Source organism: Crotalus tigris, unplaced genomic scaffold (assembly GCF_016545835.1).
Source record: "Crotalus tigris isolate CLP2741 ecotype Arizona unplaced genomic scaffold, ASM1654583v1 scf7180000019095.371713, whole genome shotgun sequence".
Classification (NCBI taxonomy): Eukaryota; Metazoa; Chordata; class Lepidosauria; order Squamata; family Viperidae; genus Crotalus; species Crotalus tigris.
Window position 1 is genome coordinate 36,514 of NW_024097372.1, and position 60,948 is coordinate 97,461.

Sequence of the window (60,948 nt, forward strand, 5' to 3'; positions counted from 1 at the left end):
TTTTGAATAATTTATATTTAAAGTTTAAGATATTTATTTAGAAGTGTAATTATTATTATTCTTTAATTTTTTAATTTTTTTTTATTTTCCTTTCTGTTTTTTATATATAATGGAGTTAAAGTATGTTATAATCTGTTTACCGAGTGTAATGATATTGTATTTGGGTTTAAAATTTTTTTTTTCTTTTAAGTTCTAGTTAAGCCTGTATTCAGCTCTGGGAAGAATGGGGGAGGGTTTTGGGGAGGGTTGGGAGGGATTGGGGAAGGGGTTTTTATTGTAAAATTTTAAAAAATTTTAATAAAAAAAAATATATCTGTAATGAAATGATACTTGTGTTCTTGTACCAGAACCTACTTGTTAAATATTTAGACAAGTCTATATATTTTGGCTAGCAATGTGTGGGATCTCTGTTCCCAAAAACTACCCATCTTTGGTATTGTCATTATAAAGTCTTCCTTCATAGTCAAGCTATTCTCCAAAGCACCTGAGGGCAGGACAAGAAGCAATGGATGGAAACTAATCAAGGAGAGAAGCAACCTAGAACTAAGAAGAAATTTCCTGACAGAACAATTAATCAGTGGAACAACCTGCCTCCAGAAGTGGTGAATGCTCCAACACTGGAAGTTTTTAAGAAGAGATTGGACAACCATTTGTCTGAAATGGTATAGGGTTTCCTACCTAAGCACAGGGTTGGACTAGAAGATCTCCAAGGTCCTTTCCAACTCTGATATTCTAAGTCATAAGCTATTTTTCACTGGTGAAGGAAAACTTGGAAAAAATTTTGCTCATTACTGTTCCCTCTAAATGCACAGTATAAAGCAGCACATTTTTACTATTATCAAAAGAATACATCTAACAATGAGGACATTGCCTAAAAATGAGCTACATAGCTCCCATTATGATTTCAAGATTTTGTCAAGGACATGGCATACCACTTTCATTCAAGATGGCTAAAAGTTGATGCTTCTGATAAGAAAATGGCATGCAGATCATTGGCAGATGATCTAAAAGTTTAAACAACTGTCTTTTGAGTTTAAGTGGGCTATAAAGCCAATGGTTTATAAAAGAATTTGGAAAAACAGGTAAGAGCTTGCTTAAAAAAAGCAGTTTGGGATAAGGTCACCATTTTGCATCACAGGTACACTCCACATACAATAATTTTCCAGAGCTTGAAGATTGTTTCTAAAATGAAAGCACCATTGCAAATATGACTGCAAACATTCATGGCATAAATATCTGGTGAACCTATAAACAACTCAATGAATGCTAAATTATATATAAGATGCACTGAATTTCATTTTTTCCCTTTTTTTCTTTTCAAATAATAGCCACGGTGAGGTCAGGGGTTTATAAAATGAGGATAGGACAAAAAGGGACTTTCACCTTTCCCTTGCCTTGATACTGATGAAAATGTTCCATATGCTCTTATTTCGCTTCCAATACATGTAATAACAGGATTGGGAGTGAATTAATTGTATCTCACAGTTTTGATCCTGTTTAGAGGCATTCTGTGTGCTACTTGTAATAATTCTTAAAATCCAATGTCTTTGCATTATAATACCAATTTATTTGCATCATTTTAAACATTAAGGTGAATATAAAGAACACCTAGTTAAAGCCATGCTTTGTACTGTCATAAATATTCACTTTACTATCCCTCTTATTTCATTGTTTTTAAAGCATAAGAAAATTTATTGCAGTCAGTACTTCTGAAGGTGTTTTCCTTCCATGCTAGATTAACTTTATTGGATTGGCCTCTGTTTTAGGAAAGAGGAGACAGCAACAGGTTCCAAATACAGTGAGAAAATTTGAACATGCAGGACAACATTTGGATGGGTATGAGAATTCCTATCCTTGGATAGAATTTCAAATTATTAATAGACATAAAACCACTTTTTTAATTTTGTAAAAACACATAAACTTTAAAGATTCTCCTCTCTCTTTCCTGTATGTCACAATAATATATATTAAACATTGTAATTTGTGTAATTTAGGATGCAGGTGGGAGCCATTAAGCATATAACACAACAGTTGTTAAGTGAATCATTGCAATTGATAATTTACTAACATAGTTATTAAGTGAATCCGTCTTCCCCGTTGATTTTGCTTGGCAAAAGGTGGCAAAAGGTGATCACATGACCTTGGCACACACAATGGTCATAAGTGTTGCCAAGCATCTGAATTCTGATCACATGATCGTAGCGATACTATAAAGATTGTAAGTGTGAAAAATGGTTATGTAGCTTTTTTCAGTACCATTGTAACTTTGAATGATAACTAAATGGACTGTTGTAAGTCAAGGACTACCTGTAGAGATATTAAAATTTGTGCAATATGTCAGGATAGATTTGGAACAGGTGCCTCAGAATGATACTATGACTCACTGAAGTAGCTATATAATTTCCATAAATATGTGGTAAAGCTTCCCCACAGCAACTATGCAATTCTAGGAAAGGACACAGTTATTTTAATGAATCATAGATTAATGCTTCATTCATGTTCCTGTATATTCTTGAGCATTTCTTCCAAATCAAATCGGAAGCCCGAGTGGGTATATACTGATGTTTTTTTGTAAAGCAGTATCCTGGGAATTTTGACAAATTTCCAATTTCCTCCACACTTTATATTTCCATTCAATTACAACACATTAGATTTATTCCTGGCTGCATACTGTATAGAATTGAACCTATTTGGCATGAACAAAGTTTTCAAATAATTTCATTAAAAATAAAAATGGCAATTAAAATATTATAATAAGAAAAGCAACAAATACCACTACATTATCTAACAAATACTACATTATCTAACAAGAAGTAACATACTGTATATGCACCAGTGGAAAAAAAAGAAATCAATTGCAGCAACAAGAAAATAGATTCTACATTAAAACTGAGCATAATATTGGGTGTTAGTAGTAACATGTAATTAAAACGCAGTCATCTTCCATTCGGGCAAGAAGTACACAAAAAGGAAGAGAGACAAACTTCAGTTGAGAAACCACTATAGATCCCAGCATATTTCCCAAGATAGCTATTTTTGGGAGCAGACTTAAGAATATTCCAGTTTAATGAATGGGCTTGATAAAGCAATCATCTATTCAAACTGGAATTAATTTTAAAACCTCATCTTAGCAGATGGAAACTTTTGGACAAAAAAGCCCTCCTCAGTTATATTACTTTCAATGAATACCATTGTCTAGCCTAAGGGAAATGGAAGACAAAATGCATGCCAAATTATCTGAAATCAAAGAAATTTGCTCTCTTTTTTTACATTTTACAAAAAAAAAGACCGATGGAATAAAATTTATTTCCTTGTTTAACTTAAGTTTCATCCTGAAGATAGAAATGTTCCTCATTTTTCAAACTTAAGGGAACACCTTATAGAATTTCCTCATATTTATTTATTAAATAAATATCATCACAGCACTCTAGCTAATATAACTACATGAAACAAACCACATTACTGATGATGAGTCCTATGTGAATTCAATTACACACCAAAGTTGTGAAATTATCAGAGAATAGTAGTCACACTTAGTATTTATAAAAGTCACTTCTGTTACAACTATATTTGCCCTTTTTGTTATCACTTTACATTTAATATTATACCTGTGAGAGCCAATTTGGCAGTGTTAAAGGCACCAAGTTAGAATCCAGAAGACTATGAGTTCTAGTTCTATCTTAGTCAAGAAGCCAGCCCTGTCATAGTTCTAAGAAGGTGGCAATGGCTAACCACATCTGCAGATCTTTGCCAAAAAAAAAAGAGGACGAATTTGTCTGTGTCACTGCCTAGAGTTAATTCTAACTTTGAAGAGCCAAAACAACAAAACACAACCTTCTACAGTTTATTTATTGTCCATCACTTCTGTAGTCATTATAGAGGTCATACTCTTCATCTCATGAGCTTATTTATATCTTTCAAATCTAACTGAGAATATATTATTTTCTCTGTTTATTATTATGTAAGAACTCGTTATCTGAATGACCCATGTATTGTTCTGAATATACATATGCTATTTTCCATAATTCTAAAGGTACTTTTAATACTCATAATTACAAAAAAAAAAAAACAGCCAAAAGAGACACCATGATTATGTCATCTATTGAAATGGACCTGAAACATTAGAAGCCAGGGAGGCAGCAAAAGGCTGAAGAAACCTAGGCATTCATCCAGCGCTTTGACTAAACCCTGTCTACGTGCAACATATTGTCTTTCCCTTTGAAAGACATTTTAAAACTAAATTATCTTTCTTCAGACTGAATGAGAACTGCTAGAAAAAATGAAGAGCTATTTCTCTGCACAGTATTAATATTGTACAACAGTTAAAATAATTTCATAGTGATAGTGGTTGGGAATTGAGTTTGTTACTGTATTGGTGACAAGCTGCATATTTGATGGCAAGCTGCATCTTCACATAAATCAACAGCTAGATTATTTTCAGCCAGCTAGGGCAGCATTTCAGAACACATGTCCTCCAGATATTGACCATAAAACCTTTACACTGAAGAAGATGGAAGTGATACCATATAAAATTCTCTTTCTAGCATGTCTAGGGGAAAAAAAAACAAATCAGGGAAGGTTGCAGTATATTAAGAGATCGACCAGTCAAAAATGTTTCATGAAAGCCTCAGAAAGATGATTTTAAAGGCCTCCAAGATTTTTTCCCTTCCTTTTCATTGTTAGTCTTGTCATTTTGGTTTAGACTTTTGAAAATGTAATCAGCTTAGTGAAGGAATTTCAGCCAAGCACTTATTTTAACATGTTCCAGTTCCACTGTCAACCTGGCCTGTGAAAAAAGAAAGAAAGAAAGAAAGAAAGAAAGAAAGAAAGAAAGAAAGAAAGAAAGAAAGAAAGAAAGAAAGAAAGAACTGTAAGGCTTTCCCCTAGCTCCCCAAATTACAATAAATTTCTCTGAACATTTTAAAAGAATACTATTAAATACTATTAAAAAGCAATTAATAATACTGTTAAACTGTTACTTCATGGTCAAGGCATCAAGTCAAGAAGATAAACATGCATATATTTAAACTTGTATACATAAACACTCACCTTTTAAATCACTGCAACATGTATGTAGGATAAATAGAAAATAGATGTTGCAAAAGATGAGTAATGAAAAAGATAATTGAAAAAATGCCCTAGGTTTTTTCCATTTTTTATTCTAAATTCTTTATGATAAAGGAAATTCAAAACATGGCAAATCACTTACTAGAAATCATTGCAAGTCAAATTACCTGAACTGTGGCAAAATGATTTTCATGCTTCATGCCAACTAGGGCCTATGGAGATGCTCACCCTGTTCTACTGTATACAGATAGAGGGTTGTAAATGCATCCTCTTGTGAGAAGACCCAACAATGTTTATGGAAGCCCATTACTTTCTTATTGGAATAGGCAGCAAAATATGGGCTCTGCAAAAAGGTATTGATGGCAGCTTCAGAACCTCTGGCACTGCTACTTTAACTCCACTCTGACTGCTCAGTGACTGGTGGTAGATTTTTGTCATTGCCCTATGTCTACACTAATTTTCTCTGGAATAATGTTTTCCAGATGAAGCAGGGAGTGATGAGAAAAAAGAAAAATTCAAACAACAATCAGGAGATGCAGGAATCATACCCACAGACAGGCATATAATGCTTATATACAAATGCTCAAAGCTTAGGGAACAAACAGGGTGAACAAGAAGTAATAGTACACGAGGGAGGGTATGGCATAGTTGGTATTACAGAAACCCGGTGGGATGAAACCCATAACTGGAATGGACTGATGGATGGACACAAATTATTCAAAAGAAACAGAACTACAAAAAGAGGAGGAGTTGCACTATATGCAAGAGAACCCTATATATCTACAGAAATGCATGTGATCAAAGATAAAAACCCTCTAGAATCTATATGGATCAATATAAAAGGGAAAAAAAGTGACATTGCCATAGGTGTATATTACAGACCACCCAACCATCAGAAGAAATAGATGAACTCTTTGCCAACCAGTTAACAAAAGTATGTAGGAAGCATATCACAGTAATAATGGGAGACTTCAACTATCCAGATATCAACTGGGAGACAAACTCTGCAGCTAGTGGAAGATCAAACAGATTCTTAACCAACCTACCTGACAATTGTATCATCCAACATGTGGAGGAGGGAACCAGAAGTAAAGCTATACTGGACCTAATTCTTACTAATAGAGAAGAAGTGATAGAGGGAGTTGAAGTTGCCAGGCCTTGGATGAAAATGACCATGTTATACTAAAATTAGTATAATGCAAACACAAGCAATAGAAATTAATCCAACCAGAGTCTTAAACTTCAAAAGAGCTGATTTTAACAAACTTAGAGAGAACTTAGGAAAGATTCCATGGACAAAACTCCTAAAGGGGAAAACAACCCAAGAAGCGTGGGAAACTCTCAAAAACACAATCATAAAAACCCATACCAGCACAATACCACTGAAAAAGAAAAAACAAGAAATTCAAGAAGAAACCAGCATGGCTGCACAAAGCTCTCTCTGACAAATGAAAGACAAAAAGGACAAATACAAAAAATGGAAAGAGGGGCACATAACTAAGACAGCCAGAATATGCAAAGATGAAATCAGGAAAGCAAAGGCTCAAAATGAACAAAGAGTTGCAACAGAAATCAAAGACAATAAAAAAACGTTTCTTTCAACATATTAATAACAAGAAAAAAGTCAAGGAAACTGTAGGTCGACTAAAGAGAGAAGCAGTAGGGAGAAAGCAGAGGTGCTTAACTCATTCTTTGCATCAGTCTTCACACAAAAAGAAATTATAGCCCAACAAACCCAAAAAACGACTGCAAACTAGAAACAAAAATTAAAATAAGCAAGAAAATGGTAAGAGAACATCTATCTGACTAGATAAGTATAAATCATTGGGACCTGACAGATTATATCCCAGAGTTCTGAAGGAGTTGGCAGTTGTAATCTCAGAACCATTGCACCACATCTTTCAAAAATCCTGGAGCACCGGGAAAGTACCTGAGGATTGGAAAAGGGTTGATGTGCTTCCCATCTTCAAGAAAGGGGGGAAAAATGGACCCAGGAAACTACAGACCAATCAGTCTAATATCAATACCTGAGAAAATCCTGTGAACAACTAGAAGTTATAATCAGTAGCCAGCATGGGTTTGTCAAAAACAGAGCATGTCAAACCAATTTCATTCTTTGATAAAGTGACTAAATTAGTAGACCAGCAAATAGGTGTGGACATAGTATACTTAAATTTCAGTAAGGCATTTGACAAAGTAGACTACAACCTGCTGCTTAGTAATCTAGAAAAAGGTGGGATAGACAATATCACCACCAGATATATCTGTAGCTGGCTGACAAACCGTACTCAGAGAGTAGTCCTCAATGGTACTACATCCACATGGAGAGAAGTAAGCAGTGGGGTACCACAAGGCTCCATCTTAAGACCAGTACTCTTTCTTCATATATCTTCATAAATGACTTAGATGAGGGAATAGAAGGGGAACTCATCAAATTTGCAGATGACACTAAACTGGCAGGTATAGCCAACACCCCAGGAGACAAGCTCAGGATCCAAAAAGATCTTGACAAACTTGAACAATGGGCCCTATCCAACAAAATGAAGTTTAATGTGAAGAAAACCAAAGTTTTACATTTAGGCAGGAAAAATCAAAGGTATAAGTACACATTAGACGAGACTTGGCTCAAAAACAGTATCTGTGAGAGGGACCTGGGAGTCCTAGTGGATGATGAGCCAGCAACATGCAGCAGCAGCCAAAAAAACTAATACAATCCTGGGTTGTATAAACAGAGGCATAGAATCAAGATCACGTGAAATATTAGTACTGCTTTATAAAAACCCTAGTAAGACCACACCTGGAATACTGCAACCAATTTTGATCACCATACTACAAAAATGATGTTAAGACTTTGGAAAAAGTTCAAAGAAGAGCAATTAAAATGATCAAAGCCTGGAGACTAAAACGTATGAAGAATGGCTGCAGGACTTGGGTTTGGCTAGTCTAAAGAAAAGAAGAAACAGGGGCGACATGATAGCAGTATTCTAGTATCCTATTCACGCTTAGTACACATTTGGAAGTCACAGGACTAGAATATGAACATATGGGAGTTTTGTAACTGTTGTCAACAGTAGACAAAAGTTTACTTTTACCTGTTTTTGATTTGCAACATTTAATCTTATAGTTGCTAACTTTAGTCCTTGGTGGATAATAATGTTTGTCAAGATCTGGATTTAGCCATAAAAATAAAAAACACTACGTGTATTAATCATTCTTAGGTTAAAAAAAAAACAACAAAAGTAAAATACTTTATTAAGAAATATCTTGTTTTATTAAAACAAGAGAGTTTATAGAAGACAATAAAATCCCAAAATGTAAAATATAAATACCTACAAAAATAATGGGCTGGGAATTTAATTATCCAAAACATGATTTTAATGATGCAAAAATCATGTAACAGTGACAGATGATACAGAACAATGCAACTATAATTTACTCTGCAATATAACAGCTGTCTAGACAACTAACACAGTTCACAATTTCATGTACAGGGCAAATAAGACCATGTATTCATTTTTATATATTGTACATTTATGTTTAAATTCAATGTGCATGTATGAATTTATTATTCATCACGGCCTTCACTTACAATGGGAGCCTAGATAATTTTAAAGGAAAAGCAAATGTGTAAAACTCATTTATGTCCTGCTTGGAAATGGTTTGGTTTATGAACAATTGCAACACAAGGCCATTTGGGAATAACCAAAATTCAATTGATTCTAATGATAGCCACATTAGTATGAATTTAATGTTAATGTCACAACTTTTTTTTTCTTTATGGAATTTCCTTGCCTTTCGCATATGAATATGTACAGACTTTGAACAGATGGAATGAGAAACATAAATAGGAAAATATTTAGAGTCAGAAATGCCCTTGCTATGTAATGCATTGATTTATTCAAAAGCTATAAATTATAAGAAAGTTCTCAGAGGGATTTTCAAGGAATAGGAAGACAAACATAAATTATGATATAACTTTAATATTTTTTAAAAGATTACATAATCAGGTTAAACTGAAGTAAGACAACATTACAAGTTATGAAATCTCAAGGGTAATCCTCAAAATTAGAATAAGTAATAAAATTTGTGTGAAGTAGCTAAAAGGATAATGTAGTTAAGGGTAATGTATGAATTTGTTTATTGTATAGATTTTTTTGTTTTAAAAGTTATAGATTGTGTTTGTTTTGTTTATAATAACCCTGTATTTTGCTCTGGGAAGTGGGGGGGTAGGGGAGGGGTGGGGTGGGATTAAGTATATATAGAAATATTAAAGTATGAAATAGATGGAGTAATTTAGAGGGAGGTGCCGCTCGGGTGTTTCCCCTGAACTGTATCCGAAAAGGGATAAGAGGGGAAGAGGAGGGAAGGAAGGAAGTTGGATGGGAGGAAGGGGTGAGGGGAGAGAGGAGAGAAGAGGAGAGAGGGAGTAGAGAAGTAAGGAAGGAAAGTTGAGAGGGCGGATGCAGTCGGGGGGAGATAGACGTGCAACACCTAAGGTCTTATTTTAAAATTATTTTTCTCTTTTTTTAGTTTTATATATAATGTATGGAAAGTATTATATGTATTGAAAATTTAAATAATTTTTTTTAAATAAAAAAATAATAATAATTTGATATTTTGTGATTAACCAAAAGGAAAGGGTAACTTTCTAAAAAAATTAAGAAACAGAAAGCATCGTTATTCCAATTTTCTTAACTGAGCTTTGTACTTAATTTAAAAGCCTGTGATGCATCAGTGGACAGAACTCAGTTCTTTTCTAGAAATTAATGTACAGGAATGCCAATTTCTAAAATGTAATTGCATAAAACTTTTCTCAGACAGGAAAGGAAAATGTTCAGATTATCCATCAGGGAAGATTTAATAACAAATAAACAGGGTTCTGTTGAAAGTGTGGAGGCTTTGTCACGCTGGATATCACTGCCCTCTTCAGGAAATTATAAACTTTGAGAGTTTTCTACCAATGATATTTTGTCTGAAGATTCATCTATTATATCACCATGCGTAGGCTTTCTTCACAGCTTTAGGACAAGTGATGAATCGTATCTAAATATGTGGGTGGTATTAGCAACTGTGATATGAAATTTGATCAGATTTAGCAAACAAAAAGACATTTTATCCATTGAATTAAATTGTTGTGGTCTAAAAACCAAATAAACATGCATTAAAAACATTGAATCAAGGCCAAATGAAGCAGTTAGGCATGTTTTGATCTCTGAATATGAGATTCTATGGATTCCAGCTCTTACTGAGGACATGATTTTTATTTTTATTTTTTAAAAAAGAGACTGCTAAAGTCAGGATTTTCTATATTTATATGTCTTTAAATTAATATAGGGATTCATGAGTTTAGGTTAGATGGATAACCATATTAACACATTCACAGACAAACTGACAGCAGAATCCCAGGAGTAACTTTATCAAAAATATCTTCAAATTAATCAGAGGCATCTCTTCTTTCCTACTCAATAGGCTACACCTCAGTGGCATTTCCCCCATTTTCTTAATATAAAAGGTAAAAGTTAATTCTAGAGGTATTAATTTAATAATAGGGATATGATTATGAACTTTTTATGTATATTATGGCCTTAGTTTACTTAATTTATTTACTAGTTTACTTAATTTACTTACTTGGAAATAAAGACGGTTTAAGAAATTTATTTCTGGATATCAGCCCCTTCCTATACTTTCATGCACTGATGCTTCCCTGGATCATATTTACCACAGGGTCTGTCCTGGGAATTCTAGGAGGGGGATGGAGTGAGGTCTCTTACTGGTCTATCAGAGAACTTGTTCATAAAACAGCCAGCTTCTCAGCTTGCCAATGATGAATTTGTAAAAGAAAATAGCCACCTAGGACAGCTGCCAGTGATCCAAGGAGGAAAAACATTCCTGCCAAGAAGCACACTAGCCAGAGGAGGTGTGTGTCATCAGATAGAGCACAAAACAAACAATAAATGAAATTATGATATGTGGATTTGATGATTAGAAATAATAGTAGATAGTAGAAAAAATTAAAGTTATGTTGTAAATTTAGACTAATTGTTTAACGTACATTTATCTATTATAAAAGAATGTTGGAAGTCATTCCTTTGCATTTCTTTTGCTTTCTGCACTTTTGACTTTGTTCTTTTTCATTCTTTACTTTTTTCTCTCATTTAAATTCTGTCTCATCTATATTCTGTCTTAATTATTAGTTCTTCTTAGTTTTTATTTCTTTCTTTTAAAATTAATGAAGTTAATTTTTTAAAAAATGAATAAAATTCTTGACATGTAGCAGAAAAACACAAGTGGAGATTGCCTTTCCAGTGGGCTAAGTATAGGGAAAACATATTCGGCACAACCACCCTTAAGAAATTATCAGTGGCTTTTGCTCACACTGAAGAAAGCTGGTCATATGGTTAGATTTGGTCACCTTTTTTAAGGGATATACATCTGTTTGCCTGTATGTATGAATGAATGAATGTATGCATGTATGCAAACACATGCACACACACACACACACACACACACACACACACACACATATCATGATAGAAGTGAGCATGTCAGAGCTATACAGCTTTAACATTTTTTCATTGCTGGAATCATAGAATTCCTACTTGGAAAGGGAACCATGACAGAATCCAAATCTAATTATATAGTATTGACTGGAACCTTTTTGCCATAGACAGTCAATGTCTGTAAGTCCATTGCTTGAATCTATAAGAAACAATTGTATATTTGCCATGAAAGAATAAAGACCAAAAGCTAAATATATTTGTTGCACTAAAAAGAACAGGTACAGGACACTGAAGCAAAGAGACGTGATAGCACCACAAAGAAATGTAGGCGTGTTAAGTCTCTGTTTATGAAAAATTATGCTTTGTATTCATATAGCTCTGCCATTTTTGGCCAAAACTTCAGCTTTGTTTCAGAAAAAAGAGCAGTACTAGAGTCTGCTAGGATTCCTAGCAACATGAACAATGCATCAGAGGACTGTGGACAAATCAAATGTAATTGTTTATGGGTTTCCTCCATTGAAAAATTAGAGTTATATAGTTCTTCACTGAGTCAGTTAAACAGTTGTTTTCAGGGCACTGCTGATACATGTAGTTATGCAACCAAATTACCAAAGTCACCATTCAACTTACAAGAATATCAGTAATTGGCTATTCCAGAGTTTTGGCAGGAAAAGCTGCTTCTAAATATTCTCATTTTCTAATAATTTCACTGAAATTCCTTCTGATAAGTTCTCATGATAATGCATGTTTTGTAAACAATCAGCTATTTGTTTTCTGTAATATGTTTTTTGTATGATTCCTAGTATATCTCAGTCAATTATCCTGAAGACTTCCAGAAAGAGCATGATTACTCTTTCAAATCAGAATGGTTAATTTCTTTCTGGAGCAAAGGTGTTACTTTTAAATAAAAATAGAGATACTTTGGCTGCCATGGCTCATACAGTTTTCTTGAAAATAATATGGACTGCTTTCTAGATCGCAGCCATCGCATCACAGAGTTTTTTCGTTTGGATGTGGATGGCTGAAGTTTAACCTTCCTCACAGGCTCAATGGTTTCAAAAATTCATCCTCCTTCCCACACATCTGTCCAGGTCAGACCACTGTGCAGTCTTCTAGAAAGGAAATTAAAACTAAAGATGGAGCGGCTGTATTTTTGGATTTAAACTTTTCAACTGGTTTTGTCTCCAAACACCAGCTGTCCTTCCTTTTAGTGTGAGCATCCAAGCCCTTTGTGGAACTGAGCTCAGCTTTAAAATTGATTTGTGGCACATTTCATTACTTATCAACGTTGCTTAGATCTTTATTCCACTCTGGAGCATTCAGGAATGCAGGCTTCCATTTCTTTTACTGAACCACCATTTCTAGAGATGTGTATTTGCCATATTCAGAGAAAAAGCCTGAATCTGAAGCCATGTTTCACTGTAATGTAGCATAACCGGAGCTTCCTCATTTTCTTCATTTGCAAGGGCTGCCCTTTAAGCATGCATTACTGTTGTAGGCAGGGCTTTTTTTCCTCATAGAATGCCCAGAACAGAGTTCCGGCACCTTTTTTGGATGGAACCTTGTAGGGTAGGCAAGGCAGGTTGTATGACATGTGTGAGTTCCGGCATCTTTTTTTTTTTTTTTTTTTTAGAAAAAAAGCATTGGTTGTAGGGAAAAGGGGGTAGATTAGAGTTGAACAGACAATAACAAGAAGGAAAAGAAATGCATTGTGCAATCAGTAACCATTCTAATGGATCTATTTTTCTGGATGAAATATACTGATGCAATAAATGAGCTCATGAAAAGTGATTTCTGCCTGACACTGGCAATATTTAGAATAAATTCAGAATTGCTAACTAAACACTGAATGGACAATTGAGGAGTAAATTCCTCTGCTGGTCCAGCAGTTATTTGATGCTATTGACCTAACATGAAATCTCAAGGTAAACTGATCCACTTGTTAGGCTGTTACTTTCCCATATAATGATTTGCTAAAAATACATGATTGAATATAGAGCTAATGTTTTAAAATGAAAAGCCTTCTTCCATAATGCCTTATGGATACATTAGAAAAGTCTTCTCTCTTTTTCTTGACAGTTTTTCCAAATATATAAAAGGAATCTGTAGTCCTTATGACCTCTAAAATAAGACAAGAGACAAGAGCAGTTTGAAACATTATGCTAGGAAAATATCTAGGGAAAAACTCCTCTCCTCCAATACATGACCTGCCAAAAATTTATACCAAAATCCTAGGAGACAAATTTTTGCAGTATCTAGCGAGATAACAGTTTACTTTTGGCAGAATGACATAGTGTCACAGTAAACAGTTTTATTCGACAATAAAACAAACTAAAAACTTGAGAGTCAAATTCTTTGTATGAGTTAATAAGCTACTGTCCAATAGATCAGAACATTTCTTGCAACATTTATTTTTTTAAAAAAACTGAATTTGTTCTCCGCACTCCAACCTCTGCCACCTCTAGGGGTCACAGCTACCTATAAAAGTTCAATCTCTTTTTGTGTACGCCAATGTAAGGTTTTAAAATACACAAATCTCCCCTGACTTTACAGTAAAATTTATTTCAGTAGCATACTAGATGCTAAGGATTTGTGAGACAAGCCCATGGCTACCACCACCCAGCTCCTAAACAAATTCTTCTCTTTTTTAGTTTTTCCTTTCCTTAAACTGAATCTAATGAAAATGGAGAGAGAGAAAGAGAAGACAATGAAGAACACTTTTAAACAATATCCCTGCTTACCTCCTCTTCATCACTTTATTATTCTAATGATAAATGTTAAAAATGAACTGAAAAAACTAAGATCCTCCAAATTTGTGTGTTACTTGGAGGTTAGTTTTATGAGAACCTGTACCTATTTTCTGAGCTTGCCTCTGGAGAATTCCTCTGCCATTCCTAATTCCTTATAAAGGAACAATAGCAACTGGTTTTTTGGGAGCTATCAGAATTGATCATCTTACAAACAATAGCTACAGTAAATCTAATCTTAATATTTTTGTTCTGTGGTCTTGTAATAAATAAACGGCTCCAGTCACAGCAGCTGGGAATTTGAGCATTTACAGTCCCAATATATTTGGAGGGAGAATGGAGAATATATTTTGAGGGGCAAAAGCAGATTGCTGCTCTATAGAAGCCACACACAGCCTTAATGAATTACAGCACAAGAGCTGTATCTCAGCTGGTGCTTCCTACAGGAATTTGCGTCCTTCATCAGTATAACAAAAGCAGTATTGTGTCATGACACTGCAAGCTTCACACAACTCTATTCAAAAGGAAAGAATCTTGTCATACAATAGCATAATGTTATTTTCATCATTCTGTTCCCCCACTCCCACCCCAATAGCATTGCTAATACATGCTCACTGGTCCCTAATTGATCCTACTGCTTCTGGACTGGTAAAAATCTGTAGCTCAGATGAGGAGTAGTTGCCTTCTATACAAAGACCATAACATTTTGATTTCATAGCCCTTGATGCAATGAAATCTGGACAAAAAATATGACATTCCCATTCATTTATTTTATTGTGTATCATTTGCACCTCAAGGTCTGTATACCAGTGTCATAAAGTCATGAAATATCATTTGTGTAATGACATTATCAAGAATTATAGACTCTTATTAAACAGAAGATTGGAAATTACAGACCCCATCTAATCTCAACTGATCTGTTAACTAAGGTTTCACTGAAATCCTATATTTAATTCAAGGAGACTGCAACAATAGCTTGGGACAATAATATAGCAATTTTACTACCGTATATTCCGGCATATAAGACGACTGGGCGTATAAGGTGACCCCCGACTTTTGAGAAGATTTTCAGGGTTTAGAAAGTCATCTTATACGTAGGAAAATACGGTACAATATTGAATTTCTGTTTATAGATGAGCACAATAGGAGCTCCATTCCTTTGCTGCTAAAAAGTGAGTGTTGCCCACCACTGCTTCCCTAATGCTTCCTGAACTCAGCTGGTATTTTTTTCCCATATATTTTATTGATTTTTTTAAAACATAAATCACTTAATAGTTGGAAAACAGTGTGTTTGCTGGGTTTACATTTGTAAAGAAAAATCATTAACAATTGGTTTCTATAATCTATAATCCACATAGTACATTTAGTTGATTTTCCCTTTTCCCCAAAATGTCTTCTTTCCAAACCTTAAAATAATATAGTTCTTATTATTTTTATAAAATATATTTAATCTTTAAATATTCCATTTAATGTGCCTAGTCATCTAATCCTTTAGGTCTTATTCAAAACATTTTTTTCTTTTTTATACATTATAATTTCCCTAAATTCAGACACATTTAATTATCTAAAACATTTCCTTCATCTAGGCCATTTCAGCAGTATTATATTACTTATATCAAGAAATAAAATAAAGGGGGGGAAGCATACAGTATTATTTAAGGAATTCATCTCTCTTAGAATGATATATGTATTCAGAATATTTTCTGTTTCTTTAACCATATTCAAACAAATGTTTCTTTTTTAAATATTCTCTCTGATAGATCCCATCATCTATTTTCTTAATTTTCACTTTGATCTTTTTCCTTTGACCAGTATCTTTCTTAATCAATGTGATTTGCTGAATCAAAAAGTTTTTCCATATATTCATGACTGCTGCTATAGGTATAAGAAGTAAATCGAATGTTTCTTTTTTTTTGTAGATGTAATGTCCTTAATTTATATAGCTTACTGTTTTCTACTATTTAATTGCTTTTCCTGAAAAAAAATAAAGTGATGGACGATGTAGAAAAATGGGATTTTTGTATGCTTTGTCCTGTTAGTGCTTATTTCTGTTAAAAAAAATAGGGCCAGCCATTAGGGGGCAGATTGGTTTTAAATTCAGAGAATAGCTACCCATATATTCTGGTGTATAAGACGACTGGGCGTATAAGACAAACCCCGACTTTTGAGAAGATTTTCATGGTTTAGAAAGTCGTCTTATACACCGGAAAATACGGTATATTCTATAGACTGTCAAGTAATATGAATATGACTGATTATATGGAGAAATAGTTTAATCTGTTTCTTATTTTAAATACAGTACTATGCATGGTTTCTTTTTGGTTCCTTTTTGGAAAGAAATCCAACTTCCATATCTATCCTTTCTCTATTACAATCCTACATTACATGTTTCAATATCATTATTCAGCTTCTCCACCAACTGAAGATGGGTAAAACCAAACTTTGAAACGAAATGTGACATGGGAATGAAGGAATATCTTAACTACCAAATATTCTGCACCACTGAGAAGCAGGTAGCAAAAAGCTTTCACGGAATTAAGAAAATCCAGTATCTTTTACCAGTTGATCAGGAATCTACCCATTGACATTTCTAGCAGAATTGCTGGACACTGGATCAACTGTTTCAACAGGACTTTCAACCTCACTTTGCTTATTATCCAATGCCTACATGGGGTAGGGCAGGCAGCCCACATGGGGGAGGGGTCAAAGCAGTCAAAATGGCAGCTACAAGCATACAACTGAATCTCTGCTTACTTTTTGTTTGTTTTTAAAGATACAGTTTTGTGACAATTTAAAAAATATAGAGAAAGCATGCAGAAATGTGTTTAAAAAAACAGCAACAGCCAACAAATTAATTGGCTATGTAATTGTATTACCAAAACTAAAGTAAAATAAAATTGCATTACCAAAACTAAAGTAAAATAAAACATAAAAAATACTACCGTATTTTTCTGTATATAAGATGCTATTTTTCCTGCACACACCCTCTTCAAAAATCATGTGTGTCTTATACACAGAAAAATAATGGTAACCTCTGCAGCCCAGGGCATGCCTCTGTGGGTTGTCATGCCACCTGGTGCAGGTGTCAAGCCCCTGTGGGCTTGCCACTAATGTGAGGGGGGAGGGGGCAAGATCTTCTGCCAGCCAAACTTGCGGATTTACAGACTCAGCTGTTCGGTGCTCCACCGAACAGCTGATCAGCACAGAGAGCTTCTTATACACGGGTGCGTCTTATAGATGGAAAAATATGGTAATATAAATGAAACTCTGCCCTTCTTTACAAGGGAAAGACTTTAATTACAGTTGGCTGTCAGTTTGAACCTTTTTGTCACTGCTTTCAGCGGTCCTTAGTACAGAGGACGCCAAGCAAAAAAGAGCAAATAGGGCTCTCTTATTCACCCTCTCTCTTTCCCACATTTCATCTGCTAATGGTCTTTCAGGTGTATTCAGGGGGAGAAAGGAGGTAAACTAATGGAAGGGTTCTCCATAGCCTCCCTCCTGTCATTTTTACACTCATAAGAACAACCTGTGTTTGTGCAATTTCATGTGGTGCTGCTCTTATTCACACAAGGAACATTTCATTATTTTCCTTTTCTGCTCTCCAATCTTCAAGAGCAGACTAAAGGGACAGGAAAATAAGAAAACAATCAAGAACTTGGCAAAGCCTGTCAAATTTCAGGTTTTTCATTCTTTTCCTGGAAACCACCAGCAATGTTCCCTGACAGGTCCAAAAAGATCTCCTACTAAGTCTATCAGCAAGAGGAAAAGAAATAAAAGAAAATAACAGACTATATAATTTAACAACTCTAAATGAAATTGCCTGCAGCTCATGTAAAATGTTATGCTGAAAGAAAATGTTTCAGAGCATGCTTACACGTTTGCGTGCATGCAAGTACACAGACACACACACGGTTCAAATATGTTTTAGAAAAAATATGCTATGGAAATTGCTACTGCAGAATTCTAGCAAACATTTATGGAGAAATAATATCAGAAAAATGTTTGTCTTCAGTAGTCTTTTGAATGAACAGTTTTTGAAATTAATCCACATAACTAAATGTGCAGTATTAGTCAAGTAATAATTCTATTTCTTCCAACAATAGTCATAATATAGAATGGATTTATTTTGAATTACACTAAATTGTTCCCTGACTTGAAGAAGAGCTCACAAAAAAATGAGCCATTTTTAATCACACCATCACAGTTGCCATCTTAACTTTTATGACCATACCAGAGAATCTTTCTGGTTCTGTACAATCCATTATCTATTATATCCTAAATATGGATTAGTTCCCTAAAGTTAACCTTTCAATATCTCTTGGAAAACAGTTGATTTTCTTGAATATGCCTAAATTTGAAATGTCTAAAATTAAAACCAACACTCTAAAAGAAACCATTAAAGAACTTTATATTATATTATATTATATTATATTATGTTATGTTATGTTATGTTATGTTATGTTATGTTATGTTATGTTATGTTATGTTATGTTATGTTACGTTACGTTACGTTACGTTATGTTACATTATATTATATAGAATCCAACCAAAGCTTTAAGGAATTAGAAAGCTCACAGCAAAAGCATTTTCAGGTACTTATGCAGGGAAATACTGTTAAGGAATATGTGGAATAGTAAGAAAGATTAAAGGCACATGGAGCTCTTTTCTCTAATGAAACACTTGTTTTTGGATTCCGTTTGTAATTAAGCATCAAACAGCAGTATAAACCTTGGAACATATTCTTATGACTACCCCAGAATATTTTTCAAAGGGAATTAAAATAAATAAATTCATGGATGATTAGTATATATCAGTGACTACTTGTTATCCTAGTCATCTGAATATTCCATTTTTACCTTAATCTCGGGAAATACTAGAAAAAATGCCATTGATAAGTTAATAAATCCTTGAATTATCATTTAAAACAAACAAAATAAGTGTCAGTTAACATTGTTTCATGTTGTGATATTACACCAGTTCAGGTAGGAAAGGAGAGATACTTGCAAACTGGATTAAAATAAAAGCTTCAGTTGACAGTGCTAGTTGGATAGGAATAAAATTTTATATGGGCAGCTTTTTGTTTAGATGAGAAAGATACCTAAAGTTCTTTGGGCCCTTTGCGTTTGGACTGTAAGATTTTCGCAGTCCAAATAGCAAGTATAGGGAGTAAAACCCAGATCAACAATATCTACTTTAACTGAATCAGGTCTCCAAATCTGATATTAATTGGTTAAAAGTCATTCATATAATTGCTAATTGGATTGTGTCATGCCATCTAATTTAATTCTTGGTGCTGATACTGGAAAGCAACAATAGAAGAATGTTCATAGGTTTGAGCCTTGTATCTCTCATGTATATTAACAATCAGAAAAGGAAGCTGTACTAAATGGAACTTTAGGCTAGTAGAAATGAGCTAACTCCAAAATATATTTCAACTACATCTAGTAAATGGAGAGTTTAGTATTCTGATTTTATTTTTATTAACTTGATTTAAAAGACTGAATATCATTTTTAAATGTTACCCAAGTTTTAACATTTTTCTTAAAGCTTAATATTCTGGGTTTTTTTCCATTTCTTTACTAAGAATCATTTTCTGTCCCATAAAGCAAACTTCAAGATATATCTTTAAGATCTAAACTTATCAATGATAACTAAAAAACATGAGTATATATACAGTTAACTTATATATATTAGGTTGAAAAAAAAATCCCCTTGATGATGATGATAATGATGATGATGATGATGATATAATAATGGACCAATGAAAACCACAGGGTATGATAGCAATATGACCAGACAGAGTGAGATCTGTTTAATTAAGTTGGATGGATGTATTATTTTTCTTAAGATAGCAGTATCACATCCATTTACCACTAAGTTATCACCCATCTTCATTCTTTCCACAATATTTACTGCTTTGTTTTCTGCAGTGTAACACTAGAATTATTTCTTTTACTTCTCCAGCTTCCTTTTTTTCTAATTAATATCAAAGCAGAGATCCTAACTGAGAGAATATCAGAATTTTATATTTAGCCTGGCAGAGTGAAAACTCATGTGCTGTCCTCCAGATGAAGAATGTAGAGGACAAGATAAACAGCATCAGTCTGGTATATTCATTCTTTCTCATACTGTTGACAACATTATGGATGTGCACTAAAATATTATTACAGTTATTTGAAAATGAAAACACTGATATAATTTTGGTTCTATATTCTGCTGAATCAATTCCAACAAATTATCGCCCCTACTCTTCCCAATATCTTCTTCTGATGTTATCCTAGTGAAAACCTTGCTGGAGCCAATTCTGTTTTCCTGTTAATATAATGTCATTTCTTCTTAAGAAGGAATTGCCACTGCCACTCAGAAATGGAGTTATTAAATTTTTTTCTCAAAATTTGGAAGAAAAAGATTTGTATCCATTTGGCCCTTATGTCATTTACTCCCAACTGCTAATTTGGTGTTGAAAATGACTGTGAATAGTTGGGCTCCTTAATTTATAAAGTGCATTTAATTGGATTTGGTACAAAGCTGAACAACCACACTTCCATCTTTCTTCAGGAAAAGAAGGAAAAGGCACCAAAGTCACCAGATAAACAAATAACTTCATAATTCTAAATTAAGTATAGATTTGTAAGGAGTGCATTGTTTGCCAGGTTAATCTTGTATTGTCAGGAATGTTATACGGAACATGTATCTCAATTTCTCCAGTATTCTGAGACTTATAATTAATTTTTGTTTTCAAAGAAAATTATGCATTCATACTTATAATGAGTCCTATTCAATTTGATTGTAGGAAATTAGTTTGAGAGAAGAAAAAGTACAATAAATGGAAATGAATAACTGATCCTTCAACTAAAGATATGCTTGTGATTAAATGAAGATCAAGATCACCTATGGGAAAATATAATCCTGGGAGTTACAGATACATCATTTATCCCAGCATCTTAGAATCAGTTGAGAAGAAACTATTACATAGAGCTGCTTTTGTTTTGTTTTGTTTTTGCAGAATTAATCTTAACAATGTTTACTTACAATGGATTCCTAAATTTAAGATAACTTCAAAGGAATTCAAAGGACAGAAGTGCCCCTCTACTGGTGCCACAAACCCAGAAAATGAGTGCGTATGCCAGCTCTAGATGCTCAGGTTATACCACAGAAATGCTCTGTAGCACATCCCAAGTGTGTCTTAGTATTCCATTTCTTGACAGTATCCAGAATTAGAATTTACAGCTTAGAATCATCAATTACTCCAGGTCATTGTTTTTCATTGTGAAGGTGTCTTTAAAAAATCTGATGGAGTTAAGAGACTGATAAAGCTAACTAATAAAAGGGGAGGGGGGAGGGAGGGAGGGAGGGAGGAAGGAAGGAAGGAAGGAAGGAAGGAAGGAAGGAAGGAAGGAAGGAAGGAAGGAAGGAAGGAAGGAAGCATTCTGATGCTCCATTCCAACTTCCACAAGGAAACTTAATGGGGAAGCTGATAGGAAAGCTTTCACTTCCACTGTTTTTTGCCCACCAATGGTCATTCTGTTTCTCTGCTTAGGTAAAGAAATACCTGTGAAATGATGACTAAATGGGGCATGAGTTGTCTAGTGCCTTATAGTTATAATTATTAATCCTCCTTCCCAAAGAAAAGCAAGCAAAACATTCAAATACATTTGGTTTTATTAAAGAGACAACAATAACATACCCAAAATGAAAGTGAGTCAGAGATGCTGTAATGGTTCCTTTACTAAGCAGCACATTGGGCTAGATGATTCAGAGTTGCATTTCAGTTCTAGGATTCTATCACAAAACAAGAAAAATCAAACAGGTCTGATTAAAAGAACCAAATTTTATTATTCATAAAAATGATGATTTTTAATCTAATAACATTAATCTCAAACATCAATTTTGTTCAGTTTGATCTGAAACATCATTTCAAATCAACCTGATAAAAATTGCTAGAAATTGAACAAGCTATGTGGAAAACTCACATGTATGTTTTCTACCCTAATTTGAAAACAGCTGTTGCATATATTTGTATTATTCTAATAATCATGAAATAAAAAATTAAAATAAAATAAAATAATGGCTAACCTTTTTATGAAATAGATTGATTTGCCAGAAATGAGATTCGGATATGTCAGGAAGGAGATGTTTCCCTCTTTTTTTTCTTTTTTCTTTCTTTCTTTTTTTTTTTTTTTTTTTTTTGACTACAGACATTTGTGGAATTTTTTTTTGTTTTTTGTTTTAATCAAAAATGTTTTTAAGAACAGAATTATTACTATTTCACTCCCTGTAAAAGGAGAACTAAAGCAAAATCACAAATCTATAATTTAAAAATTAAAATTAAAAAATTGTTTTTAAAATAAGAAAAAGAAAGCTTCCTTTTTATTTTAGGTAGACAAACTTACCAAGACAATTACTGGTTGATAAGTGTTGAGAACCAAGAACAATCATAGACAGCCTAGTAAACATTACTAGTCTCCCATAAAATGCCATGGAAGGCTGGGCAGAGGGCCATAGTGGGCAAGACTTTAGTCTCAAGCAATTTAAGATGTCACAAGAATTACAATACTTGAATTAACACAAAATATACAAACAAAGATTACTGCAAAAGCAATCAACAGATAACAGAAGCTATAAAGCAAATCAAGCCTGAAGAATAAAGCATAAAATCCTAGGGTTGCACTCTAGCTTGCAGATCTCTTGTTATTTTGTGATTCACAAGTTACATTGGTACCTTTCCTTTTGCAGATTACCAATTTTCAATAAAAGCTTACAGTAGAAGCAGTTTAATCAGAAAGCCTGTCAGACTTATTTTTCTCCTTTCCCCATGACAGGCAGTTGCTGGCAGCAAAACTCAGCACATTGGTGAATGTTTAAAACTTTTCATCAATTGCTCAGAGAGTTCGGGTAGCTGAGAGTGAAAGCAGAAGTCAAGAACTGCTGACACCCTGCCATGTCTGTTGCTAGACCACAACTATCCCTGTTAAACTGTCTGGTTTACTTCCTCCAGTCCCCTCCCATTCTGAACCATGGGACACAATCTCTATGAATCTATTACCAATCTCCCAGTGAGTCAGGAAACCACATAACTCTTTTTTGATCACCTTTTAGGTATAGGAGTTTAATCACTCATATGTTCTCATATCATAGCTTTTAATTACACACATTTAAAATGTATTCCACAAGTTATTTAACATTCAGATTCATTTGTCACCACCTCCTCATTCAGCCTATAGTGAATAATTGGAGAAAATGCAATCAGTTGTTAGCTGCTATGCTACTTACCAGCAGGACAATTCAACAGAACTGCTGCCTCTTGCAGAATTTGCCTGTAACAAGTTTCCTTATAGGCATACCTCCCTTTTAGGTAGTCTTTAGTTACCATTCCTTCATCCTTCCTACAAAATCTTGGTCTCCACTGTTCATTGTGCCTCTGACTTTCTCCAGTAAAGACGGGCTACTCAGATCCTCTTAAAAGAGCAGTGAGATTAGTCAAGGCAACATCTAAGCAGCTGGGGATCCCTTGGTTGCATATTTTCCAATCTAATAAAGAAAAGGACATGTGTTTATGTGTGTGTTTGGATGTGCACCTGCCTCTCTTTGTGTCCGTATCCAATCTTTGTTACATTCAGCAAATAATTGTAAGGTTCTATATCTCTTATTAAATCTCACTGCTTATACTTCTCACAAAATTGTGCATTGGTGGAGATGGAAGAGGTAGACGACAAAGGGGAATGTATTGGATTTGATTATCAATATATCTGCCTCAGCTCAATAGCTTTGATAATCAGATCACTGTCATTAGCTCCAATGGTAACCTTCTGGATTCTGTCAAGATCATGAAATGCAGTTTCTCAGGGATTGAGTGCCATACAAGTACATTGTGAGCACAAAAAATTACTGGGAATTTGGGAATGTTGCAGAAATAACCTCTATGAACCTTGCTATAGTCAGCAAAGAAAGCCCAAAAATATAATACAAGATACATATGATGGGAGGACCTTTGGCCGAGATGGAGGAGCGCTGAAACACCAGTATTTTTCTTTACCTCTAGAAACTGATGAAAACTATACTTATACTGCTCATTAAAATTGTTGGTAAGTAGAAATGCTAATTAAGTCTTCTACCAAGTTGTGGATTGGGGGAGGTAAGATGTCTCACAAGCATACAAAACAGATCTCTCCCACCCACTCCACATTAGTTGTTGCATCATCTCAGTTGGAGATAGAAAAATCCATACCAGATGTTGTTAATGATCCAATTATTTTGTTTCTGAGAGTTCAGTTCCCAGAAAAGAGGCAATTCCTTCACTTGATAGACTGACTGAATGCATGCACAGGGCACTCACATTTTGGGGGGAGGGGGACCGACCGGAGGGGATTCTTTTTTCTTTTTCCCAGGTCATTTTTTTTTTTAATTTGGTAAGAAACAGATTTTCTTCTAGTCAGTGCTTGGATTTTTAAATTATTTTCATCTTATCTTATATATTTGTATGTTTTGGGCTTTAAATTTCTTATTCATCACTCAGATTTGCAGTAGCAAGATGGAGAGACCATATTAAATATATATATATATATATATATATATATATATATATATATATATATATATATATATATAGGTTTTTTTTTGCTAACAAAGAATAAAGAGAGAATGGTATAGCTATTTCGGGTTCCTTTAACCCTCATCAGCCAAACTTACTCTTCTGAGATTCGAACCTGGGCTATCTGCATGTTAGGCAGATGTTATAACCTCTAAGCCACGGGTTCTCTCCCACTTTGTTAGCTACCAGGAGAATAGGTTTCTTTCATTTCTCTTTTTTAGGACCTTGAGTTGGGATTGTATTCCCAATGTGAAATTACAATATTTTATTTTTTGTATAAAGTCATCATTGTTCTTTGCATCATACAGCAATAAAGTTTGAGTTATATATTCAAGAAAAGAAAGGTGTTTTTTTTTTATACAAGTAAGTCTGAAGTATAGCCCCCTCTCTGGGTTTTTATAACTGCTATAATTATATAATTCTCATCTTTTTGAAGCAGTCAAAGAAACAGAAGCAGCAGGAATGTGTTTTTATTGTTGTGGTTTAACAGTATCTTGAAAGCCATTTTTCTTTGCTCCATCTTGTACCACACAAAAGCAAAGTGGGAATTATTTTGCATTTCTTTCTCACACTTTCCATTTTATCAAGGCTGAATGGTCATTTCTTGTCCCTTAATGTATTTTGTTTTTCTTCCTTTCCAAGACTACATCTACATTCTTTCCCAATGATACAGATTACTACTGATAGTAACAGTTGTTAAAAATATCTACAAGCCTAGGTGGGAGGAATAAATATTGTAAAAATGAATATAAATTCCACAACCAGCATATACATTGTATATTTAAGAAGAATGTCTATATTAACTTCAGTGAGATATTTAAGACACACTGACAATTAATGATCTTTTTTTAAAAGAAATTGTCAGGCTCCAAGGTTCCTTCTGTCAAAGTTGTGACTCCCATATGAACATGGGAGTTTTAATTTTCCAGACTTTCAGTTGTATCATTGGGCATGGTTATTAACCTTTTTTTATTGCAGTGAAAATGAAACTGAGTGTGTTCCACTATGGGCTCAATTAGAGAGCTATTATTTGGAACCTTTGAAATCCTGGCAAATACTTTCTTTCAATTATAGTCAGATTGTATTTCCAGCACTGAAAGTGGCTAGACTTCTTTGGATGCTATTGGGAAAGAAATTAAACTATGATTCTTTTTCCTATCAAAAAATGGATACCTAGGAATAATTCTTAATAGCAGATATCTCAAATTTCAAAGGGGGGGGAGAACTTTGAGCTAAACATAAGATTACTCTATACCAGCTTATTATTTATAATACTTTCAAAACGTCTGATGTTACAAAATTACTCTAATGTGCCCGGACAACCCATTTGGCATTGAGATTATGGTGCTTGCCAAAAAACTAGGAGACTTTGAGATCTAGTCTCACCTTATGCATGAAAGCTGACTGACTGACTTTAAGACAGTCACTCTTAACCCAACCCACCTCATGGGGAAAATAGAAGGAAGAAGGAATATTATGAATGTTCACCACCTTGAGATACTTAAAAAAATAAAAGTGGCATAAAATCTAATAAATAAATAAAACCCTTTGAAAGGCTGAAATGACCAAACATACTTGCTGGCTGCAAAGTGCCCAAATTTTGACCACGTAACTGTGGAGATGCGGCAATGGTCAAAAGTACAAGGATTGATTGTGACTATTTTCAGTGCTAGTGTAGCTTTGAACAGTTACTAAATGAACGTTTGTAAGTTGAAGATGAACCTGTAATACAGAGCTTGCTCATGCCCCCTGGTTCTTTCATCATGGCTGAATATTTTTAATGTGGTAAACCATACCTAGAAAGAGATTAAAATTTTATTAATGTGCTAAACTATACTCCAAAAATATCATGTTTATGAAAATTATAAATACTTAAAAGTTATAAAATTGGACCTATTGGGGTTAAGTACAGCAAACAAAAAAAGAACTATATGTTTTCCTAGAAAAACACTTGTGTACCAGATAGCAAAGGTTGACTTGATGAAATGTGTGCACTCATAGTCTTTGTACAGTTTCTTCACTGATACAAAAGAAATATTGGCTAATATGATTCCACTAAGTTATATTCCTCTGTTTACTGTCTTTTATTTGCTTTAATTTAATTTCTTGTCTTTTCTTCTATTTGCACATATATATGTTGTTTGCTTTTTTTATATTGTAGTTTTATTAAAGTAATTTTTTAAAAAAAAAAATCAAGGCTTGTGATGGATTCAACCTGGTTTTAGAAGACACTGGATTTGCTCAAGTCTGAAGAGAAAGAACCTAATAAACAATTATATGTAATGCCATGGACACAGCTTGTGACATTACACCACCATAAAATATCATGTTTGTTCAGGCAAGAAGAGAAACTGCATGACTATTCACATTTAGCAAGAGGTTTTTATTGCAGAAAAGTAGGAAGGTATCCAGGAATCACTGGAATTCCTCAGAAATAACGAATAATGTAAGAATAATGTAGCATCATTTCCAAGGAACTGATTCATCTTTCTTCCTTTGCAGCTCTAGACTACCATACTTCTTCATGTCAGGGAGAGATTTCAAGATATCTAGGACTGCAGAAAGTGAGATTTTTCCCCTGACCCTTACCTAGCCTTGTTGCTGTGATGTATCTGAGAGTTGATATTAAACATTAACATTAATAATTCATTTGTTGGGATCATATGCAATTTTTTTTCTTCCTGCCCATCTAGCAGTTCAAAAGCATGCAAATGTTGAGTAGGTAAATAGATAAATATCACTTCGGTGGGAAGGTAAAAGCATTCCATGTGCCACAGGATATAATCACGCTTGCCACATGACTGTGGAAAAGTCTTCAGACAATGCTGGCTCCCTCAGCTATGAAATATAGATAAGCCCTCTCCCCCAGAGTTAAATATGACTGGATAGGGGAAACCTTTATCTTTTCTCTTTTTATTATTATTTCATGAAAATAAAGTTCCTCTTCTGCTTTTAATCCAAAAGGAAAAGAAAACCTATGGTCAGCTTAAGTGCATTATCTCCTCCTGTGAGGCAAGAATAGCAGACTTCTAACAAAAATAACTTCTTATCCCTCAATAGAACTCCACAGCCCATCATTCTTTCAGCACTTTATCAACATACACATGGCATATCAATTTACCAGCAGAGGAAAGAAGCATAAAATAGCATCTAGTCAATATTGGTGGTCCTTCAAGCAGCCTCCAGCAAGCTATTTATGGCTTTAAAGCTCAAATTAAGCCTCATCTAAATCTCAGAGACATTCTTAGAAAAATGTATGTAGTCTTGTTTCATTTTAGATATGTCTGATTTTGTGATTGGCTAATCCCACTATGGCAACCATTTGACAGGCCCATAATATGCTGTGAAAACTCCAGATGTGATCACTGGCCCCCAAAATGTTATGTACCAGTGATGGTGAACCTTTTAGAGACTGAGCTCCCAAACTGCAACCCCAAACCCACCATGCCGGGTGGGCGTGGCCCACCGGGTGGGCGTGGCTATGGTGGTCATGGCAGAGTGGGTGGGCATGACCAGAGTGGGCATGGCCAGGTCAATGTTGCTCCTGGGGAGGGATGCCTGTGGGGGCAGTGGGCAGGAGGGTGTCTTGCTCAGCTGATGGCTTGGGGGGAAGGGGGCAGCTACACCCCCTCCCAAATGCTGCCAACTCACAAAAGCAGGATGAAAACTCCAAAAAGTGACAAGGAAAAAAAGTTAAACCAGAAGAGTGTCTCACAATGGTTTTCTTCCCTGGGGGGTGGGGGGGCAGGGGAGGAGGCTCCTGAGCCCTGCAGCTCTTCCGAGGGGGGAGGAGTAGAGTAGGGAGGGGCTGTGCTGGGATCAGGGCTCCTGATACCTTCCGCTTGTCCCGAGGTAGCTGCCACCGGCCTGCGCTCTCCAACCTATCACCAACCAGCCAGGCGTGCTGGGATGCCTCCCTTCAGGCTCCCTCAGCCTCTCCCCCTCCCTCCAGGCTGGGGCTGGTCAGATTCCCCCGGTGGGCAGTGCTGCACTCATCCCCAGCCAGCCCTCCTCCATCTTCCTGCTTATTCTATGGGCGGACCGTGGCTTACTGAGTTGGGCAACGCCTCTCTCTGCATGCGTCCAGGCAGTGTGCCAGCCACTGGGTGGAGGCTGCAAAAGGAGAGGGTCCCAGAGCAGGGAAGCCATCATTGCAGCGCCAGGGGTTGCGTGTCACTGCTGAGGAGGATGGAGGAGGAGGGCTGGCTAGGGACGGGCTAGCAGCAGGTGCAGCGCTACCCACAGGGGAAATCTGATCAGCCCCAGTCTGGAGAGGGAAGAGGCCAAGGGAGCCAAAGGGAGCCGCTCTCCCCCCCCCCTCCCCTGTGCTCCTGCAGAAGAGCTGGCTAGCTTCTGCAGCACCCGGGGCATGCCTGACCACATATTTGCCCAGCAGCGCTGGCAGGCCCGACGTTTCTTTCTTCCTTCCTTTCTTCCTTCCTTCCTTCCTCCCTCCCTCCCTCCTCCCTCCTCCCTCCCCTCCATCCTTCATCTCTCTCTCTCTCTCCCTTTCTCCAAAGTCCAAACCTACATGTCCTCCTTACCCCACTAGCCTTCTGCAAAGCGTGCAAATGGACAGCGCGTCCTACTTGTCTTCTCCAAAACCCATTCCCACCATTGCTTCCAAAGGCCATCTGCTCGCTCACTCTCTCACTGCACTCCCACCAAAACCTGCTTTTATACTGGTTCTTCTCTCCCCACCCAGTTCTCGCAGCTGTTCCCACGAGACCACTGCTGAATTCGGTTTTTCTGCCCTCTCCAGTTCCTACTAGGTGCATGTGGAGAGGTGGAGGGGAGCGTCCCTCTGGTGCGCATGCCGACAGAAAGGGCTCTGCGTGCCCAGCCGCCATAGTTATATATCATACATTAGGTGATCATTGTTTTCCAGTCTTTTAATCCAAGGAACTTTGTTCTGTCCCAGTATAAGTTCCCAGACTATTGTTAAAATAGCTCCACACAGAAGCCCTAACAAAATATCTGTCAGTTTGGACACATATATTTTTCTGGTACTATAAAAGCAGCCCATATACTCAAAGAAAACAGTCAAATTGGCATTTAATCTTTATCATGCACACTTGGTAAAGTTTAGGCTTCCAGAAATAGAGGCAAGTAATGTCCAGCAGTTTGTTTTTATGAATGTCAGGGATGATGAGGCACTTGAATTTTACATCTACTTCAAATTATATTTCAGTTGTATATTTCATCCTAGTATACCTGTTAAATCTTTTCTCATATCTTTGTTCTGCGTTCATAAACTAATATATTGGTTTGGGGATTTTCCAAGAAGGACCATAATTTTAAAACTTGTAAATTAGCAGGGGAAATGTCAACAAAGCACTCTTTTAATATTAATCTACATTTTTACTGGAATATTTATTAACTAATAAAATATTTAAGAGAAAGCTACAACTTATTCCTTTGAACTTTTATCTTGAACACTTAAAATCAGAAAGACATTTTATTTTATATTTTCTACTTATTATTATCTACTTTCTGCTTTTTGATAAATATCAGCTTTGTCAGACAAATCATACTTTATTTAACTACTTGAGCATTGTTGGAATTTTTTTGCCTAAAATTGTAATATTTTAATTTTTGCAAACCTTTCTAAAAAAAAGTGGAATATGTATTTCTAAATGAATGAATATCTCAAATCTCTTTCTCTGTATAAAATTCATTTAAGGGAATATTTCAAATGGAACAGTAGATAACTGATATCTATTATCCTGCCCTTTCTAATATAAATTGGCAGAATCCCGTGAAAATACATTAATCTGTATTACTTTCTTCCATGTAGTGAACACAATTGGCTCACAATTTGTAAACACAATTGGCTCCAAAGATAAGATAAGATAACCTTTATTGTCATTTTTTTTTTTACTGTGGGCACAACTGCACATATCAAAAATGAAATTTAGTGACTTCCGATTCCGGTTCGTGGTGTCACTAGTCGCACGGGGAGACTTCTCTCCCCGTTGGCTAGGTTTCCCTCCGTCGGTGGACCCTTATATGGGTCCAAAGTCGCCCTGGACGTGCGACTTCCATCGAGGAGGCTACTGTCCAGCTGTGGAGGAACGGCAGCTCCTCCAGCTGTCCGGATGAATCTCTGAGGGCCAATCACCCTGCTGCTTCAGACTGTAAATCAGAGAACATCTAAGCTTTGAGTGCCCCCGTGGTGAATCCGGGTGAGAACTTTTTTTTTCTTGTTTTTCTCTATTTTCTTGTATACCTGTAAGAGCCTTTGGAATTATTTTCCTGGCTTGGAAAGGCGGCTTCTGCTTTTTGTTTGGGAAGAAAGGCGTTTTATACACTGAAAGACTACTTATTTCTATTTGGATACTAAAAAGGAAAAAAGATGGAAAAGATTTTCTCTCTACTGTCTTTTTAAGAATTGTACTATTTCTTTATATATATATATATATATATGTGTGTGTGTTTTCTGAGGTTTTCGCGGGTATTTGTATATAGGTCTTTGGTTGTTCGGGTTTTCTCCCGCGTAAAATTGGAAGTGTCTTGGCAACGTTTCGACGAAGTCACATTCGTCATCTTCAGGCTGGTGTTTTTAGCTTCTTGCTTTGAGCAGCAATGTGTGGTTTTAGCTGTTTCTTCCTTTTAACTGCCAGTGAGGGTATGAACTGATTGGATGGGAGCTTGGCTGTGTTCTGATTGGGTGGAGGTGTGTTCTGAATGGTTAGGGGCTTGGCTGTGCTCTGATTGGCTGGGGGAGTGTTCTGTTTGGTTGTGCTCAGGTTAGTCTGAGTTGCAGAGGGGTTTAAGATTTTGGGGTTAGGGAGTCGTTTGTCAATAAGGGCAGGTTTCCAAATGGCTGGTAGGCGGGAGGTATCATCTCGCGATTGGAGAAAGAAGGGGCGATGGGAATGAATGATGTAATACAGGTATGGACGGTTCGTCATGTGGGGGGGGAGAAGTGTTAAGGGAGCAAAGAAGGACAGGAATGGATCGGGCAGGACAGGAACAGCAGGGAGATCGGCGGTGTGTGTGTGTGTGTGTGTGTGTGTGTTCGAATTGAAAAAAAAGTGTTCAGTCATGAGAATGTAACTTTGAAGTGCTTATATTGATTAGGTGATTTTGTTTATAATAATATGATTTGATAAGATATGATAACTGGATGGAATTTTGAAGTTTCTGTAATGAATTGAAAGGAATTAAGATTTAACATTGTTGCTTTTTTTTCTTTTTTTTAATTAAGTTGGTTATCACTGGAAGAAGAAATGAATGAGTTTGATGATAAAAAGAGGGCTGAGAGAGATTAAGAACTTTAATATACGTGGTAGAGATATTTGAAGTGATAATTTGTTGATGTAAAACAATATTTGATTACGGTAATTTTAAACTGATAAAGCTTTAAAACAGATTGACTAGTAATAGAAAATTAAGCTAGAAATGGAATATATTAAATCTATTATGTTATTTGTGAAAAATAGAGAGATGAGAGTGAATGTATTAAGTTGAGCTGTTTTTGTATGCTTTTTTTTATCTTGGAATGTTTGTTTACCCAAACATCATGGTGTGTCTTAAATACTTTTTGTTAAAATTAAAAAACCAATAAAATATATATTTTTTTAAAAAAAATGAAATTTAGTTGCCTTCTCTCAAAGTAAAATACACACATGACACACACCTAAACATACTATATACAACATATGTATAGACCCACACCCCTACATATACATAACAAATAAATATTAAATTCTGTCCATCTTGAATATATAATGGAAGGAGGACACTTGAGAATTTACAAGGATAATGCTATATAGAATGAAACTATGGCTGAATCTGGATGTTACTTACTAATGATATATTAACCATATAGCCAGTGTGATGTAGCTTGATGAAAGTGCAAGTGCCCGCTCATTCATAAAGCTTGCTTGGTGATTTGGGGTAGTCACTTTCTCTTAGAACAACTTTAGAGGATTCGATAGAATCAAATAACGGATAACTATAGATGCCACTTTGAACATAAGTCAGATGTAAATATAACTAATAAACACCATGCATAAAAAATAAATACCTGTAATTGCAAATATTTGGATTAGTTTGCAATGGAATCTAATAGTTATTGATCTTTGCATAGAGTTTTTCACAAATTAATAATTGAATTGTAGGCTATACAGGATGAGGACAACAGAACACACAATGATATGCTCTGCTAGACCTGTCATATGCAGAAGGAAGAGATAAGATCTGCCAGGCTATGAAAGATATTGACCAACATCCCAATTGTTTGTAAGCCATGGGTAATTTTGGAATGCCTAATGAAAGCTGACCTATTACAAATGTCAACAGGACCCTACTTGCTTAAATTAAAAGATGCAGCAATTTCAAACAACAGAAACTTAGCATCATACAGTTCTTGATGATTTCAAACAAACAAACTCTGGCTGCAGGTCACTAGAAGTACCTAAATTAAATTGCTATATACAGACTGTTTGGGTAAGTACAGACAAGCTCAGGATAGTAATAGAAGGAAAATCTTTAGTACAACCTTTGCAGCCCTTTCATATGTCACAACAATAGCAAAAAGCTAATGCTATATGTTGCTTATGGCATTATTACTCATAATTATTTATCATTATTTGTCAGGATATGATACAGTATAAATTCACCAATGTAGCTTAACAAGAATAATAAAAATAGAATAAATAATATTTTTTTAAAAAAATAATAATTTCTAAATTTCCAAAAGGCAGCTGAGAATGATGAACGTGTTAATGGAAAGAAATATCAAGCTGGAACACACATCAGAAATGACTCTACCTGACCATCCTCTTTATATCTTCTCAATCCATCATAAGATAGGCTATAACTTCATCAAATATTTATCATATGGGGTGCCATTACCATTACACTGCCATAACTATGTGCACAAAGAGAGACAGAGAGATAGACAGAGAGACAGAGAAAGAAAGGGGGAGAGAGAGAGAGAGAGAGACCAAGAGGGACAGTACTGTGGCTATCAATGAAAATTAATAAATCAAGAAATATCCCACCTTCTCTTCTTTCACTTGTGTTGGGAGGTTTTTTATTTAAACCATCATAATAATAATTGGTATCAGATTTATATTCCAAAATTACAATCGACTCCTCTGCATTGTCAGCTACTTGTGAAATTGCCTCAGTGGTTTGGTAACTTTCTACCCATATTTGTATCTCTGAAGTAGTTTGAATAGTTTTTTTTTAACATCCTTGGAGCATAGCTGATCTATGATCTGATGGATTTTATTTAAATATTTTTCAGATACATCTCTAATAATTTGTTCCTCCATCTTTTTAATTCCCTCTTTAGTCAAAGAGTATCTTTTTTGTAATTGCTGACCAATTGGGAATCATAAAAATCAGAAAGTTTTAGCTACCCACAGCAAAGCAGACCAGGCTACAAATTAGTAAAAATAATAAACTAGAAGCAGAACTTTTTGCCCTTATATTTCTCCATCAATTTTTTTTTAAAAAAAAGATAGTCCACACTTCCTTATTTTAGCTTGCCTTAGCAGCCTTCTTCCTTGTTGTTTAACAAGAAGAAATCCCCAAAAATAGTGCAGATGTTCAAAAAAGGATAACAAGCTGTGGCTAAAGAGACCCTATTTTAGCTTAATAAAGATTAATAGTCCTAAAAATGATTAAGAAATAAAAGACACAACATACTGCCTGTTTGAAAAATAAATTCCAAAATGGCTGCTTCTTCAACAATGAACTGATTGCAGCCCCACCCCTCAGCTGCTGGCATGCAGGCTACTTCGACGCACAGCTCCTTAAGATACTTGCAGACCTATTGCTGTATCAGAGGATCTTATGGGATGATCCTAGGATTTTCCTTAACCCAGGAGAGTCATATAAACTAAAGGAATGCCAGTTCCTTATTTTGATAAGTTGAAAAAGCTACATTCCATGGAAAAACTCTTCAGGGATCCTTTCCTGGGCAGGTTTTCAGTTGGCCATCTTTTCACAGGAAGCCCAGGGCTTCTTTCCTTGATTAGTTTCCATCCATTGCTTCGTGTCATGCCTTCAGGTGCTTTGGAGAACAGGCTAACCCCCTCTTCTTTGTGGCAGCCCCTTAGATATTGGAAGACTGCTATCATATCACCCCTAGTCCTTTATGAAAGAAAAGAAAAATTAAATCTAATACCTGGGGTGCAGGACGAGAAGTAGAAGAGTAAAATGTAAGCAGCTTCTTAACATAACATCCATCTAGATTCAATGGAATAGAAGTCAAGATAGGTGTTATCTTATAGGGCATTGTGTTCTTGTTCATGCCAAACCAGTTGCAATAAAAAGCAAGCTTGCATCCACACAACATATCCTCAATAGTTCTGCAATTCCAATGGTCTTGTTAATAATTCCTACCCTATGATCCCTTTTCTGGACTGACAGTCAAAATCTGGAGGAGCGACCAGTTGTTTTTTTTAATATGAACGTTGGAGTTATTGCAGATAAAATTGTAGAATATAACCACACATAATATATTAAATGAACAGTTGAGTGGCTTTTTTTATAAGAATTTAGGGTCTGCCCTTTATAGAACTAGAAAATCTCTCTAAAATACTTGGTTACAACACCAATCCTAACATATAGATAATTAGAGGTTAAGAATATTTTTACAATACTACTATTATCAATTCCCCAAATCAAAATTACTGCCAAGCAAGTACAAATTAAAGATTTTTATTTTAACCTGTGTAACATATAGTCTAGGACAAGGCCAGCCTGCTTCCCTATTTATTTTATTATTTCATTACATTATTACAAGTATTTTGTATTACTCTCCTATTATGTTGTCAGAGCAGCAAAACATTAAAGTGTAAGAATAGAAGTTAAAATAAGCTACAAAAAAATAATACCATAAAAGCTCCAAAAAACAACCAGCAAGATTAACAATATATCCAAAGAACAACCTTTGGGAAAATAAAAAAGATATTTACCTTTGAATGAAAGAACCATAACATAAACATGAATTATTACTAATAAAACCAACAGTTACCTATGCATGATAAAGCATTCTATCAAATTTTCTATGTTATAAACAGGCTGAATAAAACCTATTAGCAATAACACTGTTGTAAAATAACTATTCAGAAAAAGAATTAAACTAAGAACTATTCACAAAAATGAGTCAGTTCTCCTAGGTAATTAAAACATAGGATATACTAGATTTTTTTCAAGAGCCTTTTCTAAGATACAAATTCTCTAAATCTACCCAGATTGTTAATTACATCTTACATATAAATCAATTCATTTTTCACACGAAAAGACCCTTATTAACCAGTGGTGGAATTCAAATGCGTGAACAACCAGTTCTCTTATTTGATGCAGGCTGGGGCCTCCGAGGCCTAGAACAGATTTCCAGAAATGGCATCCATGCACTTCCAGTGGGCCGTTCTAGGCCTGGGAGGCCTCCTCCAGGCCTCCCAGGCCTAGAACAGACTTCTGGAAGTGGCATCCATGTACTTCAGCAGGCCATTCAAGGCCTGGGAGGCCTCCTCCAGGCCTCCAAGGCTTAGACTGGACTTCTGGAAGTCAGCCGGTTCTCTGAATGCAGCAAAATTTAGCTACCAGTTCTACCGAACCAGTGCAAAGCAGCTGAATCCCACCGCTGTTATTAACCCATTTTTACAATAGTTGCACAAAGTTGGGATGATCCCCTGCCATTCTGTTTATGCAGAATATTGTAATGTTACAATTAGTTCAAAACTTAAGCAAAATTTACTTGCAATTGTTTTCATTTAACTGAGTAAAAAAATAACCTCCATTTTCTAAAAAAAAATTATGGCAGGATGTACACTATTTATTCCAAATAAACCAGCCTTTTGCATTTGATTTATGGTGATTTTGTCAATGTGATGTTCAAATGGTACTACAGATATTTTGAATTCCACCTAAGGCACCTATCACTATTGGTACTATCTTTGCTTTCCTTTGCCACAGTCATTCTACTTTTATTTGCAGATGTTATTTTCTCCAGTTCTTTCTCTTCTATAGTGCTGCCCTCAATTGCACTATCCAGACTTTTTGTCTTTCTTATCAATATCTTTTAAGTCTGTTCAGTCCCACAGGAGGAATGCCTTTTCCTTTTTAATCTCATTGAAGAACTATTGTAGAATCAATTAAAAATGAAAGAGATGTTACAAAGACATACTTTGGGTCACTTTATAATAACTGCAAAAATCTGATGTATCACCTATGAGTATATCACCAATATTTTTTATGTTCTGAAAAAAATTAAAAGCAGTTACCGTATTTTCCAGCATATAAGATGACTTTCTAAAGCATGCAAATTGGCTCCGAAGTCGGGAGTCATCTTATACTCCGAGTTGTCTTATACACCGGAAATTACGGTAGTTTCCGGTGTATAAGACGACTTTCTAGGCATGCAAATCGGCTCCAAAGTTGGGGGTCGTCTTATATGCCGAGTCGTCCTATATGCCGGAAAATACAGTACTTTTTATCAAACAAAAATGATAGGGAAAAAGGCAGAAAATTTATTCAGTGCCTCTTTATATTCATCACTGATTTTTGCCTTTTTCAGTTATCTTGGAAATTAACTCTTTTCATCTATATCTCACATTCCACTGACCAGTATTAAATCTAATACATAAAAATACATGTATTAGTTCATAAATAAAACTGCCCAAGGCCTTCTTTCAGCTTAATGCCAATTTATAGCAATTGATTCTCTACAAAAGGAAAAAGAAAAAAAAAATCAAGCATATGTATATTTCTGTTGTTTCTGTCTGATGCTCTGTTCTCTTTTGTATCCTGTTCTTTTAAACAAACTCTAAGAACTTTGCACTGGCTTGCTGATTTAATCTGATCTTCAATAGTCACCAGCGAAAGTGCATCACATGGAATAAGGTATTTGTTACAGAACTCTCATGTTAGAAAAAGCTTCCATGGTAGCTTCCCTTTCACCAAGTGCATTCAAGGAGAGGTTGAAGAACTACCTGCTAGGGCTGTTTTAATATACAGATTCATGAACTGAACGGGAGGTTGGAATGAGTGGTCTTAATTGGCTCTTTGGAGTCTGTAATTCCACAAAGTGAGAGAAAAATGTGACCTCTAAATTTTCCACTACTTTCTCCTTCCAGAGTATTTTGGGTAGATATCTGGCCATGTAGATTGGATACATGGATACACAAATACATAAGTAAATACTTATATACATATATACAGTCCTTGAATCCATTTATCAGTTTGTCTGTACTGTGCATTTCAATACCCTCCTTACAAAAGGAAAGAACCTATTGTAGCTAGTCCTATAATGCATAGAGGCCATGTCTTCCCACTCCAGTTCTTCAGTCTTAGAACATTTGAGATCCTAGAACACCTAAGTATAATGCCTATAATCTTCAGTACATTTGTTTTTTTTAATATTTAAATTTTGTTTTTATTTATTGTCAGTCATGAAGAATCAAATGGATAAAGGTAATATATCTGGAATTCTTTCATAAAAGCCTATTGTTGGTACATGTGGCTATACATTGTTCTTGCATCTCTAGGGCCAGTGGAATCATTGAATGGTATCCATACAGAAAAGGTTAAGTGATATGAACTACAAAATGTAAAATAAAAGTTATCAGGCTCCAGAAATAAAATAGCTACACAGTTTTGGATAATTTTTGGTCTGATATTCCAATATATTTGTTTTGCCTGTGTTTGTGGGAAGGAAGAAAGAAACCAGAAATTACATTATAATATAACTGTAACAGCACACACAAAATTGATGATTATAAATTAATGGGTTGAAACAAGGATAACAAAATTGCAGACACTGTTGCCTTATCTGTTGGTAGGCAGAGCTAGACAGTATGCAATAACTTTTGTAATATTGCTATCATTATTTCAACCCATTAAATTACAAACTGAAGTACAGAATAATTTACCAAAAACACAAGCAAGCCTGCTATTTTCAGTAATTTGAATCATCAAAATAAACTTCTTTGAATCAAAATATGGGCAAATTATATGTGATGTTCACAGTGTTACCACCAACTGAATGAACATTCAGCTTTTTATGAGAAAAATGTTTTAATGAGCATAAAACTGTATTTTGGTAAATACATCATTACTGTAATCATATATATTGGTGGTGCAGCTGTCATCTAATTTATCAGCAAGGACACAATGTTAGTCAAATAGTCCAATAAAAAAGTTTGGCATATGCAGCAAAATATTTGTGTTTTCCCAAATCTGTTTAGGTTTAGTAGAAAGCAGAAGAATAAATGCACATGGCTCAGGAATTAAATATGAAGTGAAAAGCCTATTATCTTGTCAGTTCTATTTCAGTGATGCATCAACACCGATGGCCCTGCTAAAGTTCTGTTTTATTTCTCTGAGCTCTCCAGAGAATGTTAAATGCATGTCTTCCTTTTTAATAATCTGAAGAAGCATTATCAAGGGATTTTTCTTCTCAAAATCATCTTGATGCTATTCCTCATCAGGACTTTAAGCCTAGATCTAATATCAAACTGTAATTTAAAGTTAAATAAGTGACTTAAACTCATATGTTCATTCCATTTTTCTTCTCTCCATTTCAATTATTTGATCTAAGACTCTTCCAGTAAATACTGTTCACACTGGGTGGCCGTAGAAAATCTCTTAAATACATTAATAATATTTCTAAATGTGAAAAAAAGACAAGAATGTGTTCTAGACATAGTATTGTGTACCTAACTTCCTAATATTTACAAGGAAGCTCCAATATCCATATTCAGTGGATTGCACAAAATTCTCAAACCATTTAATTATTAAAAGTATACCACAACCATTCTTCAAATATTTCCCAATTATATTGATCATTGTGCAGACAGCCTGACTAAAAAATACTGAACAGATCAAAAGGAATTTCTTATTACTATCAACCAGTTTGCCTAATGATGTTTGAACTCAGGATTAGAAACCATGGCTGAAATGAAAGTTTGTATTTATAAAATGTCTGTGTTTTAATTCATTTCCCTGCTCTTCAATTTTATTATCATTATAGCTATTTAAAAAAATTCCCATTAACTCTCCCCAACACAAACAAAAGGATTAAGAAAACCTGTGAAACTAATTATCTTACATTGGTAATATTGTAAATGGATGTTTATGTATAAACCCCAAAAAATGAAAAATGCCTCATGGAATAAATGTCAAATAGATTTTGTTCAGTGTTCTGCTCCTAGAGTAATGAACTGGATGCATGGGTGAAATTCACCAGCAAAACATAAGTTTACCCTGGCATTCAAATTCCTTGGAAACCAACATTAGAGGCATATTAATAATAAAGTTGGAGGTCTAGTCCAACCCCCTGCTCAGCAGGAAACCCTATACCATTTCAGATAAATGGCTGTCCAGTCTCTTCTTAAAAACTTCCAGTGTTGGCACATTCACAGCTTCTGGAGGCAGGTTGTTCCACTGATTAATTGTTCTACCAGGAAATTTCTCCTTAGTACTAGGTTGCTTCTCTCTTTGGTTAGTTTCCATCCATTGCTTCTTGTCCTGGCTTCAGGTGCTTTGGAGAATAGCTTGACTCCCTCTTCTTTGTGGCAACCCCTGAGATATTGCAACAGTGCTATCATGTCACCCCTCGTGCTTCTCTTTATTAAACTAGACATACCCAATTCCAGTAAAGTAATACATAGTTGTGTGAAAAACAGACTTTTTAAAAAAAATCTCAACACAAATTCAGAACACCTTAATTATCATTTCCTGAAACTTAGATTGATAGCTATCTTTCTGGCCTTTAAGAAGGACCTGAAAAAATGGTTGGAGCACCATGTTTGGGGGAAAGTGATAGTGGTGAGCCTTTTCAAGGGCTATTCTGAATGGGATGTATTGCTTGCATTCATTTGTTAACCATGATTATTGAACAAATAGATAAATAAATATTTTGTGTTACATTAGAATAAAATTTCAAATATAATAAAGGTTCTTGCCAAAAGAAATAAGGAAAACTTAAGGAATAACTGTGTTTTTTCTTATTTTTTTTTTAACCTCAAGGCTACAGAAACAGATGCAATAGTAAATTCAGGTTGAATGCTATTTACTTCCCAAATTGCAAAAAATTTAGCTAAGATGGTTTTTGAGAACATCAAAATAAATCAGCCTCAGAATCAAATGATGACACTGACCTTTATATGCAATAGCCAAAGCTTATCATCTCCTTACATCAAACCAGTTATAATGTTTACAGTAGTCTGATTTAAGTAATCACAAGACTTAAAACCGGCACCATGACCTTTTTTCAATTAAGGTTCTTAACTAGAAACTTAATTTTGCTGAATTTCTGTGCAATGTCCTTCTCACTTTCCAGTTATCATAATTTATTTGCTTTTCATATTTTTGCTCCACTTACATAAAGAAAACAAATGGTTGAGCTTATGCTCCCCAGTAACTTACTACACAGAGTTCTTAATTATCTTAATATATTATATATTTTAAGCTTACTAAATTGTATCCCTTAGATCCCAAAACTGGCAAGGCAGTGAGCATTCTCAAGTCAATGCATAGTTCATGGTTCTTGGCATAAACCAGGTTAAGAAGCTTAAGTGCACTACTTTGCTTTTATTTTTATATACTAGTGACTGGCCCTTGTTGGTGGGAGATTAACACTAAATTTAACCCTAGACCAACAATCAAGAAGTAAACAATACCCGGATTAAGGAACTACCAATGCAGACAAAAAAAAGCTAACAGTAAATAACAGCTGAATCAAGGAATCACCAAGACCTTTCCTGCCAAAACTGACAGGGTACGCCACTTGAGAGCAAACTCCACTCCCTTCTAGCACTGATGATGTTATCTAGTTTGATAGTGAAACATCTACAGGAAAACCACAGAGAGCACCACAGACCCATAGTTCAACCCTGAGCTCTAAATATTCTCTTCTATCAAAAGTTTACACATTCAGAGGTACCTTTCTATTTTATTTCTTCCTTTCTTTCTTCCTTTGTCAATCTTATTTATTTATTTGATTTTTGTCCAACTCTTATTACTTTATAAGTAACTCAAGGCATTGAATATATTTAATACTCCTTCAAGCAACTAAATTTCATGTGCCCACAGTAAAAAAAAATTACAATAAATATAATCTATCTATCTATCTATCTATCTATCTATCTATCTATCTATCTATCTATCTATTTTCCCCACAACAACAACTGTGAGAGGTGGATTGGGCTGAGTGAGGAATTAGCCCAAAGCCACCCAGTTGGCTTTCACATTCCATAGTTCAATTCTACCAGATATTTAGTTTTTCCTTTTATATTCCATTTTGATGTCATCACTAAAGATTCACACTTCATTTAAAAGCCATTTCTATTTATACTGCATATAAAGCCTTTATAATTTTATTAATTCAAAAAATGTCTAAATATTTTTACTCCAACTATTTGATAGTGAATCCAATACATTTTTGTAATCAGTCCAGGTAACATATAGGTGTGTTATGTCTTTCTGAGGGTTGGGATTTTGTTTTTGAAATATTGTTTATCAAAGTTGGTCTTTTGTACCTCTAGAACTTTTGAATTTCCCACTGATTCAAGATTAGAGTGTTTGTTACACATTACTGGCAATGATTCCTATAAGCAACTTAAATGCTGCAGGCATCCAATAGTTGGCTGTTGTTTCTTTTCTTTTTCTGATTACTAAGCAACAACTTATGGGAACCATCCATTGATCATTGCTGCAACATCTAATTGAAATTAAATGTAAGACAAGAATGCAAAATCTATAGACATTGGAGCCCCAAATCCAGAGTGTTTGACTTTTCCTGGTTTACTGTAATACTTTACCTTTTTAGCTTGACATTTTACAATTACTGCCATTGCTACATTTTTTTCCATTTACTCAGGTTTTGCTTGCTTTTCAATATCAGATATCCTGGGAGAATTTCATTGTGTGTATTTGGTTATCTTAGTATTTTTTAATTATTTTGGGAGATTCATCTGGTCTTTCATTTTTCACTTTAGTTTTAAAAAATATTTCTGATATGTTCTAGCCTATTTTCCTAAAAATGCTTGATCCTATATCCATATTGTTCACTTTTCTTATAAATCGCCACAAGTCTTAAGTTAAATTGTTACATGATTTCAGCAATCATTTTCTATCAAAATAGTATCTTCTCCAAACTTGTTTTTCTTATTTTTCAGTTTGTGTTATTTTAAAGTATGTAGGTTGCTAACTTCTTTTTAAAGTTGATTTATATTTTCCAATCTTCAGTATTTTTCACATTGGTACTGAGTTTTACTTTGGCTGCTTGCTTTCAATTTATACCCTGTTCTGTTATTACTTTTGTAAGGCTATACATGAGCTAATTAGTCTGATCATTTATGTCATAATAGATTAGGCAATCATATTTGCATCAGGCACAATTTCATTTAAATGCTTTCTTTCAGTAGATTTCAAAGGCAGTACTCTTTGTTTTGCTATATCTTTTTCACATTTACAAACATTTTATATAAGCTATTATTTATATTCAGACAAGTCCAGTTCTATTTCATTATTTTGAATTACTGGTTTAAAATGTTCACCGGCTGCATCCAAATGAATGTCTATGTTGACTTTTGTAGCCTGTTTTTGTTTTGCCCTTTCAAAACATTAGTTTGTTCTCGCGTCAATGCTGTAACATTTCCTTCACAACATATGTTTTTTTCAATTTTGTAACAACAATAAAAAGTCTTTGATTCACTCTTTACACAGTGTCTTCATCCTACACAATTCTCAAGGATGCCAATAATGGGTGTGTTTATAATTTCTTCCATAAGATACAAAGTCAGATTGTTGAATAGCAATTAGTATAAAACCATTCATACTTTTCAAAGGCTGAGTACCCTGTATCCTAGGCATCCTATATGAACTTCTTATCAGCTGTAAAACAACTCTTTATAATCAAATGTATATGCATTCTCATATTTATTCTTTATGATTCTGTATAAGTACTCTGTGAACATATGACTAAGACTCTTCACTCTGGCTAACCAAAAAACCAGTTACTCACTGTAACCTACCAGCTTTAATAAAACAATTGCTTGCTTGCTTGTTTGTTTGTATAGTTGCAAATATACAATTCTGGGCTTACAGCAATTAAAAATGAACTATAGAGAAAATGCAATATAAAACATAAAACTGGAACTTGCAAACAGTTCATTACCCAACTAGGAAACATCATCAGTGAGCATTGGAGTTGCTTCCAATTTATATATAGTAGCTAGCCCTGCAAGTTTTGGTGGGCAACCCGTTTATCTTTGTGTTGGCTGCTAAAAACGATGTGTTCTGATTTTTTGTTTCCTTCTTGGCTTTTTTATTGTATAAAAACATATAAAAACTTTATAGCATAATTCACAGCAGAGCAATAAAAAATAACAAAAATCAACATAACTATTGTATATTTTATCATATATATCTAAATTCCCAAACCTAGTGGCAGAACCATACCTTTAAAACCTTGCAAAAAGCTAGTAGAGTTAAGGCCAATCTGATCTTTGGAGAGATCATGTTCTAAAGGATGGATGTCCCAATAGAAAAGGCTCTCTACTTTGGCATGTCATTATGAAGTCACCTTCATCTCATCCCCAGAAATTGCAAAGTTTTGCAACAAATACATACTGAATGACTTTGAAGAATGACATTTGCATATGTAGACATCCATAGAAACAATATTTGCTGTTTATTAATGAGAAGCAGATTTGGAAATCAGTTTAATTTTCTGTCCTCTTGCATATCACATCAGTCTCGTGTTCACAATGTTATGTAGCATTCTCACCACAGGTTCCTCTGTGATATTGTCACAAAGGCTTAGTCATTTTCTACATTGTCTTTTTGTTCTTACCATTGAATTGATATCATAATTAAGGAAAATAGGGAGTTTTTTAATGAAGTAATCTGAGATATGTATGAAATATTTTGTTATTGGATTATTGACTACCGTATCACTGTGCTGCTTCCTAAATATTTGGCTGTAAAATTGAAAAACTAATAAACTTCTTACAAAAAACAAGAGAACACCTTCTTGGTGGAACTGAGGACATTGATGGAAGAATAGCTTCAATTCAGCTAAGCTATTAAGTACCGTATATTCCAGTGTATAAGATGACTGGGCGTATAAGACGACCCCCAACTTTTCCAGTTAAATTATAGAGTTTGGGCTATACTCACCGTATAAGACTACCCCTCTTTCAATGCACACCAAATAAAAATTAAAAAACATCAGATTTGATTTCAATATGGTAATTTTAATTCAAATGCTTATGACATGCAGGTACTTAGCAGGAAAACTGTCACTTATAAACATAAGGCTATTTGTCATGAAACATGTAAACATAAAACAGTGCAAGTGGATTAAACTTTTCCTAATTCACTCTAAAGCTGAAAGGAAGTATAAGACAATAAACCCATGGGAGATGCCATGCTGCTTGTTTTCTAAGCTGTCAACCAAACTGGAACTGATGATGATAGGAGGAAGATAACAAACAATAGAGAAAGCAAGTGCCAGGCAAGTCCCTGGTGAGTCAGCAACGACCATCATAACTGCAAGCTATTTTTACAGGTTTTACTGGCGTGACACTTTCCCTTTAAAAGCCTTTAAAACCATCCTGTTCATTATCTGATATCATAAAAATGTCAATGACATCTTGTAATACATTTGTAAGGCAGTCATCGTATGGATCGAATTCCGTATTAGATGGTGTGGTCTCAGCTTTGGCTTCCTCTTCATCTTGCCACAAGTAGTTGTCCTTCATACCATCTAATGAATTTGATATGCCACACTTCTTGAAAGACTTGATTATTGTTTCTGCATCAATATCATTCCAGGCTTTTATGACAAACTTGCACAAAACATCCAACTGTGGAGCACACATGTTTCCTCCTTTTTGTGAATGACTTTTCGCCGCTAACCATCCATTCATTCCACTGTTCTCGAATCCAATCTTTAAATGGCTTGTTTAGGCACACATCCAGTGGCTGTACTAATTATGTCAATCCTGCAGGAATAACTGCTGCATCTGTGTTTAGTCTTGCAAGCCTTTGCTTGGTGCTGGGAGTTAAATGAGCCCTGAACATATCCCACACCAGTAGACTACGTTTTTGAATAAGTCTGCCTGGTCACCTGCTCCATACATTATCAAGCCATAGCTTTACCCCTTCTTCATCCATCCAGCTTTTTCATTCAAATGTACAGAACAACCAACAGGGAACTTGAGTTTCGGCATTGTTTTTCTTTAAAAAATAATCATTGGTCTCAGTTTGGCACCATCAGCTGTGCATGCTAGTACCACTGTAAAACTGGACTTCTCATGTCCAGTTTTAATTAAATTTGTTAATTAAAATTGTTTTTTCACTTTTTTGATGACAGTTTTATTTCCAACCATATCAAAATTCATTGGAGTTTCATCCATATTTCTAATACTACTTAACGCATAGCCATGTTTAATGCGCTGTTGTATTACGTATTGATGGAAACTAATTACTTTGCTATCAAGATCTGCAGGTAATTTTTGTGCAATTTTCGTCTTTTGCCGTTTTGACGATGCTCATTCACCATGTCTGCTACATGTTTTTCGAGTTCTGGCCAATGTGGGGTGCCTCTTCTTAATGCACACTTACCCCTTGGCATACTCTTTAATGCTTTTTCATTTGTTTTCCAGTCCCAAACCATCTTTTCTGTTACTCCATATTGTCTTGCAGCAGCGCAGTTATTATGTTCCATGGCAAAGTTTACAACTTTAAGTTTGAAACTGGCTTCATATTTCTTTCTTTTTGCTGGTGGAGCCATGATGGGGTCTTGACTATTGGACATTTGTATACTATACTGTATGTATTGGTGCTGTACTGTATGAACTGGTACAGATACTGGTGCTGTACTGTATGTACCCAGTATACAACAACCAGCCAATCACAGCAAGCAATGTACTTTACCGGTGATTGGCTGGTTGTTGTATACAAAGCCTGCTTGGATTGGGTGGGTCAGCTCTCCTTGCCTGCCCAGCCCTTCCTGTCATCTTATAGGTATAGGTCCTAGAGAAAAAATGGACAAGCTAATTCCATGAGGGAGGGGGGAAAGGGAGCGCAGTTTTCTGAGTTCTCATTGGCCACCTGTAAGCCCAAATGAGTAGCTCAGGGTGTGTGTATGCACGTGTAGGCATGCGTGTGACTCCCTGGGTCCCTTCCATTGCCCCCCCCCCAGTAGCAAGCTCCGGCTTGGAGCAAGCGGGCTGCACACAGGGATCTCCTCATCTCAGTCTTCCATCCTGCCAATCCTCCACAGCCTCCCCGAGCTGAGCGAGTGGAAAGCATGCCTGTTTGTCAAAGGCTCTGCCTTGTCAATCGCACACACACCTTGATGAAAATTGCCCTGCCTGCAAAAGGACTTCTCAGCAGTTTTTTAAAGCAACACTACCAAGTATGAAATTGGCGACAGCCAGAATGTTTAGGGAAGAAGGAAAGGAAGCAGTTAATAAACTGAGTAAGAAAGGCATTCGCCCTTCAAAAACTTGCATTTCCACAAATGTGATAAGTTGCTCCCTTTTCAGGTAATGGAGGGGAAGTAAATGCTTTCCTTTTAATTTCGGCTTTCCTTTTAATTTGTTATTAAAACTCAGTGCACTACAGTACTTATTGATGGGAGCCAGATTGACCAGCCAGGAACTGTCATAAATAACACCACAAATGCACCATGCAAATTTATTTAGGCGGGGGGAAACCGCTGGCATAAGCTCTGTGGAAGTCAATGGGCAAAAGGATCATGTAGCTTTTTTCTGCCCCCCCCCCTCCATTCCTGCTTCGTAAATCTGAGAGTAATTTAGCTGACACCCCTCCCCTTCCAGACCCATAGCCTCCTCCTCCTTCCTCCCTACCATGTGGGGCACGAGGAAAGAGGGAACGCCTTGTGCCGCCACCACCGCCTGCCTGCCTGCCCACCTCCCAGCCGCCAGTTGCATGCTCAGTATGAGCCGCCACTGCATCCCCCATGAGCACCTCCTACCGCCCCACTTCCTTTCAAGCTCTGCCTCCCCCAAGTTACTCCCACCAGCAGTGAGAGGTAAACGCCGAAAAGGCCCCGCATGAAGAAGCACTGAGAAGTGCCTCGAATGGACTCAGATGCTTAGGTTTGTTTTCATTTTATATAAAAAAATCACTCTACAACTCTTTTCCCCCCTTCTCCATTACATGGGTCATCCCTTTCTAATTCCTTCGAATGAATTAATCATGGGATGGCCACTACCAACCCGCAGTTCTGGAGGGGTGGGCAAGGAATTGGGATGGCGAAGGAGAGGGAAGAAGAGAGAAGGAGGTGGTATGCAATGTAGCATTATAGAATGGGGAATAAACCTCCAGGAATTCTTACTGTCATGACAGCCAGATAATGCCAATCGTACTCCCAGTATAGAGGCTGGAAAGAGATATCTTTAGTTGATCAGCTGGTTTTAATAATAATAACCCTAGGACTCTTTTTGAGTGGGGGGGGGAGAGAAAACTTGATGAGTAATATTTTTCTGGCATATAAGACGACTGGGCATATAAGACGACCCCCGACTTTTGAGAAGATTTTCAGGGTTTAGAAAGTCGTCTTATATGCCAGAAAATACGGTAGCTTAATAGCTTAGCTGAATGGAAGAGTGCATATTTTGAGGTTTGAAAGTCATTTAAAGTTAACCCTCCCAGTAAAAAAGGCTATGATAGAACTTGAAATTTTAAAAATGTTCCCAGTTGGAGCAGAAGATGGATGTATAGTCTCTTTTAAAACCTTTTCTTTTATTCATAATCATGATGACATATCCATCTTCATCTTATCTTACTTCCTCTTATATCCATCTACCATTCATTTTATTGGGAGATGAATCTCTCTTCTAATAGTTATTCATATAAGTCTCATTTCTTTTCCTCCTCCATTTTTCCTTTTCTCTCATTTGTTTCAGGTCTATTTTTCCTTAAAGACCCGTTTTTGATACTATGGTCTATGTATAGTATTCTTATCCTCCACTAATTCTCTCAATCTTTGTATAATAAATAATCAAATCAATCATGCTTTTATATTTATCTTCATTCCTTAGCTATATATATGTTATTTCAATACATGCTTAAACCAAAGTATTGAAAACACAGAGATAGCTACTCACTAAAGCAGTGTTTCACAACCTTGACAATTTTAAGGCATGTGGACTTCAACTCCCAGAATTCCACAGCCAGCATTGCTGGCTGTGGAATTCTGGGAGTTGGTCCACATGCTTTAAAATTGTCAAGGTTGAGAAACACTGCACTAAAGACTATTTTCATTCATTTTAGGTCTATAAATGTATCCCTGAAACTTTTTTTGTACCCTCTTGTAACATTCCAGCCACTTCATCCATGTCACCTAGATCAGTGGTTCTCAACCTTTTTAATGCCGCGACCCCCGACCAGTCGTAAGTCGAGGACTACTCAACCAGTTGTAAGTCGAGGACTACTCAACTGGTGCAGCACCGTTTGCAGAATGGGACTTTTGGTGGGCTCAGCAGGGCAGAGACAGCCTGGACAATTCCTTTTGGCTTTTGAAAGCCAATAGAATTAGACTCTATTCAAGAGAGCCTATTCTATTGGCTTTCAAAAGCCAATAGAATAAAAGGGAATAGCACAGCTAAGGAAAAGAGGAAAAAAATGGTGGACTGCATTGTTTGGCGACCCCCGTGAAATGGTCGTTCGACCCCAAATGGGGTCCCGACCAAAAGGGTGAGAACCACTGACCTAGATGAATGTTTTCGTCTAGAATAGATTACATCCAGTCATAATGTTGCACAATTTTCCCTAAATATTTATTTTCATTATCATCATTCATTTGAGTGTAACATGCAGATATTATTAGTCTATGGATTGCTGTTTTCATATGCAATAATTACTTCCTAGATGAGATTAATTCATTATTCCATACATACACTTTAGCTCTTCACTGAACATATATGTCCACCTTCCTGCTTAGATTCATCAATACCACAAATTCTGACCACCTTCATTCAATCCTCTTAGTTTGACAGACATACCTGCAAGCATATTGTTTTTTATTTCCTTTTATTAATTCATGATCAATATATCCAAAGCACCAACTTCTATATGTCCTGTCCATTCCAGATTGATCTTTTTGTAACTGTATACAGTTATTCTGTATGACTGTAAATGAGTTCAGAATTATAGTTATAAATTATGCCGATCATTATGTGACTGCCCCAGATATTATGACATTTTTGTAGCAATGATTATGCAAAAGTGATGGTCATGAACACGTCTATTAAGAAAACAAAGCAGTCATTAAGCAAATCCATTGTCTGCAGTGGGCTTTTTGCCAAAAACGGGAAATAGATGCCATCATCATAACATCATAGATTGCAATTGTGTGAGCATGAGATACTGCAAATGGCTATTAATGTGGGCCAGTTGTCAAATGCCAAAAATATGATCACATAACTGGGGGATGAGCTGCCATATAAATTTGTAAAATAAACACAGTCTTTGTATTTTTATATACTCCCAAAGCTCCAGATTATACTCATAATTTTATTAATTTAATTGACTCTAGCAGTACTTGGGGGAGAACAGGATGCATATACACATCTTTGCATTTACCAGCCTTCACTGGCTGTCATAATTTCAAATCCAGGATATTCCTTGAAGTCTGTCACTAAGTGACCTGCCATAGGTCAATGACTACTTGTATCAGCTTTTTCACATTTTTACTAGTTGGTTGTCATAAGTGCAACTAAAACCTAGTTTTACACCAAGGATACCAAAGCTGTTGTATACAAAATTGGATCTCTAAGGTAGGAAAATCTATGAACGCTAACTTGCATCCCTCCAACTAGAAAATATATGAAGCTTCCTGACACTCATTCAAGACTGATTTTAGAAAATGAATAGGGTCTCCTGCTTGAGCAGGGAGTTGGACTAGAAGGCCTCCAAGGTCCCTTCCAACTCTGTTATTCTGTTATACTCCAATTTGGTAGTAGACAATTCACAGGGAGCCACTTTTACTTCTCGGCAACTTTGAGCAACAGAAACAATACATGTCTTTTTAATTGCAGCCAAATGCTCCTCTTCTTAACCCTGAATATATTATAGCCCAACAGAGAAAAAAAATACTATCACAAGTCTAATAAACCAAATCATCCTGAAAGGTCATCATCAAAACACAGGACTAATTAAACATTCCACAATAATCCTACCAAGAATACACTAGCTTGTGCTTGTGGTCTGACAAATAAGTACTGTATGCTTGTGGTCTGACAAATAAGTACTGTATGAACAGGGCAATGTGTGTGTGTGTGTGTGTGTGTGTGTGTACGTATGTATGTATGTATATGTATATGTAGGTCTTTGGTTATTCGGGTTTTCTCCCGCGTAAAATTGAAAGTGTCTTGGCGACGTTTCGACGAAGTCCCATTCGTCATCTTCAGGCTGGTGTTTTCAGCTTCGTGCTTTGAGGAGCAATCAAAGACCTACATACAAACACCCGCGAAAACCTCAGAAAACATATATATGTATGTATGTATGTATTTATATGTATGTATATGTAAACATATATATGTGTGTGTGTGTGTGTGTGTGTATGTGTGTGTATAATGGTTGGCTTGATTTTATTTGCTATTGCCATGGGAAGTAGGAAGTGGAGTTGTATGGTTTCTGTGTTGTGGAGTTTAATGCTGTAAGCCACCCAGAATCATCTGCGAGTGAGCTGAGCTGCCATATAAATTTGTAAAATAAACACAGTCTTTGTATTTTTATATACTCCCAAAGCTCCAGATTATACTCATAATTTTATTAATTTAATTGATTCTAGCAGTACTTGGGGGAGAACAGGATGCATATACACATCTTTGCATTTACCAGCCTTCACTGGTTTCTTTTCCCGGGAAAACTGCATCCCATTTGTTTTTGTTTTTGTTTTTTTTTTATTAAAAGTTTTTTTTATTTTTTCCATATAAACATTATAAAAAAAAGGTACAATACAATTTTGAAATAAAATAACCATTAATACGACCTGCCCACTCCCCCCAGGCCGCGTCCACCCTCTCTTAAAACATTCCCTACTTCCCTCTTCTTTCTCACCTCCCATCCTACTCTCTTCCCCTCCCCTCTCCTCTCACTGCCCTACTTCCTCTCTACACTTTCTCACCTCTCATCCCTATCAAACCCAAAGGGGAGTGCCCAGGCCGCACCCTTATAAGCAACCATTATCTATATTACACTTACCCCTCCACATTTCCTCCCTCCCACCCCCAACCCCCCCTCCCTTCACTTCCCAGAGCAGAATACAGGGTTAATAATAAGAAAATTTGTAATAATAAGAAAAAAGAAAAGAAAAAGAAAAAAGGAAAAAAAAGAAAATATCATACTTAATCTTTAACTTAAATAACCTATAAAACAATTCTCTATAATATTTACTATAATATTCATTCATAAAATAAATGAAACTTTTTAGTTCCATACTTTTTCTGAATATAATCTATCCATCTTCTCCATACAGTAATATATCTTTCTTGTGTATGATCCTTTAAATAAGCAGAAATTTTTGCCATTTCTGCAAAACTAGATACTTTAAATACCCATTCTTCTAAAGTAGGCAAAGAATCTTTCTTCCAGTATAAACCTATTAATAACCTTGCAGCAGTTAATAAATTCAACATCAAAATAGTTTCTTTATCATTTAAGTCCACAAAGATACCCAATAAAAATAGTTGAGGAGTAAACTTTATCTTCCTTCTAAAAATCTTTTGAATGTTCCACCAAATCATAATCCAAAATGCCTTTACCTTTTTACAATTCCACCAAATATGAAAATATGTCGCATCTTTATTACCACATCTCCAACATTTGGGCTGTATATTAGGATACATACAAGATAATTTTTTAGGATCTAAATGCCATCTATAAAATATTTTATAAAAATTTTCTCTCAAATTTTGAGCTTGTGTAAATTTAACATTTCTAATCCAAATTGTCTCCCATAAATCCAATGAAATTGGTTCCTGTATATTTTGAGCCCATTTAATCATACAGTCTTTTAACCAATTCTGTTTCCGAGTATAATTCTAGTAGAACATTATAAATTCTTTTTATATGGGCCATCCCATTTGTTTTTATCGCAATATCTCTCTATTGGTTTCATCTATTCTTAAATATGAGTACGTTCAGCAGATACACATTTAATAACATTATTACCAGTATTCAATCAAGCTTTCTCTCTCTCTCTCTCTGCTTTTAAGATCCTCAGATATTTGTTTAATTATAATGAAGCACTTTTACGATATTTATGTTCATTTCCTTTTTCTTCCGGCCTTGGCAAGGGAGGGGGAGGGGGAGGAATCAAGGCTTTGTGCATTGTATTTCTTTACCTATAATTAGGGGTTTAATATAAACAAACCAATAAGTGCCTATGTACAGAAGGGGGGAGTTGTTTGTTTGTTTGATTCTTCAAATACCTCCCGCGAAACTTTCCTCGAAAAACAGATACTTATTAACAAACATTCGTTTCCGCAAGGGCCTTCTGTGCCCTAAAACTACAATTCCCATATTGCCTTTCGGCGATCCACTTTTCTCCCATGATGCCTGAGTCACGTGCCTCTAGATTAACTGAAGGTCGTGAGGGAGAAGCAACCTTTTTGTGACCGGGGTTATATTTCGGCCGTTATGCTGATTAGCAGCGTTCGTCGTTTCGGCACCTCCGCCCTTCGGCGGATGCATTACGAGGAAGGGCCGGGAAAGGTAAGATGGAGGCGGGAAGGGTGAGAATATAGGGCCTCCGTTACTTCTGCCAAGGCCAGTTTCCTGGGTAAGTCGGGCTAGGCCTCTGTCATTTGGTGTGGGAGGAAGGAATCGGAGAGAGGCTCCTTCGCTTCTCTAGGCCCTTCGCCTTTCGAAGTCAGTGATGGAAAAATAATAATCAGCTTTTGGGAGAAACGGCTCTTATTTTTCAGCCTCTTCTCCCCTCTATTTTACGGCACGGAGTTGATTTGGAAGGCCGGGATTGAAAGCTTAAAGCCTTAATCACGAAAAAGTGACTTTTCGAAATAGAGGATAATGAGCCATAATTTATTTTTATGGATTTAATATTTGTAATATCTCTGTTCACATTTTGGATCTGCATAGTATGAAATATGCGGGCTGAGCTCTAGATACGGATGGGGCGAGTTTTTCTTTTTTACCTCTCATTGTGGAATCATTTTTAGAAATACCATTTTTCTTTGCCTGCAGCTTGAAAGGCACGTGTCCAAAGGCCCTGCTCAGTGTGTACGGTGGTGTTTTTAATACTTTTAATATGTAGTTTCTGTTTCTGTATGGGCAGGAGCAGTGCCTTTGGTGCAATATATGACTATTTTCTTAATTCTACTGGTATAGATGATGACAGCATAACAGCATGAATAACAATGATACTGTAAACGCTTTCTGATGTACCAATTATGAAGTCATGTTCAGATACCATTTAATTTCAGGTCATAAAACAGGAATAGTAGAAATCAGGTTAACATTAAAGGATGTTGATATTAATCTATGAAACCTGTGTGAGTGACCTTTTTATAAAATTAGGAATACATTTAATGTAACTATAAATGATGAATGAACATTTAGTACTTGGTTGTTATCCATGGGATTTTATACATTAACTTTGTTTAATAACTTAAGTACTGTGGCTAAAACAAAACTTCTTATCTTTTCAGAATCTCCCATTCTCTGTTGACAACAAATGGAAATTGTTATTCGGAACCTTTATCTTTACCCTAACTGGTATTGGTGGTCCCTGTTTTATTGTAAGGCATCAGCTGCTTAAGCAGTGAATATGTTATAACGGGGTAATTCCTACTTATTTTCATTTTATTCTCTAGACGTCTTTATAAGCTATATGGGTTACCTCTTGGAAACTGTAAAAAATGGTTTCTGGTTTTATTTCAATAAAATTCAATTGGTAAACCAATGAATTGTGTAGTGACATTTTGATACATTCTTAACAGGTAAATTTGGAAGCAATGCAAATAAAAAAAGATAGTGCCTTCTAATGTAGGTCAGCTCTTTGTTATTGCATCTATATAATGTAATAGAAATTATTTGTCTTTTTTTTTTCTGGCATCAGTGCCTAAGCACTGATGTCAGAAAAAAAAAGACAAATAATTTCTATTACATTATATAGATGCACTAATCAGAATAAGGCTGTAGAAGGGCTTTATACCTATTTGACAAAGCTGTACTTGTTATAAATATTTTTCAGAAAAGGTCTTACAGCAGTTAAACTTTAACAGATTATTAAACAGAATTTTTTGAGTACTTATTCCGACTCTGTCATACCCTATTTGAAATGTGTCTAGTTCTGTGGACCACACATAAGAGACAGGAATGTGTGGCTACAAACATACTGAGGGTTCAGTTAGGGTTAGAGGGTTAAGATAGTTTTCATATACCTGAATCATTGCAATAAACAACAGAAACTGAACTTCATGTGTAGCTCCAAAAGATAATACCAGTAGTGATTTACAAAAGGAAAATGGTTCAGGCTGGATGTCAGTAAGAACTAACTGTACAAACTATCACTCGGATGAAAGAAGCTACAACATGAAAAATATTGCTTAAATTGAATGGTCCTTTGTCAGAGAAGTTCTTGTGAATTCAAGGGATTGGACTAAATGCAATATCTGGAAAACTTTTAAAAACCTTGAGGAATGCAGTTGTAAATCATTTATAGATCAGATATGCATATGGATGTCTAATCATTTGAAGTAGAGTTATACTTGAAGGAGAGATTTACTTTATATATTTTAATTGTATTTTTATTTTAATATATATTGATTGGCTACCTTTAGAAGCTATGTTAGGGCAGAAAGTCAAATTAACTATTAGATGACTAATGGTTTAGTATTTGAATTATTTTTACTACTATTTTTTGATTCCATCTTTTATTTTCTCTACTTTGGCAAATATAACTCTTCATGATTGCTGTATAAAAAATGCAAATAAAGTAATTGGAAGCATGTGGTTCCTGTGAGCAGTTATCCATTAAGCATTAAAGATTCTAAATCAGCCTTCCTGAGCTATATAGAAAAGACTTCATAGACTGTTCCCCATCTATGTTTTAAAATACTTTAATATGAGTTTCATCTATGAAATGAGATTTTAATAACTTGAAAAGAATGAATTGTAGGGTATATTATATATTTTAAGGATGTTTATGTTTCCTTCTTTTTTCTTTCAGATTGAGAAGAAAAAACAGAAGGAAAGTTAAAACTAAGCACTCTACATATAGTTATAAATAAAAAAAAATATCTGAAACTACAATAGATTCTGTTTCTGTTTGGTCTAACTATAGATTTACAAATTATATAACAATATTTTCCATTCCTGATTATATAAAGTGCAATGTGTTTTAAATATAGATATATACATACAGGTTTATTTAGATTTATGTGTGGCAAACAAGTGAAGTAAGTAAATGTATATGCGTACATTTTGACAGTATAAAATGTAAAGGGTTTTTATGGGTATAGCAGCAAGATGGATCATGCAAGATACAGAACTATAATTGTGTTCCTAAACCACAAGATCAATGGGAAAAAAACACTAAAATATACAAGTTTTATTTCTGTTTAATTATTGAACATTAACAGAAAGACTATAAATATTCTATGAAACAACTATAATACAGAAATTAAAATTACACCCATTTTAATTTTTTTTATTTCAACCCCAATAAATACACTCCTTGTAAGTTTCCAAATGTATAACAATAGAATCTAGTATTAAACAAGCAAAAAATTCTCAACTGCCTAAACCAAAGAGATCTGGGGACAGTTTAGTCAAATAGAAAGGTCCAAAAGTAAGGTATGGGGCAGGGGTGTCAAACTCGCAACATCATGTAATGTGTCACGACATATCGTGACTTTTTTTCCATTACCGGTAATGGTGCAGTTTCAGCATGACACAGTTTGACACCCCTGGTATAGGGCAAGTAAAATACAAATAGAAAGGTGTTGAGGATTTGGGGATAGTTGCTGTCAAACAAGGGAGCTAAGGGAGGTAAATTAGGAAAGATAATAAAGGAAGAAAATTATGCAGGATACCTTAACCATCTAAACCCTAAAAGATGGGGTCAGGGAAAAAATTATTTTCACACCAATAGTTAAAGGTCAGAAAAGCATTAATAAAGCAACATTCTGTAATTTGGTGTGTTAGGGATGAGCAAAATCCATTATTTTTCACCTTGAGCTTATTCAACACAACTTGTAAAAGTATAACTGGCTTCTACCCTCCCATTTCAAGACAATACATGGGCAAGAATCCTGTATGGTATAGTGTTCCGCTTCCTCATTTTATATTATGTAGATTTGCCAATTCTAGCTGAAATCATTTGGAGATTTTCCATAGACGCACACATTGGCTAGTATGTAATGTACCACATTTGTATATATCAGTGGTTCTCAACCTTTTTAATGCCGCGATCCCAACCGGTCGTAAGTCGAGGACTACCCAACCAGTCGTAAGTCGAGGACTTTCCCTGCCTGGGAGTCCCGCGCATGCGTGGTGCCGCCCCCCTGCGCCGACCAAGGCATAGCTGGCAAGGGGCAGCGACGGCGCAGGGCAACCACCGGCTGGGCCACCAGTTGGCCCAGCCCAAGGGAGGTAAGGCACCCATCGGGCCCCACATGTGCCAGCAACCCTCCCTGCACCCGTCGGCCTCCCACCCCTGGCCCTCTTTTACTTACATTTTTAGTAGTTGTTTAGCAGGGAGGGGTGGAAGCTTCCAGACAGCTTGCCTTCGCTGCAGACAACTTGAAGCACTGTTTGCAGACTGGGGCTTTTGGCGGGCTCAGCAGGGCAGAGACAGCCTGGACAATTCCTATTGGCTTTTGAAAGCCAATAGAATTAGACTATTCAAGAGAGTCTATTCTATTGGCTTTCAAAAGCCAATAGAATAAAAGGGAGTAGCACACTAAGGAAAAGGGAAAAAATGGCGGACTGCGTTGTTTGGCGACCCCCCATGAAATGGTCGTTTGACCCCAAATGGGGTCGCGACCCACAGGTTGAGAACTGCTGGTATATATGTATGTATACTAATATAATGCCACATTCCAAAAAGAATAGGACCAGGATTTTTTTTTTTTAAAGTAATGATTGTAAATATTTGCAAAAAAATCCATCTGTAGATAGTAAGAAGATTTTGCCTATACTCTGCTTCAGAAAAAACACCAAAATAAGGACAGGTAATTTTAGAAAATATAACTCCACTGGAAAATGAAGACAAATACCATCAAATCAGGTTAGACTCTATAGACCCTATGGGTCATAAGTACAGGTGAGTATTAAGCACCCAAATTTTGATCATGTGACTGAGGGCACTGCAACAGCCGTAACTTCAGGAACCAGGCAAAAGCGCTGTCATAACTTTGGTTGCTATATGAATAGTTATTAAGCAAGGACTACTGTATAAATAGTCCTAACTTACAGCAAACTTAATGCTCAACTTCAGAGGTATTCAGTTTCCAGTTTTAATCACTACTATAAATGAAACAATTAGTATGATTGGTCACACAGATGTTTAGATTCAATCTGCCATTTTTATTCATCCAACAGCAGATGTTTTATATATTTTATAGTCATGGCCTTGCTTGTTCAGTATCATTCATAGAGGAATAAGTGTAATAAACAGTAATGGCAATAAAGATTCCTCTCTTGACATTAACTTCTCCCACTTTCACGATTGACCAGCAACATTGTGCATTTCATGTTTGAACAAGTTCTGTTGTGTAGCGTGTGAGGCGTGGCTTGGTAGAAATGCAACAAATCAGAAGTTGCCTTTTAAGTTTTGTGTTTTCATTCAGCTGAACAAAGACGTGCCCCTCCAAAAGAGAGGAAGCCCCAATGACAAGCAATCCTTGCATTTATACTTTTTGATTGCATAAGCTAGCACACATAAGATAAAGAATTCACCAAGGAAAGTCCAGGAAAGCTGGCACACTGTAGATAAGATAAGGAAGAACAGAAAGGACTAAAGATGTTCTTTTGTGTAGTTCCCTAAAGACACAATGTTGTCAGGTCTCTTGGGACTTTGGGAGTTTCCCTGAGTGACCTCCCATGGCCTTGCATCCATGGCTCTGCAAGTGCCCAGAGACAGTGGGGCCATAGGCAAATATTCACAATCTATGCTTTCTTCTATTTCCTGGTCAACCCTACTGGCTTGTTATTTCTAGGAACTTGATTATCCAGTCATGGTAGGATGTCAGATGGCTTCTGAATGATTACACTGGTCTGAGGGCAAAGGTTTGTCCTATGCATCTGGCCTAGTTTGGAAATGATTATGTTGTGTCAACCTCACAAACTAATCCATTCCACTTCTATATAACACATTGATAGAAATTTGCTTTTCTTTATGACTTGTGCTGATTCTAAAAAACTTTCTTCAATAATCCTGATAGAAATATGACATCCGTATTACAAGGTAGAAAAGAATGACCTTTTCCCAGAACAGCATTTCTGCTTATGGTTTCCAAAATATTGATGAATATATATGAGAAGAAACCTGAATAGTCAGATTCATCATGCTGAAATGATAGCTAATGTACATTGCAAGATACAGTAGCTGCTTCACTACTGGCAAATGTGCTCTTTTGGTCATTATTATTTGTGCAACCCTGCAAATGCCAAGAAAATCAAACATCTGCCATGCCACATGAGGGAACTTAACTTATTTACAATGTTTAACACACCGCTCATCCTTGAAAAGGTCACTTGTACAGAAACAGGCTATACACATGGTTAACCAGCATATACGGTAGTGAATGACAGTTTAGAGCTCCAAAAGAGTATATATTGATACAGTGCTTGCTTATCTTTAGAAACCATATTTTGTTGAATATTTAAAATTAATACCATATTAAGATGGCTTTGGGAGGCAGGTTACACTTCAGGAAAACTAAATCTGTGTAAAGCCGTGAAAGAGGGTGTTTATAATTTGAAGGGGGTTGTGGGCACCTGGCATTTGTACCTGTAGATTTTTCTTTTTTTAAGCATGGAAGGGGGAACATTTCTGGGACTATAAAACAATTTCAGCAGCAAAATGATTTAATTGGGTTCCACATACTAATAACCCTATAAAAGGGTGTTTCAGGGGGCAAAGTAGGGTCACTTTTACTGAATGTTCCTGAAGGGGTGGGACTAGTCATTCAAATGGCACAAGAACACTCCCTTGCTCACTAAAAAACAGAGTCAGAGTATAGAGAGAATGGATGTAATGCATCACTTGGGTAAATGAAAGTACTTGACCAAGAGGTCCCTAGAAAAAGTTCTTGGAGAAGAATTTCCAATCAACAACTATAAATACAAGTAGTCCTTGACTTATGGCCACAGTTGAGCCCAAAACCTATGTTGTTCAGTGAGATTTATTAACTGGGTTTTGCCTCGTTTGTTTTATGACATTTGTTGCCTCAGTTGTTAAGTGAATCATTGCAGTTGATAAGTTAGTAACCGGGTTGTTAAGAGAATCTGGTTTCCCCATTGACTTTGTTTGTCAGATGGTTGCAAAAGGTGATCACATGACCCTAGGATGCTGCAATGGTCATAAGTATGAATCAATTATCAAGCATCTGAATTTTGATCACCTGATTATGGGAATACTACAACGATTATAACTGTGAGAAATGATCATGTCACTTTTTCAGTGCCGTTGTAACTTTGAACAGTCACTAAATGAACTGTTGTAAGTTGAGGACTATCTATATAAATGATTTGGTGTGTACACAGAACAGCAGCCACTGTTCTTGCATATGTGCAAAAATGATGCCTGTTTATTTTGCACCACAAACACCAAGCAATCCTGCAGATCCCCAAATTCTCATTTCTCTGTTTAACAGAAGTTAAGAGTATGGGAAGATGCTCACTTTGTCTGAGCTGAGTGTCCCTCAAAACACTCCATACAGATATCCAGACAGAATTATCATCTCTTAGCAAAACCTCAAATGAGCAGCCATTATGACCAATCAACCATCATTCAAACTAGCAAAAGGAATCACTTGCTAGCAACCATAATTGTAGCTTTTGCTAAATT

General features: G+C 35.7%; 1 protein-coding gene and 1 non-coding gene across 2 annotated transcripts; both read left to right on the top strand.

The window, feature by feature from the left end:
• Nucleotides 1-53,459: 53,459 nt before the first annotated feature.
• LOC120315364 (cytochrome c oxidase subunit 7C, mitochondrial) lies at nt 53,460-56,186 on the top strand. Its single transcript, XM_039359598.1, has 3 exons — nt 53,460-53,627; nt 54,581-54,712; nt 56,104-56,186. The coding sequence occupies exons 1-2, from the start codon at nt 53,553-53,555 to the stop codon at nt 54,695-54,697; spliced, it is 192 nt and encodes a 63-aa protein (XP_039215532.1). The 5' UTR covers nt 53,460-53,552; the 3' UTR covers nt 54,698-54,712; nt 56,104-56,186.
• On the top strand, nt 54,255-54,316 carry LOC120315368. Its single transcript, XR_005558667.1, has one exon. It is a non-coding gene; the product is annotated as a small nucleolar RNA Z39 (small nucleolar RNA).
• Nucleotides 56,187-60,948: the final 4,762 nt, after the last annotated feature.

Coding starts and splice junctions, on each gene's coding strand:
- LOC120315364 (XM_039359598.1), top strand. CDS start 53,553: ATGCTGATTAGCAGCGTTCGTCGTTTCGGCACCTCCGCCCTTCGGCGG. Junction 53,628..54,580: donor ACGAGGAAGGGCCGGGAAAG/GTAAGATGGAGG, acceptor TTATCTTTTCAG/AATCTCCCATTCTCTGTTGA.